Source organism: Rutidosis leptorrhynchoides, chromosome 8 (assembly GCF_046630445.1).
Source record: "Rutidosis leptorrhynchoides isolate AG116_Rl617_1_P2 chromosome 8, CSIRO_AGI_Rlap_v1, whole genome shotgun sequence".
Lineage (NCBI taxonomy): Eukaryota > Viridiplantae > Streptophyta > Magnoliopsida > Asterales > Asteraceae > Rutidosis > Rutidosis leptorrhynchoides.
In genome coordinates this window covers 342,427,752-342,499,840 of record NC_092340.1, presented here as the reverse complement: position 1 = coordinate 342,499,840, position 72,089 = coordinate 342,427,752, and the positions used below count along the sequence as shown (strand labels likewise).

General features: G+C 33.3%; 2 protein-coding genes and 1 long non-coding RNA gene across 4 annotated transcripts; 1 reads left to right on the top strand and 2 right to left on the bottom strand.

Annotated features, from left to right (window-relative positions):
- Nucleotides 1-8,685: 8,685 nt before the first annotated feature.
- LOC139861718 (uncharacterized) lies at nucleotides 8,686-9,690 on the bottom strand. The gene is made up of 3 exons (XR_011763910.1): nucleotides 9,630-9,690; nucleotides 8,919-9,015; nucleotides 8,686-8,825 (listed from the first exon to the last, which is right to left on the bottom strand). It is a non-coding gene; the product is annotated as an uncharacterized lncRNA (long non-coding RNA).
- Nucleotides 9,691-13,844: 4,154 nt separating this feature from the next.
- Nucleotides 13,845-16,922, bottom strand: LOC139862670 (glycosyltransferase BC10-like). 2 transcript variants are annotated; one of them, XM_071851295.1, is made up of 2 exons: nucleotides 15,716-16,922; nucleotides 13,845-14,273 (listed from the first exon to the last, which is right to left on the bottom strand). In XM_071851295.1, the coding sequence occupies exon 1, from the start codon at nucleotides 16,817-16,819 to the stop codon at nucleotides 15,725-15,727; it is 1,095 nt and encodes a 364-aa protein (XP_071707396.1). In that variant the 5' UTR covers nucleotides 16,820-16,922; the 3' UTR covers nucleotides 13,845-14,273; nucleotides 15,716-15,724. The 2 variants fall into 2 exon arrangements, with proteins under 2 accessions (XP_071707396.1, XP_071707395.1); XM_071851294.1 differs by having other exon boundaries at nucleotides 13,845-14,270.
- Nucleotides 16,923-22,529: 5,607 nt separating this feature from the next.
- LOC139864570 (uncharacterized) lies at nucleotides 22,530-23,930 on the top strand. Its single transcript, XM_071853153.1, has one exon. It carries the CDS (start codon nucleotides 22,530-22,532, stop codon nucleotides 23,928-23,930), a length of 1,401 nt encoding a protein of 466 aa, XP_071709254.1.
- The last annotated feature ends 48,159 nt before the right edge of the window (nucleotides 23,931-72,089 follow it).

The following is a 72,089-nucleotide window of genomic DNA, read 5'->3' as shown; positions in this document are numbered from 1 at the left end:
AGCGTAAAGTAAATAACGATAATGAAATTGCGATAAATAAAAGTGCGATAAAATAAAATTGCGATAATTAAAGAGTATGATAATTAAAGGTGCAATTAAATACAATGACAATAAATAAAAGTGTGATAATTAAAAGTGCAATTAAATATAAAATAAAAGAATTATGCTTATTTAAACTTCCATAATCATGATGTTTGACGTGTTGATTTTTAGTTTATTCCCATGGGTTAATTGTCCTTTGTCCTGGATTATTCGATATGTCCATACGGATTTGTCCATAATAGTCCATCAGTCATAAATATAAAGTGCGAAAGTCTTCGTCAAATTATTCTTATTCCCGAAGTCAAATATTCCAACTAATTGGGGATTCGAATTGTAACAAGGTCTTAATACTTTGTTTAATGAATACACCAGGTTAACGACTGCGTGTAAACCAAGGTTTTACTACTTTGTTAACAATTACACCAATTACCCTTGAATGTAATCCACCCCTGTTTCAACAAGTCTATTAACTTTTAATCCAGATCCGTGTCCGGTAAAATGAACAATTATTGGTATTTATAGATATCCGGCCCACCGTACCCAGTCAAGCGTATGTGGTTATATATATATATACGTCAAATTATAAGTCTATATATTAATTTAACGAGGTATCGTTTAGTTAATATAAAACCCATTAATAGCCCATAGTCTAATTTCCACAAGTGTCGTTCTTTTATCCAACCCCCAATTATGGTACAAAGCCCAATTACCCAATCTTAATATTTTTAGCCCAACATCATGATTACTTCGTTTTAAATAAGCATAATAATAACTTAGCTACGAGACATTAATTTAAAAATAACATTAACCATAACTTACAGTGATTAAAAATAGCGTAGCGTTACACGGACATAATTTCGACTTACACCCTTACAACATTTGCTAACATACCCTTATTATTAGAATTTAAAATTAAAATTAAAATATTAATATATATATATATATATATATATATATATATATATATATATATATATATATATATATATATATATATATATATATATATATATATATATATATATATCTTACGTATGAGAGAAAGAAGAAAAAGTTGATGAATTCGATCACCAAACTGCGAAATTTATAGGACCAGAGCTGAAAAAGGGTGCCATGCGATCGCATGGCTTTTGTGCCTCCAGGCCATGCGATCGCATGGGGGTAGGTACCAGCTCACATATTTTTGTTTTCAAGCTTGTCGACGTTTTAATATATAAATAATTATAAGAATTATTTAAATATTATATTATATTTATGTGCATAGTTGACTTGTAATTTTTAGTCCGTTGCGTCGAGCGTTGAGAGTTGACTTTGGTCCCGGTTCCGGTTTTTCGAACATCATTGCGTACAATTTAATATCTTGTACTTTGCGTTTTGCGTCTTGTACTTTTGTAATTTTGAGACGTTTCTCATCAATAATTGGAACCACTTTGATTGTACTTTGTACTTTTGAGCTTTTTGGTCGTTTGCGTCTTCAATTCGTCGAATCTGTCTTTTGTCTTCACCTTTTATTATTTAAACGAATATCACTTGTAAATAGAACAATTGCAACTAAAAGCTTGTCTTCCTTAAAGGATAATGCTATGAAATATATGTTCGTTTTTAGCATTATCAGGCGGCAACTCTGAAAACTGCCAAATTTCCTTATGTCTTGTGCTCTTTAATCGAGTTTTCTGTATAAAATTGATGTTTTTATGCGTGTATCTCCTAGGATACACCATTAAGTCCCCACAGTTTAATGTCTTTATGTTTGTAAAAAATAAAGTCATTAAACTAAAAATAAAAGATGCCTTTTTCCTCGAAGACACAAAACTGCTGTAGCCGTCTGATTTTCTGCTCTGACGTCATTTTATCAATCAAGAATTTGCCCCCAAAATCTTTCTAATTTATTTTCAAAGTTTAAATTGTTTGTGCTATAGATCTGTCCCATACACGTGTCTCAATCTCATCCCTTTATTATTCATTTGCTTGACTATAAATAGTCCGACCTTTTACCTTTTTCGTTTTCCGAAAACTGTTTATTTGCTGTGAAGATATCTTGCAATTTATTCAATTTAGCAATCCGTCAAGTATAAGGTTAGTGATTGTTCATCTTTTCTTCTGTTTGAATTTTCATTTTTCATACTACCATGGCCGAATCCAGCAGTACGTCCTCTCAAAGAGACAATCGTGACGTCAGCACCATCCCTTCTAGTATCACAGAAGCCGATATTGAGCAATTATGTAAGAAACACAGATATCTTGGATTGTTGAATCCTATTGTTCCTTCACCTAACGATAGGGCCAATAAACCGCCAAAAAAGATGATTACCCTCTATAAATTGCAATTAACTGTAGGAAATCTCTGTATTCCTCTCTCGTCCTTTCTTCAACAAATTCTTGCCCACTATGGGATAGGTATTAGTCAAGTTCATCCATTAGGTTTACAGAAAATTATTCTTTTTGAAATGTACTGTAATTCTGTAGGAGAAGCTCCCAATGTGAATATTTTCCATGAATTATTTAGAACTAGATTAGTTAGCAAATGCTGGTATACATTTGATTGTAAGCCGAACAAGGCGTTTACTGGGGTGAAAGAAAGTTCTTTAAAGAACTGGAAAGATCCCTATTTCTTTGTTAATGAAAGGGTTGTTCAAGATGCCTGGGCATGTGTTTGTGGTTGGAGAAAAACTACCATAGGAGTTAGCAAATCCACCACATTATCTGATGATGAAAGGTTTATTCTTAGTACTTTGAAGACATACAAATTTCCACAAAGGTCATATGATGATTACGAAGCCATATTGGTTCTCTGTAAAATGAGTAACAACTGGCGTTCTGGATATACACCGGTGCTGCGCTGGGAAGGCCGTGGTAGGCACCTTTATTGATATATTCTGTTATTTGTTATGATGTTCTGAGTTGTGTATGTTCTTATATATGTTTCTGTTTTTTTTTTTTTGTATATTATCTGATTGCAGAAGAAGTCATGCAGGTTTACAGAACCTTCAAGAAGACCAATCTTGATCCTTTGATTGTGTCTGAACGGCCCAAAACCCCTGCTGAAATTGAGGCAGAGAAAGCCCAAGATGCTGCTTTTGAACAGCAACTGAAAAGCCCAGAGCGATCTGCTGAGGGTGGAAATGGTGGCACTGTTCAACCATCTCCTGATGTTGAAATTGTTGATGTCACCCCTGATCCGTCCAGCGCCAAGAAGGCTGGTAAAAGTTCAAAGCGAGAGGGGAAACGTCCAATAGGTGAAACTGCTGACAAACCAAAGAAGAGAAGTATATATCTTCACTGTGCCTGCATAAGTAGATTAATAATTTGATGTTGAAGTTCTATTGTATGTTCATTTGCTTTTTCATTATATAGGATTGGTTCTTCCAGATGTGTAGTTGATGCTTCTGCTTGGAAGGATCTTGAAAGCAATAAAACTGTTGATGTTGAGGATGACAATGATGATGATAATGAGGAAACTGATGATGTTGATTTGTTTGAAACTCCTCCATTTAGAACTCTACATACATCAAAAGGGACTGATACCACACAATCCTCTGCTTCCACTCAACCACCATCCATTCCATTAAGCGGACTACAAGCCTTTCTTGATGATCCCAATAACAAATCTGATGATTTTGCTGAGTTTTTGAAGGTAACTCTTTTTTATACTTTATGATTTATCAATCATCACTTTATTGTTAATTGAATTCTTATCTTGTCCATTGTATTTAATGTAGGCAAACACTGTTGCTGATTTATCTTCCTCTCTATCCACCATGACCTTTAAACAAAGTTATCAGTCTACTGCTGCGGCATTGGTGCTTCTAAATCAACATATGATTCATGACCTTAAGATGCAGAAAGCTCATGAGACTATCATTGCCAATGCTGTGCACAATGCTACTAGAGTGAATAAGCTTGAGCTTGATTTAAAGGATATCAACATGAAATTGAAAACTTCGATGGAGACTGTAGAGAAAAAGGATAAGCTGTTAGAAGTAGTGGAAACAAAATGTGTTGCAGAGAGGGTAGAAAAAGAAAAATGCATGGAAGAGAAGGATAAGCTGGTGAAGGAAAATGAAGAGTTGAAGAAGTTGCTTGATGAGAAGAATCAATTATTGGAGGAGAAGATTGCTGCTGCTACTGATGTTAAGAAGGACTTTATTGATTTAAAAACTGGTATCCCTGATCTTGTGCATAGGGTGTTGGGTTCTAAACTTGTGGGTGAAACTTTCAACAGGTATTTAGTGGCATCTACAGAATGTGATCTTACAGATGCAATGGAAGAAATTTTGAATGCCCTGCCTGTGAAACCTGACCCTTTACCAGATGCTATTTCAAAACACATGAAACCAGATACTGATGCCAAACTGCAGTTGGCCATTACTGAAGTAACATCCTTGAAAATTGATTCTGTAAGTGAGGTTTGTGCTAGGGAGGAGGTGTCAGTGAAGGATATTTTGGATGTGCCCATTTAAGAACATATTTTCTCTGTAATAACAATGTGTAATAACTTGATACTGATAATTTGTGTATATTGCCATTATGCTTAATGCTAGCATATTTTGCTATTCTTATTATTATGTTGCTGCTATGTGCATTTAAATTCATATAGCGTGTCATATGAAATGATGTTTGCCTTAAACTGATTTTTAATTATGCATTGAACTGCAATCCGTCATCCGCTGTTCGTGATACTCATCACAGCATTCGCCTTTATGAGTCTAAAGTATACTGCTACTTAAATGTTATTGTGTTTTGAGTTTAATATTTGTATATCTGATTTGTTTTGAGCAAAACAAATATAATTCTATAATTTCTGCATAAACAATTTATTCATTCTCCGTTCTGCATTAACTGAATGATGTTATGAAGAAATAACGAGAAGTCTTTTGATAACTTCTGAAATAGGATGTGAATGAATCATAATGATAGTATTTTGTCCATATGTTATAAAAATTGATAAATGTGTTAGAGAAAATTCTGTTTATGGAACTAGCAATGTTCCGTCTAGCGTGTTGCGCTTAGGTTTTGTGCGGCTTTATAAAATACACTTGTATTTAATGTATTCTGTTTACAAGTTATAAATGGATTTATGCCGTTGTGATAAACCATTCTATATGTCATGACATTAGTTCCCTCTAGCGAAGCAAACACTTTACGCTAGCCGATCCCTTGTGTCTATAATGTTGACACAAGAGCTTCTACCATCGGGGGCATAAAAATGTCTTGCCTTATGTGGGTAGGAATGAATGCCATGCTTTACATTCGTAACGCGTAATGCTGTGCGTAAGAAAAATTTAAAATTTTATTGATAATACGGTCACACATACAACATTTTTGTGTAATATCTTCGCATGGGGTGATCAAGTCCCAATTAGAAAATTACAAAAAGTGTATTGTGTTGTTGCATGAACTGATGAAAATTAAAAATGTGATAAAAACTATTCTGCGAGATTCATGATGTTATACTGTTGTCCGTGTATCGTATTGCGTCCTGCTTTCAATGTTACCACATTTTAGGTGGTTTGAAGTACCCGTTCACATCATCTCTACTGAACAACTGCCTTGATGATTCCCCCCTGACAAAATTTCCTGGAGCCTCATGAACCACTGATCTCTCCCTTGGTGGTCCAACATATTCAGAGTGTATCACTGTTACACCGTTTGGTGTTGGGAACCGCAATTCTGCATGCGGTGTAGAAGTAATTGCTTCGAATTTTCGAAGGGTCCGCCTACCGAACAACGCACTGAACAGTGATCTGCCATCAATAACTGTAAAGTCCACAATTTCTGTACAGACCAAAGGGTGTGTTCCCAATGTGACATCCAGTTTTACTTTACCAACTGCTCTTATTGATTCACCCGTAATACCAGCAATCTTTAAGTTCGTATAGCGTAACCGATTCTTCACGCTGAACGGATATTCCTTAAAACAATGCAAATACAAAATATCTGCTTCACTACCTGTGTCAGTATAAATGCGAGAGATGTTTCTGTTTGTTATTATAGCTGAAATGACCACGGGCTCTTCTGACAAGTGCCAATTTGGAATGGTATGACATATGATTGGAGCATACATCCAGCTCTTCGTTCTGCGTTCTCCGTCTGCTTCATTTTCCTGCTCCTCATTCCATATGACCTTGATGTGCATTTCTGGAGTTGGATCTCTTTCATCATTCCATTCTTCCCTTCTGTTCCAGTCACGTCGTCCACCGTGACGTACTTTTCCCTGCCAAGCAAAACGTTTGTTTGGATCATTTCGCCGATATTTTTTCCCTGGCAACAGATGATTCAACTCGCCAGCCTTGATCTTTGCAATGATCTCTCTCATTAATGATTTGCAATTATCTGTTTCATGTCCATATGCCTCATGAAAGTCACACCACTTGTCACTCTGTGGTCCCTGACGCTCTTCCATCGGCGGTGGAGGGTGAAATGATTCCTTAATTGGTTCTGTGAACAAGATTTCTTTTGGAGTTTTTGTTAATGCCATAATAAGTGGATGCCTTTCTAATGGCTTTCGATGGTGATAATTGTCATTTGGATGATTATTTCCTCTCCAACTGCTCTGCTGTTGCTGGTAATTATTGTCATAACCCCGTTGTCTCTGATAATTGTCATTCCTGTTCCGCTCTCCGCCTTGCTGCCTGAAGTTTCTCTGATAATTATCCACTCTTAGATATCCCATTTCACCTGCTCGTAAATGTTTCTAAGCAATACCCAACGCTTGATGTAATGTCTTTGGAATATCATAACGCAAAGCATGAATTAGTCTCCCAAAACGTCGCTGATCGAGACAAAATATAAATCCTGAAACAAGCCGAGACTCTGGTATATCTGGTATTTTATGACATTCAATGGTATAACGCTTCATGAAATCACTCAATGATTCATTCTGACGCATCGTTATCTCATGTGCATCAAGATGTGACAACGTGCAGCTTCTCAAACTCTGATACTGCATCACAAATTTTGCCCTCAAATCAAGGAAACTGGTAATACTCCTTGGTGCAAACTAGCGAACCACTCGCGTGCCATTTTTTGCAGTACCATTGGAAACATATGGCACGCAGTTTCATCTTCCCAATGCTGCAACCTCATGACTCCTTCAAACATAGTCAGAAAATCCTCCGGATCTGTTGTACCATCATAAACACCAATTGATGGAATTCCCAAATTTCTTGGTAATGGATAATCTGCAATTCGAGGAATAAAATACTGTGTTGATTCTGCCATTGCTGGTGGTTTAATAGCTTCATCACCAGTAATCAAAGCAAACAAATTATCCATAGCTGTTGCACGGATGGTTGGTTGTGCTAACTTTTGTTTAAATCGTGATGGCGCTGTTTTAGTTAAAATTCCATCCAGTAACTTGCTTGCCATTTCTTCAGTCATAAAGAACTGTTCACCTTCGTCTTCAAAATTCCAATCATCATCCAAAAAACCTTCATCATTGTGTTGTTTGCCTTCATCATCAACTAAAGCATTCAACTGATTGAATAGCTTGGACAATTGTGATTTAGAAATTGACTTTCCTTTGTTGTTATGCCTAGCGTTCACATCAGAAGTCTTCTTGAAAGAGACATTATGTGTTCCTCGTCTGGCCTTCCATATTCCTGTGCTGGAACCTCCCATCAATGGTTTTCTCAACCGTGGTATGGTTTCATGAACTTGATCATCTGCTGTGTCAGTGTTCAAATGATCTTCTTCAACAGAAGTCTCTTCAAGAGTTAACTGATCAACTGGTATGTTTTTAATGAGATTTTCATCGATTGGTTCAAGTGTTGTTTTTGATGAGGTTGTTTCAGTTGCCTTCGTGCTTTTGGTGGTTTTGGTGGTCTTTGAGACGGGTGGCGCCATCTGTTAGTACGATTTTCCGTATAGCGGCTGTAAGGTACTAGTACAGAAGATTAGCTACTCAGCATGTGGCGTATACTGTTGATTGTTGTTTGCCCTCGAGAAATAATCTCTGCAGACCCGGAACACAGATATAAGATCTGTGGGGTGGCCTCAATCAATCTGTGGATCAGTCTGTAATGATCCGTCTAGCACACTGCTGCTAAGCGGCTAATATTATTTTAGAGTGAGAAAGAACTGTGTGAGAGAGAAAGTGTACTTCTCTCTGACTGAAGTTCAGATCAGAATCATGTCCAATGTGGTGACCCAGGGGGTCTATTTATAGGCGTAGAATGTCCGAATTTCACGGGATACACGTGTCAACCACTGAATGGTTCTGTTACGTGAAGTATCCGGAATGTCGGTGGCGTGTGCTGACGTGGCTGCGTGCCGTTCACGCGCTGAGTTAAAGGGCTTATGCATAGAAGCTGCCTGCAGGGCTTACGCTTGACGATGGGCGGCCTGATAAACACTGGGAGGCAACTCTAAAAACTGCCAAATTTCCTTATGTCTTGTGCTCTTTGATCGAGCTTTCTGTATAAAATTGATGTTTTAATGCGTGTATCTCCTAGGATACACCATTAATATCTATCTTTGTTATTTGATATTTTGGTATTAATGTAATGAAGTAGATATTAACTACTAGCCTTTAAGAGCCCGTGCGTTGCACGGCGACTCTTAATCATAAAAACTTGAAACGTGAAATGTTATATCAATTAACTGTATAATAAATACAGTATCACAAAAATTGTTGTGGATGAAATAAACGTTCATACATCGTAGCTGATGAAAGCTATGCAAATTAAATAATTATAAACGCATCTTTGCAAACACAACCAACACTTAGAAATTGATTTGAAGTTCTTATTTAGCAGAAGCCCAGATGTATGTCAATGATTTACCTAATCCATTGCATCAAGTAACAAATACTATCCGTCATGATGTATTAGAAAGTGATGGATGCCCATAACTAAGTTTCCATAAAAAAATATTACCTGGATGAAGCTCTCGGGCCTGCTTTTTAGGAAACATATAATAGAATTTCACACAACTGAGCATGGACTTGTGTGCAGAAATTTGATTGCCTTCATCCTGCAATAGAATTTCAGTCAATCAGCTTGTATTTGTTTGAACTTCTGCATAATTGGATTGTGTACTATAGCAAATAAATAAAAGCACAATTGATCTAGTAATTATAGAATCACATTATTATATAAGGTTGTCCCATATGTAGATTTAAGGGGTCAAATGAGTTAAAAATGATCTATAATATAAACATTTGTGCATAAAAACTAAAAAACCATATTTTAACAATATGTTTAACTATTAACAATATGGTGAACATTTGATCCATGTTACCCATTAGTTATAACATACACCGAATCAACTATTTTATATATAATATTGGGGAGTAAATTGTGACAATTATCTGAACGGGGCCAATTTTTTAAAAATAGAAACTTGGTTGCAAAGTTTATCCAAATCCGATATGTTTACACCATTACTGATAGACGTTGTTTATAAAAGTAAGTATCAAGATGCTTATTGTACTTGTACCCACTAAAGTTGTACTTTAAAATTATTAAATCATAAAGATAGAAACTCAAACAAAACAACCTATAGGTCAACTCAAACAAAACAGTATGTAGACCAATGTATTCATTTTACCATGAACTATGTTGGGTCGTAAGTACAAAAAATCATACCTGCCATACTTGATAAGCCCTCCAACACACACCCACCTCAAAGTGCTCACCAGTTGTTTTCTGCACTTAAGAGACAAGCATTTTACTATAGCTAGTAGAGTAGTAATTAGTAGAAACAAACTGTATGTTAATAGCGAGGATATGGTGAACCCCAAGAGCAATATCCCATTTCCAGTGACTATTTATGTGCTTTGCAAGACCATAACAACTTGTTGGAGTACAAACATTATGTCATCGATAATATATATGTACAAACATATACAAATAGTGTCATCTCTATACTTTACCACTACAATAACAAATAAGACATATTTGCAGATCAACCTTATAAAAAAGAAACACGGTATGAGTAAGGTTTAATCAGCGAAATTCTGCATAATTGACAAGTATATAATGGAATAGCACAAAATCGTCAAATATATACTGGAATAGTAAACAATCAAACAACACTTGTAGATCAAATATAAAATATTGATACAAATACAAGTATGTTTACTTGTATATTGCTACTTATTATATAAAATTACACATACACTACCATAGGATACACCAATTAGGAGTATACAATTACATATCTCGTACGATTACAAACTTAACATAAATTTCATATTAAAGTACAACTAAATAGCTAAGTAATCTCATGGTGTATATAAATTGACATAAATAGTGTATGACGTTAAAGCAAGTAAGCCATGAAGTTTAACCAATAGTTATTCATTATATCACCACTAAATCATACAAAATTTATGGAAACCAGTCAAATTGAAAAAATATGCCCTCCCCGACATTTATTCAAACACCTAGTATGCATCTAAGACAGGCTCAAAATCACTATTGGTGAATGGAGCAAAATATCAATACCTTTAGATGGTGTTTATCAAGCCAATTCTGGAAACAAATCATATATATTCTTTTATTTAAATTTATCTATTTAATAAAATATAAAATAAACTAAAAAGCTTAAAAACATTATTTTTTAATCAACTTTTATATAAGCTTCTGAACTTTCTGGTATTGTTAACACATAATATGAACCGATTCGATTTAATTAATACCTTACCAGTGTAGTGGTATCAGGCGGCCATGGGCAATTGAACATGATAACCTGTGAGTCTACATACGTATGTAACAGCATAAAATTAAGTGAATACCTGTCAAAACAACACATCGATTATTAGAATTCAACAACATGGTTTACCAGAAAATGACAATGGGTGCTTTATACCGAAACAATCTTCAATAATTAGCATGAATCGTCGACCACCGGAAAGCGATATAATGACCGGAAAAGCTTCAACCAAATTCAATCGTTGTAAAACGCAAACCCAAATGACAGGAAAAACTTCAACTGATTTCAATCGTTGTAAAAAGCAAACCCATTTACAAACCGGAGAAGCTTCCGGCGAATAAAATAAACCGGACATATTATACAAAATTTATATCACTAAATGCGTAAAAATGTAACGAATTAATTAGTTGTTGCGGCATCGTTTATTACGGCCGCCGGAGGCGGCAATCGTCGATTTAAAGGGCATGGTTGATTGTATTTTGAAGAGAGAGGGGTAGAGTGTTTTTAAGATCTGGATCTGTGTTCTGCGGTTTTCAATTGTGGAGAGAGATGGTGTGGTTTGGTTCTGGCACGTGGAAATTAGGTTTATTAAAAAAACTTTTAACTTGGCAAAAAAATCCACGTGGAGTATTTTTCCTGATTGTAGGGTCAGTGTGCCACATCAGATTTAAGTTTCACGCTTTTAAATTGTAGAGAAGATATAAAACTCTCGTCTTTGCAATATTGTGGTTGGGCATTTTCATCGTTGTTTGGGTTTGTAAGTATTTTTTTTTCCCTTTTTTCATCAGTTTTTCTTTTTCCAGTATATGTGATCTATGCTTATGTTCTATAATTATTTGTTTGATGCATTGTGCTTGTTATTTGTTACTGTTGTCGTTGTTTATAGTATTTACTATTCATATTTAAGGCTTTAATTATGAGTTCTGTTTTATTGTTTATTGTCGTTATTAAAATGTGAGCTTGAGTGTTTGACAGTCTTATATTATGTTACGATACCCTCATGGCGAGTGTGAAACGTCCGACAAAGTTAGGTCAACATAAGTCTATCTTTTGTGGGGTTGTTGGCCAATGTAGTAATAGTTGAAATGCCTGATGTTGCTTTGAGGCAAAACTCTGCTAGGAATATGTTACAAAGCCGAAATCGTGCTGAGAGTTTGTTTGTTGTTCCTTCCTCTGCTTATTTTGTTATGCCAACATCTTTTGAGAACTTGGTTTCCGCGGTTCAGTTTACTGATGGTGCTTCGTCTATCGATTCGCTTTTGGCAATCTCACCTGGTAATTTTTCTTTTAGTTTTTGGTAAGGTTTTATACGACCGTTAAGATGATTGTATTATGTGCTTTTAATTGGATTACACTGTTTAATACATTTATTGTTTTGCATATGCTATGTGTGTATTCTTTTTAAGAATACATGGGAGTTTGTATTTATGTTTGTTGTCATTGTGATGAAAACTTTTGGTACGAAGAGCGTTTGAAGGCATTTACTCGGGAAAACGTTTTCGTTATCATGGCTGCTGTGAGCAGGGTCGTGTTTGGTTGACTAGACATCGAGAACCTCCTGATGCAGTTAAGTCTTATATGGAGAATGCTCAATTTATGGAGAATATTAGAGCCTACAACCAAATGTTTAGCATCATACAGAATCAAAAAATTTGTCTGCGTACCAGCAAGAGCACAGCAGCGAACAATCGATCATACAACAACATTAAAATTTGGGAAAACCACCGACTTTGTTGAGATAATTAAAATTGGTTTCCCACTCCCATGGGAGCCATCCACCACGTCGGAAACGTACAACCAGCAGGCAACCCAAACTTGACACAAAAAAAGCCAAAAAAGCGACATCATTAACTTCAGTTAATATGCTCAAAAAGCAAATATTACCTTAACTTTTTATAGAAATATCCTCCAGCATAACAGAAAAACATAAAATCACCTACATTTATGCACAACGACGACATTTTCCAGCTAACCCTATGGAACGAACTTGTAACAAGTTTCGATACTGAGCAGTACGAGCCAACGTCAAAACCAGTGAACATAGATATTGGGTCAAAAATGACGAAGGTAAATAACATCTAAATAAACATTATAAGAACTGCTTTTTGCTTCCGATTACATTCTGGACGTATTTATTAACTTACAATGATAGATTTGGTTACTTATGTTTCCTAGCTTACGTCTTTTCTGTTTGCTTCGTTACAGGAAAACCAAGGCTAATTGGATCTTCAGCGACACACCATTACTTAAATCCAGATTTTGTTGTTAAAAGGGTAATTGTATTACTCTATAATTGATACTATCCTACCTTTTATCAGGTTTTTGTTCTCCAGTTTTGTTGATGCTCCTACTACCAACGTGAATAATTTTGTTGTTGAAAGGGTAGTTGCAGAAACTCGTGATATTTTGTTGTTAAAAGCATGATGTTAAACCATCAAAGAGGTTCGATATTTTGTGAAGGTGTGTTGAGAGTTTTAAATATACTTTATGTTATACTTAATCTTTATCTCTATAAGATAGTTAACATTATGTCTTGATGGAGTGCTCTGTGTTTCCTTTTGTGTCTAAAGCTATTATTGTAAGATTATTATCTTATGAAGGATGGTTCACTTTTGGATGCAAACCTTGTGGGTCGAAGGCTGGTAACAAGGTTATTGGTTCTACTGCTCAAATGATGTGGGGATGTCAACAATGGTTTTCAAGTTTTTAGAAATGTACCCAAAGTAAGTAATGTTTAGGTTTGTATAACCTCATACAATTGCAGACATGAAATATCTCGAGTTGTTTTGACCATGTCTTATGTAATTGTATCGCATGTATGACATCTTAGATTCATTATAATTGTATCGTACACCTAATTGGAACGTTTTCGAATACTATTTTGTAAAGTTAGCGTGCAACGCACGGGCTTTTAAATCTAGTATATAGATATAGATATATAGATGTTACATCATTAACGTACAAAGTCTTGTGATCCCTTGAGCTAGTTTGTAATTTGGAAATTCTAACCTTGTTGGAATATAACCCATCACTTGATACTTTTGTTGTTGTGTCACAGGTGACACCTTAAATAGATTATACACCAAGAAAATATATATTAAAACAAACTATTTGAATATTAGACGCATTAAAAATAGCAAACGTAAGTCATGAGGTATGGTTGAAGTTGTTTGTTAACAAGCTAAATAAAATTATAAATGACACAATGAAATCGGGAACCATTTGTTGCGTATTCAGTGAACAAATAAGTAGCTTTACTTCAAAATAAATAAAAACAAAAAATTCTAAAAAAAAAAAAAAAATGGTACTATAAAACAGTGGTCAGCAGATTCCACCTCATGCACTAAACTGCAAATATTTGGTAGTAGCAGTAGTAGTATACAGTAGTATATCATGCAAATACCTTATGTTACACTCTTCAATATTCACATACATTTTCGGCTCATCATGCAGTTATCGTTCACAATTTCGCATGAGCATTTGTACTGGTTTTCCACTTTAGATCTTTCGGCATGAATCGTTTAACACACCAAATGGGTTCCAGTAGCACTTGGGGCTTCACACACACGTGGCTGCTAATATGAGATAACAGGCTGCTAATATGAGATAACGTAATTAATGTCTTGATTGTAACATACATACCAGATAACTATAACTTAAAACTATTTTTGAGCAAAAACTTGTTGAAAAGAGTGAACTTTTGTATATATGGATTTACATATTTCGGGGGAAATATATTAATCTACAGCCAAACTAGAAATGCAAATCATATAGATTACCCTAATACATAATTCTGTATAGCTTAGGTTGCAATTGTATTTGTGTGATTTGAATGAATAACGTAAGTTGGAGGTTCATATAATTAATTTTTCATGTTCTTATGGTCATAATGAGTTTTACACAAGTCTAAAATCAAACTAAACAAGACTCAAGTATATTGTGTGTTTTGGACTTAATTAGCTCCCTATATGTTTTTATTATTTGGATTAAACAATTCGTCTTCTATAACTAAGTTTGATAATTACATGTAACAAATCTAATGAAAAACTAGAATTGCATATTTATCAAGGTTGTAAAAGTTGTTAGTCGAGACTAATCCGTCGGGACATCGGCCAAGTCGGAGACTAATTGGGGACTAGTCAGACGTTGACCAACATTTAACTGAATAAATCTGACTTAGACATACTAAATTGGACTTACACAACTTTGACCGGATAAATCGGCCAAGTCAAAGACTAGTCAAGATTTTGTTGGACTACTTCAAAATCCTGACTAGTCGGGAAATTTTACAACCGTGACAATTATCCCATCGTAAGCAATTCTTGTAAAGGCCCCTATTTAAACCTAATTTGAAAGAATTCTAGTCTTAACAAATCATTTCTCTTTTCATAATGATTGTTATAAACAATCAAACACAACACCAAACACGCAAACATCTCATACATAATTTCATTATTCCAACTTCAAACAACAAAAGTAATTGTGTTACATATGAATCATGATTACCTAAATTAATTTTTATAGTTGAAAAATGTAATATTATCAATTACAAAAACAACTCACGACATATATATATTATATATACTTAAAAAACTAGTAGCATAAACACTTATCGTGCTATTATTTTTACCAGGTGAAACTATATATGTTCATCCATTTTCTTTTGTAGTAAAAGGTTTTAATATCAACTATAAACAGTTAGCATTTTTGGTTAAAGTATATATACCTTTTGTTATAGACTATACTGAATATTAATGCAGTTTAGTCAATTCCTAACATAAGAACAAGTATTAGTAAACAAAAACAATAAGACAAATGAGTCATACTAAAGAACACACAACAAGCACACATACAAAATATGTCACTTTCTAACACACAACACAACAAATCCAACATGTTTGATTACCAACCTTAGCATAAACTTCACCTTTTTAATCACATCTATTCTATCATATAAACAATTACTGAAATAACTCAACAAAGATAACATAATAAGAATTAAAGTGAGAATAATTACCAAAAGAAATCAGTCGCGAAAAATGACGTCATTGGCCATATTCATCAAAGGCTCCAAACAATCTGGCGAAAACTTCCTAGCAAACATATACGGTTTTGTAAAATTAGACTTCCTAAGCTCGTATATAAGCTCTTTCGACACCTCATTAGGATAATACGTATGAGGATGTCCATCAACACTATCCGTCCAATTCACACGAGTCAATGTATAACTGGTACAACCTTTTAAATCCTTCATTGACAACAATGTTGGAAAATAATGTTCTTCAGGGTAACAAGAATTCGGTCGCAAACAATTCAACCTAAATTTCTTCCATAACCGCCGATCAGCAACTACAACAACCGCGTGCCTACGTGTTAATGTAAAAAACTGCGAGCCCATTCGAAATTTATCAAATGGAACTTCAGGAACCATGACATTTTTTCCTCTAGCATTATATCTATCTAATATAAATTGATCCTTAGATACAATTTCTATAAAACTTTTGTACTTTAAGTGTCTCAATTCAGCTACTTGATGTGAATTAACTTCAAAAAGGGTATCATAAAAGTACTTAAAGGAATGAAGAGGAATACAATGTTGTGAAACGAGCGTAAAGAACGCGTTATTCGGATCGTCGAGAAGCGCAGTGGCAAGAAGTCGGCGAGCTGCGGCGACCAGGGTGGCGGTGCCACGGCGAGTTTGTTTTGCCGGAATAAATCGATCTTCAGTGAAAACCCCACCTGGGATTTTAACTTTAGGGTTTACAGTTGGGTCAGCATGAACATAAACATTAAAAAGATTAGAACTTTTTGATGAATTAGTGTCAAAAAAGATTTCCCATAAAGGGGCAAATTGTAAATCTGAATTAGTAAGGAATAAAAAAGCAATCTTGGGTTTTAAATTTGTGGAACCAAGACGCTTGGGTTTGGATTTTGATGGGTTGATTGAGTCAACGACGGTGGCTCGCCGGAAAAGTGTGAGATCTTCGAGTTCGTCCGGGAAGGTGATGGGTGGTGGCGGTGGTGGTGGGAGGATGTGTGGGGCCAAGTAAAAGAGGGTTGGAATACAAAGTAAAAGAAGAATGATTATTGGGATTAATGGTGATGGTGATGAAGAGATCATTGTTTTGGGAAAAAAGGAATGATTTTTTTGTGGGATTTTGAAGTTTGAAGTAATGTTGTTGTATTTGGGGTTTTGATTTTGGATGAAGATTGTTTTGATGGGTTGAGTCTTGAATTGTGGTGAATGGTTTTGTTGGAGATGATGAGATGGGTCCAAATTGTATATGTGAATGTGATATTGTGATGTAAACTTTATATATTTTTTATTGGAAAAACATATAAAACGAACATATAAGCATCTTGTGAATTTTTTATTGTAATTGTTTAAGAGTATGAGAGTATAGTAATACACTACATGTTTTGGTCTTTGGATTATTTGGTGGTTACTGTATTTTATTCTGTTGACTTTTTTCCTTTTTCTTTTCCTTGGGTGTTCAAAGAGAGTCTTTATCGTTCACATCTTATTTTAACCATACAACTTCGCAGTTACTGGTAATACAAAAGGTTGATTACATAATTGTATAGGTACATCCAAATCAAATCTCAATAACTACTCTTGTATTCTAAATTTGATGATGGTTTAGTGTAACTTTTGTTGGCAATACCCGTTACTTTTGTATGATCAAAGAAGAGTTAGAAACAGTCATTAACTAAGTCTTATAAGTTGCGTACATCAAAATATGAGGTCAGATTATTCGCTCTCCGAATAATTCAAATATTGAAAAAAAAAAATTCCTTGTACCTCGTTATTATCATAACATTACTGTGATGATGACCTTGATCCTTCAAATTAATAATGCCAGTAAGTTTATGATGATTTGGTTATTGATGATGAGCTTGAATTATTAATGTGTTACAACTTAAACATGGAGAGAGAGTGTGTGAGAGAGAAAACGAAGAGAGAGAGTGTGAGAGGCAATTTTCTTCACCGGGCAAACACGGTAAACTCGCGAGAAGGATTCAATGGCAGGCTACAAGATCGATTAATAAGGCTTTTCGGAATGCATTTGACTTCGTTCATGTTTTTCAATTTCCCCGAGAGCTGGAAGATGACGGATCTGTGGAAGGTATTCAAACAACACGGCGACATCAGAGATGTTTACATGGCTGGAAAACGATTAAGGGGTGGCGAAAGATTCGCATTTGCAAGATTTAAGAATGTTGGGGACCCTGATGCAATGTTAAAGTCACTTTCCAAGATCAACTTCGATGGCAATCCTATCAAGATGTTTAAGGCCTATGAGAGGCGAGATAGACAGGAAGGTGGCAGGTTTGATGGTAAGAAATGGGCAGAAGTTAGGAGTCACATGGATAATCCCATTCCAAATAACAACTTTAGGGATCAACGAAGATATAGCACGGTTGTTGAGAATCATAAGAGTGACTTAAGGGATTTTTTGAACGGAAAGGATAAGAGATATGAAGGGGACCTGAGGGATAAACTAAATGGTTTTCATCGCAGCAATCAACATACATCAAAGGTCGATCATGCTAGCAGAAGAAGGATTATTGTAAAAGAAGTTGACAAGGTAAAGATTAGCACTAAGAGGTCAATCCTGGGTGTTCTAAAGGATTGGAAAATAATTACGCAAATCATACATCTCAGTCGGGCAGAGGGTATGCTTAATTGTGATATTAAGTATTTAGGCGGCCTGGAAGTCTTGTGGACCTTCATGTCCACTGTCGAAGCAGTTCAAGTTCTAGATAATAAAGATCATGCCTTGTATAAATGGTGCCACAATGCTCAACTATTAGGGTCAAGTAACCTTTCTTCTAAAAGGTTAGCATGGATTAGAATACGTGGCGTGCCAGCAACATGCTGGAAGGATTCGGTTTTCAGATCTATTGCTATGTCCTGGGGTGATGTACTTGAAACTGAAAACTGCAATTTGGATTACGGGGACCAAAATCTTGTATTTGGTAGAGTGTTAATCCACACCCGCCATCTCAAAAACATCGAAGAATATGTCTGATAATGTTAAAAACGAACATATATTTCATAGCATTATCCCTCAAGAAAGACAAGCTTTTAGTTGCGATTGTTTTATTTACAAGTGATATTCGTTTAAATAATAAAAGGTGAAGACAAAAGACAGATTCGACGAATTGAAGACGCAAACGACCAAAAAGCTCAAAAGTACAAAATACAATCAAAGAGGTTCCAATTATTGATAAGAAACGTCTCAGAATTACAAGAGTACAAGATTCAAAACGCAAAGTACAAGATATTAAATTGTACGCAAGGACGTTTGAAAATTCGGAACCGGGACCAGAGTCAACTCTCAACGCTCGACGCAACGGACTAAAAATTACAAGTCAACTATGCACATGAATATAATATAATATATAATTAATTCTTAAAATTAATATATATATTATATTATATTATAAAACCGTCGGCATAAAAAAACAAAGACTTTTGAGCCTCCCCAGCTGGCCATGCGATCGCATGGCCTTGAAGGGCAAAGCCCATGCGATCGCATGAGCCCTTTTTCCAGGCCTGTCCTATAAAGTTCGCGAGTTTTGGACGCAAAAACACACATCTTTTTCTTCTCCTTATTCAACGTATAATATTTATATTTATATTATAATTTTAATTTTAATTTTAATTTATAATAATAAGGGTGTGTTAGCGAATGTTGTAAGGGTGTAAGTCGAAATTCTGTCCGTGTAACGCTACGCTATTTTTAATCATTGTAAGTTATGTTCAACCTTTTTAATTTAATGTCTCGTAGCTAAGTTATTATTATGCTTATTTAATCCGAAGTAATCATGATGTTGGGCTAAAAATATTAAAATTGGATAATTGGGCTTTGTACCATAATTGGGGTTTGGACAAAAGAACGACACTTGTGGAAATTAGACTATGGGCTATTAATGGGCTTTATATTTGTTTAACTAAATGATAGTTTGTTAATGTTAATATAAAGATTTACAATTGGGCGTCCCTATAAATAACCATTTACACTCGATCGGACACGATGGGCGGGGTATTTATATGTACGAATAATCGTTCATTTAACCGGACACGGGAATGGATTAATAGCTACTAGAATTATTAAAACAGGGGTGAAATTATGTACAAGGACACTTGGCATAATTGATAACAAAGTATTAAAACCTTGGGTTACACTCAGTCGACATCCTGGTGTAATTATTAAACAAAGTATTAAAATCTTGTTACAGTTTAAGTCCCCAATTAGTTGAAATATTTAACTTCGGGTATAAGGATAATTTGACGAGGACACTCACACTTTATATTTATGACTGATGGACTGTTATGGACAAAAACCAGACGGACATATTAAATAATCCAGGACAAAGGACAATTAACCCATGGGCATAAAACTAAAATCAACACGTCAAACATCATGATTACGGAAGTTTAAATAAGCATAATTCTTTTATTTCATATTTAATTTCCTTTATTTTATATTTAATTGCACTTCTAATTATCGCACTTTTATTTTTTGTTATTGTATTTAATTACACTTTTAATTATCGTACTTTTTAATTATCGCAAGTTTATTTTATCGCACTTTTATTTATCGCAATTTCATTATCGTTATTTACTTTACGCTTTAAATTAAGTATTTTATTTATTTAATATTTTACATTTGGTTTTAACTGCGACTAATGTTTTAAAATCGACAAACCGGTCATTAAACGGTAAAAACCCCCTTTAAAATAATAATATTACTTATATATATATTCGTATTTTTATAAATTAAACTAATATATCGTTAAGCTTTGATTAAAAGATTCCCTGTGGAACGAACCGGACTTACTAAAAACTACACTACTGTACGATTAGGTACACTGCCTATAAGTGTTGTAGCAAGGTTTAAGTATATCCATTCAATAAATAAATAAATATCTTGTGTAAAATTGTATCGTATTTAATAGTATTTCCTGCTAAAATTTAATAGTATTTTATACCCCTTAGCTTTAACTATCAAGTATTTTTGGCACCGCTGCCGGGGAACGCCGAAGCAAAACGCCACACATATAATAAAAAAATACGCTTTTGTAAAAATACGTTTTAAATATTCAAAAATATAAAAAGAAAACAAAAATATAAATATTTTTAAGAGTTTGTTAAATATTTAAGTTCTATAAAAGTTTCTTTACCTTTATTTTATAAAAATATAAGTTTTATTTAATTTATATAAATATATTACATAAATATATAAAACAGAAAAAAATAAATATAAAAACACTCGGGCCTGCTACTGTAGCAGCCCGTAACCTGGCCCAAAACCTCAGCTCATGCGATCGCATGAGCCCGAAGGCATAAACTCATGCGATCGCATGAGAGTGTCTGACACGCCAACTGCAACCCTAAAACTGCATTTATTACGGTGTATTATTATTATTATTTAATAAACCCTAATTAGGTTTTAATATTTTATTATTTAGTTTAATTTTAGTTTTTAATTTATTTTATATTTAGTTAAATTAGTTTAATTAAGTTGTAAAATTAATAATTTTATAAAATAAATAATATAAAAATAATATTTTTATAAAAATTGTAATTTTTACAACTTTTAGTATATTTTTATATTTTGTCCCTTTTTAATTGTTTTAACGTAACTTTTGTATTTTTCGCTCGTATTTAGTTTTAAGACATAGTTTTTGCCATAGTTATTTTTATTTCTAGATTTTTAGGCTTTGCCGTAAAATCTCTTAAGTGCTTTTTCTTTAGACTAAGATATAGGTGCTTTAGAATTTTGCGACGCCTTTTTAAGTTTTAGTTCCTTTTTAAGATATTGCCATTTTTATGATGACTGTTCAGATTCCCACGATTCGGACTTTGAAGCAATTCCAGAAACCGGTGATCAAATACTTTCCGGCAACAACTCCGGCAAGGTGGATGCTAATGAAGAAGTTGAAGAGTCTGGTTTTCTTGGAGTAAAGGAACTTTTTGAAGAAAACAAAACCGTTGGTGGTGTCTGCAAAAAGGTGGACAATCATGTTCCCAAATTCCCTACTCATAATTGCCCTTGCACGCCGTCCACTTCTCCAACCAACTTTTCTGTTTCCAATAATAAAGGTGGCTCGTTTAACTCAGATGGGGAAGATAAGGGTTTGAGATCTGGTAAAATCCCAACTACTGGGCCTAGGCTTAATGAACACTTGGACCAGGAGAGCCCAACTTGTACTTTGAAAAATAAAAGTGGCGATGGGCTTGGTGTATTGGGCGATCAGGGCAGTAATGGACCATCATGTAATGACGTTTTATGCTCGAATAACAACAGCCCAAGCAATAAACGTGTGGTGCCCAGTTTTAATCTGAATGATTCTGTTCCTGCCCCCAATATTGTCAATCAATCGGTGGAGGATAATCTTTCTTGTTCCAATCGAAGAAAAAACAAGCCAAAATCACAATCTTCACATCGAAGCAAAAATGGATCCAAGGATACTGAAAGAAGACCGTCCAAACCAACCTCCAAAGGTGATTCAAAAGGGAGAAAAGAAAATTTGGTGGAACAAAAAGGGAAAAGATGCTGCTGGTCGAATATCAGGCGATGGAAATCAACCTCCAAATTAATGAATGTCAAGCGTTCCGCTAGATCAATTAAACCTGAAGACAAACCTCTACGATCTAAATGCTCATCGTGTGCTGCAAATTCAAGTCACTCAAGTACCCATTCTGATTTTAATTCGTATAAACATAACGTTGATAGCACTTGCAATACGGTTAACTCGGCGGCTGTTCGTGAATACGGTAAAAAGATTGGGTTAAAATGGAAGGAGGCGATCCCACATCAATGATTGAATTAGACCTTTGTCGTAATTATATTGTTCTCAAAAAGATTGTCTCTCTTAATATACGGGGTTTTGGTTTAGGGGGAAAAGTTGACAAATTTGGATGGGTTAAAAGGTTAATCGCTAAAGAAAAACCAACTTTTCTTGCAATTCAAGAATCGAGGCTCAAACTAGTGGTGGATAAATGGATATGCTCATTATGGGGTTTTCCTGATTTCGAGTTTATCCAAAGAGAAAAGGTAGGGAAAAGTGGTGGGCAATTGTTAGTTTGGGATAAGAATTGTTTTGAGGCTCTTGATGTGTTTAGAATTGATTGTGTCATTGGTATTCAGGGGGTTTGGAAACCTTCGGGGGATGCTGTCAACATTCTAAATATTTATGGCCCTCATGACGACGCTAAGAAGATTAAACTTTGGGATGAACTGTCGAAATTACTAGCTAATAGTAATGATGCTTGGATCTTGTGTGGGGATTTCAACGAAGTAAGAGAGGAGTCAGATAGGTTTAATTGTGATTTTCTTGAATATAGAGCTCGTAGATTCAATGAATTTATTGCAAATAATAGTTTGATCGAGATCCCATTGGGTGGTAGGAAATTCACGAGAGTTAGTGACGATGGGGTCAAGTTTAGCAAGTTAGATAGGTTCTTTGTTAGCGAAAAATGTCTTGACATTTGGAAGGATCTTGTGGGTAATATTTTGGAAAGGAAACACTCGGACCACTGTCCTATCTTGCTGAAAAATGAGAATTTAAATTTCAGCCCGAAGCCATTCAAAGTGTTTGATACTTGGTTTAACGAAGACGAGGCTGATCAGATTGTCAAGAACGCTTGGGAGAGGACTGTCCCGAAAACCTATCGTAAGGATCGAACCTTTATGAATAAGTTGAAGAATGTGAAATTCGCCTTGAAGGAATGGAGTTCAAAAAAATTTGGAGCTTTAGATGGTGAAATAGAAGCTAGTAGAAGTGTTGCTACTAATCTAGAGCTAAAGGCTGAAACAACAAACTTAAGTGAGGAAGAAAAACGTCAATGGAAAGAATCGAGGAAGATGTGGCTCGAAAAAGAAAAGACTATGACGGAGATGCTTAAACAAAAGGCACGGATTAAATGGTTGATTGAGGGAGATGAGAACACTAAATTTTTCCACGCCATAATCAACCGAAAACATAATAACAATAATCTAAAGGGGCTGTTGATAAACGGAAGCTGGAACAATTGTCCTCAAGATATAAAAGATGAAGTTCACCGACATTTCAGTATCCTCTTCAGCGAATCAAACTATAACAGACCTAGCATCGAAGATCTAGTCTACCCGTCACTTTCTGTTGAGAATGCTACAGCCCTTGAATCACCATTCGATGAAAGAGAAATTCGGGAAGCCGTTTTTGATTGTGGTAGCTAAAAGGCGCCGGGGCCCGACGGTTTTAATATGGCCTTTCTTAAAAAATATTGGGAAACACTAAAAGCGGACCTTATCGAAGCAATAGCATGGTTCTGGGATTCACGCGAGTTCTCTAAAGGTTGCAACTCATCTTTCGTCACTCTTATTCCAAAGAAACTTGAAACACGGGGACTTGGAGATTTCCGACCGATTAGTTTGTGTGACGACCCGGAAATTTCCGACCAAATTAAAACTTAATCTTTATATGTTCCAACACAATAAGCAAAGCCTGTAATGTTGAGTCTCGAAATGTTTGAACTATTTATATAGATTCATTTAACCTGTGACTATTTCCGACGATTCACGAACAATTGTGTGTAAATAAATATGTAAATATATATACATGTATAAATATAAGAGTGCATATTAAGTTGTATTAATAAAATACAAAATAATCATTTGAATTGAAAATGTAAAATAATGTACAAGATAATTAAGATTAAAATTTATTTATGATTTAAACGAATTCTTATTTTTATTTATTATCATTTTTATGATATTATTTAGTTATTTTATTAGAATTATTATTAATATTATTAGGGTATTTACTATTAATATTTATTAAAAATAAAAATAGGGAATCCCATTATGTTAGAAGTAACTATCAATTTTTTTTCTTTTTCTTCACATGAAAATAATTTACGTACTTCATGTCTCCAGTTTGTTACAAGTCTACTTCACAAATCAATTGGAAATCAATTTAACTGTTAAATCATGTACCTAATCACTCTATATAAGTTACAAACTGCAATTTGAGTTGAAAATAAAGAAAACCCAGAAAATAAGCTCGACACCGGTACATTCATCTTTTTCACCATATTTTGATTTAGAACAAATTTTCAAAATGTAATAACGCAGTCATGTTAGGAATCGTCTATCTAAACTATCTGTAAGTTTTCAATCCTCAATTCTTTCTATTAATTTCTAATTTGAGAGTCAAAGTTTTGGTTTTCAAAGTCAACTAAGTGTTCTTGAATCAAATTCGAGTTTGTTTTGATATCTTCAGTTAATTTGATGATCCATAAAGATTATAGGAATGATTTGCAACACAATTCATGTTGTAATCATAACCTATAACACTCTTAATCTAAAAATCAATTTTTGAGTTCTTGAGTTCTTCACAGTGATATGCACTAACGTGAATTCGAAACAAATTTCAAAAACTAAAAATGTAGAGTTGTTAGGAATCATTTACTTAAACTTCCTGCAAAATCTCAAGTTCCAATTCTTGATAACGAATTCGAATTTGCGAGTCAAAGTTAAATTGTCAAAAGTCAACTGTTTTGTTCTTGGAGAAATTAGAGCTTGTTTTGATGTTTTAAGTTCAATTGACGATTTCAATAGTTTTTAGGAATGATTTGAAACATGTTTCATGTTGTAAAGATTGTCCAAAACGAACTCAAAATTGAAAACAAATTTTTTTTTCTTGGCTACCAGCAAGCAGTAGGATTTTTTTGTTTTTTTCTCTCATTTTTTTTATATCATGAACACATTTTTATTTTTTGTTTCATGTTTGTTTAGAAGTCCTAAAACCATTTTGATGATTGACTATTAAGAATGAAGTTGTTTGATTGTTTAGATTTTGGTGAAGAAGATGAAGTGGGTTGAAACATGTAATAGATAAGTATTTGGGTTTGTATTATAAATTAGAAAAACTGAAATGGAGGAATGGTTAAGGGTGTTGATGAGTGAACGAGAGGTCTCGGGTTCGAGCCCGGCTTGGTGCAATTTTTTTAAAACTGACTCCTAAGGTAGTTTTATACTTTTAAAAATTATTATTATTATTAATATTATTATTATTATCCTTAGGTATTTCTACAATTATTAATTTTACAAAACAAAAGATATATATGTAAATATATTATTACATAAAATATACTAATATTACATAAAATTATGTTTCAACTAATATTATTGATATAACATTAATTAAATATCAAATAAGTATCATAATATATTATAAGAATAATTAATACATAACAAATATATAAACTTAATTGATTTATACTATAATGTGTTAATACTTGATATAGGTTCGTGAATCCGAGGCCAACCCTGCATTGTTCAATGTCGTCATATGTATTTTTACTACAAAATACAGTATTGTGAGTTTCATTTACCTTTTTACCCTTTATATTTTTGGGCTGAGAATACATGCGCAACTTTTATAACTGTTTTACGAAATAGACACAAGTAATCGAAATTACGTTCTATGGTTGAATGATCGAAACTGAATATGCCTCTTTTTATTAAGTCTGGTAATCTAAGAATTAGGGAACAGACACCCTAATTGACGCGAACTCTAAAGATAGATCTATCGGGCCCAACAAGCCCCATCCAAAGTACCGGATGCTTTAGTACTTCGAAATTTATATCATGTCCGAAGGAGGATCCCGGAATGATGGGAATATTCTTATATGCATATTGTGAATGTCGGTTACCAGGTGTTCAATCCATATGAATGATATTTTTGTCTCTATGCATGGGACGTATGATTATGAGAAATGAAAGTATGAAATCTTGTGGTCTATTAAAATTATGAAAATTCTTTATGATAAACTAATGAACTCACCAACCTTTTGGTTGACACTTTAAAGCATGTTTATTCTCAGGTACGAAAGAAATCTTCCGCTGTGCATTTGCTCATATTAGAGATATTACTTGGAGTCATTCATGACATATTTCAAAAGATGTTGCATTCCAGTCGTTGAGTTCATCAAGATTATTATTAAGTCAATTATATTTGGATATATTATGAAATGCTTTACATGCCTGTCAACTGTCGATGTAACGAAAGTTTGTCTTTTAAAAACGAATGCAATGTTTGTAAAATTTATCATATAGAGGTCAATTACCTCTCGATGTAATCAACTGTTGTGAATCGTTTGTAATCGATATGGACTTCGTCCGGATGGATTAGGACGGGTCTCTACAGTTGGTATCAGAGCGGTGGTCTTAGCGAACCAGGTCTTGCATTAGCGTGCCTAACTGATAGTCGTTAGGATGCATTAGTGAGTCTGGACTTCGACCGTGTCTGCATGTCAAAAGTTTTGCTTATCATTTTTATCGGAAAACATCTGCTTATCATCCTTAGGAAATTACCTACTCATTATTCTTAGTCTAGACACATTTTACTGCATTGACTGCATGAATAGTGTATAGACAAAATTCATATCTTAGCGTATCTGACAATTCATATCTTAGTGTATCTGTTACTGTAGACCTTGCCTGATATCTCTCGTAAATTTCTCCTTAATTTAAGGGATCCTGGTACTATATATATTTATGCAAATTATGCATTGAGAATACCATCTAACTATCAATTGATGCCACTAAACTCTTCATACCAAAAATCTTTCCTGAGATCGTTTAAGATGGCCTCTACGAATCGACCAAGTTCCTCTGACTCCGAAGACAGCGTGACAGGAGCACACCAACCAATCAACTACCGTGATTACTGGAGAAAATGGGGATGGGTTCGCGAATTACTCACCCTATGGAGAAAGGAAGAAGGTACTCCATATCATGAATCAAATCTACCACCTAACCTTGGAGTACTTGACCCGCTCACCGGCGAACCCGTTCGCAATACCGTTTATACCCTATTTGCAAGAATTTTTCGTCTTGAAACTACCATTAATGGAACTAGAGAAGATATCCGACCTCTACCTCACATTGATAAACAACTCGGGTTAGTAGAAGAAATTAGAGAACTCCGAGCTCGAGTATTAACTTTAGAGAGCACGGTATACAATTTGCAATCATCAACAGTATCACCAACACCAGTAACCTCACCAGCCTTAGCACCAATGGCACCAGTACCACCAACAACCCAAGTTTCAACAATCCATGCCTCAACATCTCATTCTGTACCTCGAGTATAATTATCGTTCCACAAATCATTCTACATCATTTATCTTCGTTCGACATGACGATTATGTAAACTCTAATGTTTTAGAGATTATGTATCATAGTTCTAATCATAAATCTGATGAGTTTAATATCACATTGACTCATTAAATCCATAATTACATCTGAAGAAAATATATATGTAAATATATTTTCATAAAGATTGTGATTAAAAATTCTTTCGTACAAACTGTTAATGGTAAAAATATTTTAACGGGTAGGTAATACCCGAGAAATATTTAAGATTTCACATTAATAAGTTACATTGTACAGTCTTCGAATCTGATTCAATGGTCGATTACCATCCTACCTACATCTATCGATATACGAATCCGTTCACCACAGAATAACCATTTTCATTCAAATTCAATTTCATATTTGGATTTTTACTTACCAGAATCCAACAAGTGGCATAATGAAGAAATAACGGACACAATAAAAATTGATTAGAAACAGACTAATTAACAATGTGGAATTTTGTTAAGAAACCATGCTAACTGTTCCAGCTAACTGTTCCTAGCTAACTGATTACATTCTATTTATCGCATTTTATTTATTGCAATTTAATTATCGCAATTTACATTCCCGCAATTTTATTTATCGTCATCTAATTTCTGTTATTTACTTTACGCACTTTAGTTATCGTTATTTAATTCCTGTTATTTATTTTACGCACTTTAAATATCGGGACACGTATACAAGGTTTTGACATATCATATCGATGCATCTATATATATTATTTGGAATCACCATAGACACTCTATATGCAGTAATGATCGAGTTCTCTATACAGGGTTGAGGTTGATTCTATAATAATATATATACTTTGAGTTGTGATCGAGTCTGAGACATGTACACGGGTCCCGATACGTATTAATTAATTCGGATATTATATATTAAGCTATATATGTATTATCGGACTGTTAATTGTGGACTATCAAATATGGACTGTCGACATTGGATAATTAAAATGAATTAAAATATTGATTATAACATATGAAACTAAACATATCTTCAAGTTTGCCACTTGATCTCATCTTAAACCTCATCTGTATCTTGACGATTACAATCTGCGTTCAAACCTTTCATGATTCTTGAAAACACCTCAATCGATAGGATGAATCAACCGCACTTCATCTACGGAAGGAAGGGTTTATGCATATAGTTATGCACCTGAGAAACCCTCGGCAACTGAGTAAAAGTTTAACACGTAGCCGCATCAGATCCTTTGGCATTTATTAGCAAAAATAACTTTGCGATCCCTTTTCAAAGTAGCCAATTTTGTCACAGCTCCAGCAAGTCAACTTCGACTTTTCATTCGAAGTAGCCTTACTATAATCCTGATATATACAATTACCCTTTTTATAACGGAGAATTCTTTTATATTCCACCATATTACCAGAAGACGTACCAGCAGCCTCGTTGTTTTTTTGGCTTAAATCTCTCTGACAAATCATTATATTTATTCATTGAAACCCTATCATATACTCATTCGCATCTTGTAATGAGAACTGCCCTACCAATTACCGGGAATCAGCAAATTTGTATTTTGAGTCTCGCAACGTTTCCACATCAACAGTTATATGTATCCATATAACATTTATCTCTTAGAACTATGATCTTCCATTCTAAAATTCAGAAAAGCACCCAGTCTGTGAATTAATGCTCTAAATTTTAAAAAGTTGAATGAAGCAACAAAAACTATGGATGATTTTAACAGTCAAAAGTTTGATAAAAAAAAGATACGTTGGAAAAGCTCAAAAGGAAGTTTGGTACTGAAAAACGAATTGAGCAAACCATGAAGGAGACTGAGAGCAAATCATAAGGACTAAACTTGTACATAAAGAACCCTGATGATTCTGTTTCTGATGAAGTCTTTAGTGAATATCTTGCTCCTTATTTATTCTAAATCCTCGCGAAAGGATTTTCTTCATCAACATTCGATCTCAGAAATTCTGAAAATATCATCATAAATATCTTTGATATTTTCGAGAATATTTTCATAACAATTCTTATCTGAAATCATTAATCTCTTCGTGCTATCAGTGTTACATCATATAGAAACTGTTAGTTTCTATATTCTGTAAACTTTCGAGCTTGAAATATGAATGTTATTGAAGTAATGTTGGGAACTGATGCATGAGTTAGTATAATATAATGACACTTGATCAACGTGATTATATTACAGTAAGTCATGCTGAGTTTCTAATGGAACGTGATGATTCACAGATCATAACGTCATCATGTGCCATGTTACACGACTCTTACATTCTACCCAATCTCCAAGTATATCAAGAACATATATTTTTAATAGTTCTATCTTTTCAGATATTCTAGTAATTTGAAAAATCAAGATCGTGCCATTACGATTTCCTTCTAGAACATTAACTATGTTCATTTCAAAATCCATATCTACGAATTCCGGACCATTATTCGCTTGACTTGAAGTCGGGAAGACGAAAGTATGGAACTCTTGAATATAAAGAAAATATAAAGCTCGACAACAACACATAAATTACAAACCGTGCATATCAATACGTATTGCCACGTAAAGGCACGGGAAAATTAAAAACACTATAACCCCAAGATAATAGTAGAAGTAAATATAATCCTCCGGTGGTAGATGAAAGAGAAGAATGACAGATATGAAAGTTAATAGTATATCAAGGATCAGAACTGGATGGAGCATATTAATGAATGCTTTAAAAATATGAATCAGGGGAGAAAGAATGGAAGGTGTGAGCTGTGAAAATATGGAAACGAAGGGAGTGGATTTATAGTAAAATATCCGACAGAGCAATCGAAACAGATTATTGCATTTAATCAAAGAAGATCTGATTTCCTATATCGCCGAAGAACCAAATCTTATTACGAAGATTTTCTTTAAATCCCATGAATTCCGGAAATCAATCATAACTACGTCATCAGTTCCCTCTCTTGCGATAGCTTCGATTATACTCTTCGCGTAATCAATTTTTTTTTACCTATATTACTCACCGATGATAAAACTCTAATTTCTAGCTCGGATACGTCATGAAAACATACTTATTGTCAGCCATGACCATTCCACTCAAATTTCGGAACGAAATTTCTTTAACGGGTAGGTACTGTGACGACCCGGAAATTTCCGACCAAATTAAAACTTAATCTTTATATGTTCCAACACAATAAGCAAAGCCTGTAATGTTGAGTCTCGAAATGTTTGAACTATTTATATAGATTCATTTAACCTGTGACTATTTCCGACGATTCACGAACAATTGTGTGTAAATAAATATGTAAATATATATACATGTATAAATATAAGAGTGCATATTAAGTTGTATTAATAAAATACAAAATAATCATTTGAATTGAAAATGTAAAATAATGTACAAGATAATTAAGATTAAAATTTATTTATGATTTAAACGAATTCTTATTTTTATTTATTATCATTTTTATGATATTATTTAGTTATTTTATTAGAATTATTATTAATATTATTAGGGTATTTACTATTAATATTTATTAAAAATAAAAATAGGGAATCCCATTATGTTAGAAGTAACTATCAATTTTTTTTCTTTTTCTTCACATGAAAATAATTTACGTACTTCATGTCTCCAGTTTGTTACAAGTCTACTTCACAAATCAATTGGAAATCAATTTAACTGTTAAATCATGTACTTAATCACTCTATATAAGTTACAAACTGCAATTTGAGTTGAAAACAAAGAAAACCCAGAAAATAAGCTCGACACCGGTACATTCATCTTTTTCACCATATTTTGATTTAGAACAAATTTTCAAAATGTAATAATGCAGTCATGTTAGGAATCGTCTATCTAAACTATCTGTAAGTTTTCAATCCTCAATTCTTTCTATTAATTTCTAATTTGAGAGTCAAAGTTTTGGTTTTCAAAGTCAACTAAGTGTTCTTGAATCAAATTCGAGTTTGTTTTGATATCTTCAGTTAATTTGATGATCCATAAAGATTATAGGAATGATTTGCAACACAATTCATGTTGTAATCATAACCTATAATACTCTTAATCTAAAAATCAATTTTTGAGTTCTTGAGTTCTTCACAGTGATATGCACTAACGTGAATTCGAAACAAATTTCAAAAACTAAAAATGTAGAGTTGTTAGGAATCATTTACTTAAACTTCCTGCAAAATCTCAAGTTCCAATTCTTGATAATGAATTCGAATTTGCGAGTCAAAGTTAAATTGTCAAAAGTCAACTGTTTTGTTCTTGGAGAAATTAGAGCTTGTTTTGATGTTTTAAGTTCAATTGACGATTTCAATAGTTTTTAGGAATGATTTGAAACATGTTTCATGTTGTAAAGATTGTCCAAAACGAACTCAAAATTGAAAACAAATTTTTTTTTTCTTGGCTACCAGCAAGCAGTAGGATTTTTTTGTTTTTTTCTCTCATTTTTTTTATATCATGAACACATTTTTATTTTTTGTTTCATGTTTGTTTAGAAGTCCTAAAACCATTTTGATGATTGACTATTAAGAATGAAGTTGTTTGATTGTTTAGATTTTGGTGAAGAAGATGAAGTGGGTTGAAACATGTAATAGATAAGTATTTGGGTTTGTATTATAAATCAGAAAAACTGAAATGGAGGAATGGTTAAGGGTGTTGATGAGTGAACGAGAGGTCTCGGGTTCGAGCCCGGCTTGGTGCAATTTTTTTAAAACTGACTCCTAAGGTAGTTTTATACTTTTAAAAATTATTATTATTATTAATATTATTATTATTATCCTTAGGTATTTCTACAATTATTAATTTTACAAAACAAAAGATATATATGTAAATATATTATTACATAAAATATACTAATATTACATAAAATTATGTTTCAACTAATATTATTGATATAACATTAATTAAATATCAAATAAGTATCATAATATATTATAATAATAATTAATACATAACAAATATATAAACTTAATTGATTTATACTATAATGTGTTAATACTTGATATAGGTTCGTGAATCCGAGGCCAACCCTGCATTGTTCAATGTCGTCATATGTATTTTTACTACAAAATACAGTATTGTGAGTTTCATTTACCTTTTTACCCTTTATATTTTTGGGCTGAGAATACATGCGCAACTTTTATAACTGTTTTACGAAATAGACACAAGTAATCGAAATTACGTTCTATGGTTGAATGATCGAAACTGAATATGCCTCTTTTTATTAAGTCTGGTAATCTAAGAATTAGGGAACAGACACCCTAATTGACGCGAACTCTAAAGATAGATCTATCGGGCCCAACAAGCCCCATCCAAAGTACCGGATGCTTTAGTACTTCGAAATTTATATCATGTTCGAAGGAGGATCCCGGAATGATGGGGATATTCTTATATGCATATTGTGAATGTCGGTTACCAGGTGTTCAATCCATATGAATGATATTTTTGTCTCTATGCATGGGACGTATGATTATGAGAAATGGAAGTATGAAATCTTGTGGTCTATTAAAATTATGAAAATTCTTTATGATAAACTAATGAACTCACCAACCTTTTGGTTGACACTTTAAAGCATGTTTATTCTCAGGTACGAAAGAAATCTTCCGCTGTGCATTTGCTCATATTAGAGATATTACTTGGAGTCATTCATGACATATTTCAAAAGATGTTGCATTCGAGTCGTTGAGTTCATCAAGATTATTATTAAGTCAATTATATTTGGATATATTATGAAATGCTTTACATGCCTGTCAACTGTCGATGTAACGAAAGTTTGTCTTTTAAAAACGAATGCAATGTTTGTAAAATTTATCATATAGAGGTCAATTACCTCGCGATGTAATCAACTGTTGTGAATCATTTGTAATCGATATGGACTTCGTCCGGATGGATTAGGACGGGTCTCTACAGTTTGATCGGATGTTACTACAAAATTGTCGCAAAGTTGCTATCAAACAGGCTTAGGAAAGTTATCCCGGGGTTGGTTGGGTCGGAACAAAGCACGTTTATTAAAGGGAGATACATTCTAGACGGTGCTCTAATAGTAAATGAGTGCATTGATTTCATGAAGAAAAATAAACAGAGGGGTATCCTTTTTAAGTTCGATTTCGAAAAAGCGTTCGATTGCGTTAACTGGAACTTCCTTCTAGATGTAATGAAGTGCATGGGATTTGGCGATAAGTGGATTAAATGGATACGCTCATGTTTAACCTCGGCAGCTATTTCTATTCTTGTAAACGGATCACCCACCCGAGAGTTTTCATTAGGGAAAGGCATCCGTCAAGGCGACCCACTATCTCCTTTTCTTTTTATTATGGTTGCGGAAGGGCTAAATATTCTAATTAAAGCGGCTACGGAAAAAGGTTTCTACAAAGGCGTGGAAGTTGGCTCGGATAAAATACTAGTGACACATTTACAATATGCCGATGACACTATCTTTTTGGGTGAATAGGGTAGATCAAATGCATCGAATATCCAAAATCTACTTGCATGCTTTGAGCTTGTGTCGGGATTAAAGGTGAACTTCCATAAGAGCTTTGTCTATGGCATAGGTGTAAGACAAGATGAGATAACCCATATGGCATCCCAGTTAGGGTGTCAAGCGGGTTCCTTTCCTTTTACTTACCTCGGGATGCCCATCGGTGCAAAGATGTCTAAAGTAGATAGTTGGAACCCGGTGATTGACAAAGTAAAAGCAAGACTCTCGAATTGGAAAATGAGGACGTTGTCATTTGGTGGAAGATTAGTGCTTATCAAATCGGTTCTTAATAGTTTGCCATTGTATTATTTCTCGCTCTACCGTGCCCCATCGTGTGTTCTAAAATTGCTTGAGAGTGTGAGAAGAGTGTTCTTTTGGGGCGGGTCGGATTCGGGCTCTAAAATTCCTTGGGTCAAATGGGATAGGGTTGTCTCTTCTTACGACAACGGGGGGTTGAATATTGGACTTTTAAAACATAAAAATCTTGCCTTGCTAGGCAAGTGGTGGTGGAGGTTTAAAACCGAAACCGGGTCGTTGTGGGGCAAAATAATACGTAGCATTTATGGTCCGTGTGGTGCTTTGGGTTTAGACAATGAAACAATTCGTGGTTTAAGCCCGAGTACTTGGCGGAACATTGTTTTGGCAGGTGTCGCGATTGAAGACTTGAACATCGTTTTTAAAACTTCTTTTTGTAAATCTATTGGCGACGGTTCATCAACATCCTTTTGGGATGATGTTTGGATCGGAGGCGATAGATTGTGTCACCTTTTTCCCAGGTTATACAGGTTAGAGACATCAAAGGACGCACTAATTAAAGATCGTGTCGAACTATCTGCTTCTGTTTGTGAAGTCCAAGTTGCTGATGATCATACCGAGGCTGCTCGAGTACAACGGGTCGATATTTCTGCTGCTGCTGTTCGTCTATCTGATTCTGTTGGAGTACAACAGGTCATTTTCTCTCCTGCTGCTGTTCGTCTTTCTGACTCTGCGGATGGAATACATCAGCCACCTGTCTCGGCTTCCCATGTTGCTTCAAATAGTCCTGCTGCTCGTGTTAACCGTCCTAATACTTCTGTTATCTCCAACTTAAAATGGGGGTGGTCTAGATCACCTTTCGGGCGAACTCAAGGTGAATTAGATGCACTCTCAAATTTAATTATGTCATTTGAATTTAATTGCAATGCCAAAGATTGTTGGAAGTGGTCGTTAGCCTCGGATGGATTTCTTACTGTTAAAAGATTGTCTTGGATTATTGAGGATGCTAGTCATTTAGGTACAAACTCTTCTTTTGAAACTATGCGGAATAAATTAGTACCAAAAAAAGTGGAAGTTATGGTTTGGCGTGCTATTCAAAAACGCATCCCCGTCATGCTTGAACTAGATAAAAGGGGGGTAGATTTAAATAGCGTTAGATGCCCGCTTTGTGACGAGGACCTAGAGTCAGTTGATCACTCCCTAATCTTTTGCAAACATGTGTTGGAAATTTGGGATCGTGTGTATACTTGGTGGGGCTTTGGTAATATGAGTAACTTAAGTTTGAACGAGATTGGTAGGGGCAACAACATTTCGACATCAATGACGAGTTCGGGTAGAGCGATTTGACAAGCGGTCGAATGGGTGTGCATCTACTTAATTTGGAAAAATAGGAACAATTGGGTATTTCGTGGTAAAAAATGGAATCCTTCGATGGCCTTAGACGAAATACAAATAAAATCCTATGAATGGATTTCAAGAAGATCTAGAGGTCGAAGACTTGATTGGTTATCTTGGGTCAACGATCCTAGCGTGTACCTGAGTTAAATTTTTGTCGGGGAAGTTGCTCTCTTTGCAACTTAGCTTTGTGTATTCGTATTGTAAACTCTTGTTTGGGTTCCTTTGGTTCCCCTCTTGTAACCGTGTATTTTCTATTAAAGTTGCTTTTCCAAAAAAAAAAAAATTAATGTGTTACAAGAATTTAACTAAATGAAGTAACTTTTTATCGGATTATATGAAATGCTAATAATTTATTTTTTATATATACATGTTATAGCCATTATGAATAGTTTTACTTAAATATATACGGTTTAATTGAATTATTTATAAGTTCACACACAAAAATTGTTTTTACCCACAACGATATAAGATGATTTATCGTCGACAAGTGTTCAGAACATTGTCGTTGGTGAAACCCCGTCGAAGAAAACAATTGTTGAATACCCCTTTTGTGTTTTTAACATGTTGTCACACTTTGACTTCCTCTCTAAGTCAAAGTTATGAACATCTTTTACTAAATGATATGTCGTCAATAAAATATTTTTTAACTAATAAAAAGAAGTTGTTTGATAATCATTTTGAAAATGCACGATATGAATTGGGTAAAATTATCTTATAAACGTGTTACATGAAATGTTTTTTTTTTTCAATATACTTGTTTGTTAAGTGTTCTGCATATGATTTAGGGAGACTATTACATAAAATTTAGGTGTTTAATAGTTATGAGAATGTTTGAACTTCGAATTCTTGAGCATTAAACTCAAAACCATTAAGCACCATGTCATTCAAAGCTCGGAGACATAAACGTTGAATTCAACGTACAACCATTAAGTTAAGAAATAAATAAACAAACCTAACAAATAGGTTCTACCAATCGTTTTGTACTTTCAAGTTGTCTGGTTGAAGAGGGGCTCGCCGGCAGTCGTTCAGAAGCGAATTCACGTGGAAGATCAAAGGTTTTCAGCAACCCAAAGGTTTTGTTGGTTTTGTTCACATTTGGACGAATACATCATTCATCAATTTCACAGTGAGGTACTGACATCTACATGATAAGTTTTGTAAACATTGCATTCTTTTGAAAAGGCACACCATAATTGAATATCAAATTCCAAGGTTTTTGACGTTTGATGATTTCTACATATAGACAATCACCGTAAATAATAGTTTACAATACTACATCCGTTGATAATGCAGTCAAAATAAGATACATGGTGATGATTTTGTGAATGCAACGTTTTCTCGAATAAAGCATGTATGACTCCATGCACATAGCTTGTATCACATATAAGCAAACAACAGAAGACTTCTAGGAACCTGAGAATAAACATGCTTAAAAGTGTCAACACAAAGGTTAGTGAGTTCATAGTTTTAATGTTGCGCATAATCTGTATGTAAAGGTGGATCACAAGATTTCAGTTGTTTCATCCAGAAACGTTTATCAAAATATTCTACAATATTGAGCACCCTGGTAACTAAACTTTAATGTCTATAATAAGTACCCCTATTTTAACATACATGCAACCAACATGTACAATACACGCAATCCAACGTGTACTAACCTCAAATAGCATACGTCTGTTTTATAGTTCATGCTAGGGTTTCTATACCTGGAACAGACGGGGATGTCAAGCCCTATGGATCCATATATAACTACTCGCGCCCACCAGTTCTTATAACCGCCAGTTACTAGTTACCAAATCTAAGGGATTTTCGGTTCAAACTCGGTGTAGAATTTAGTATGTACTTGTATCCATTGCGTTTAAAATAAAGTGCATGTATTCTCAGCCCAAAAATATAGATTGCAAAAGCAATTAAAAAGGGAGCAAATGAAACTCATCTTAGCAACACATAAGGTCATTCACCGAAATGTGACCAAAACTCGGAATGCAAAATAATAGTAGATCTCAACCTAGAGAACATATGTTGGTCAATACATGTCTAACAAGCTAGGTCAGGTCATAGTGTATCACAATCCTAATGCTCGAGACCGACATGCAAAAGTTAACAAAAGTCATCTCAAAAAGTCAACTTTGACAATTGTTTAACAATCGAGACGTGTCTTATATAAGAATTCATTTACTCGACTAGTAGTATTCAAAAATCTAATTTATTAATATTTTTAACAAGTTGTTTAAATATTAATTGTAGATTCAAAAGCAATTTCAATTAACGTCAATCATAATTCAGTTGATCATAGCTTTTAATCCGTTCATCGAAATCACGCGATTTCTAAATGAAAAGTTATTAATTTTTCGATAGCTTTCCAACGACATGCATATCATATACTATATATCAGTAGCATATGTATTAAATTCATGATTCATCATAACCTATTTAACGACGAAATTAAGCATACAAGCATGCATAATCATATATACTCGAGCACTAGACATTGATACCCTATTAATATGTAAAAGATAAGATATGAATGCTCACGTATCAATATTGTGATTCAATATTGCAGGAAAGTACGTAGAGGCAACGGAGATGACAAATGAAAGGTTAGCCTTTGATTCACCCATGGTACCCACGAACATTACCCATAACCTCCATAGCTATAACCCATAATTTTTCTAGCTTCATCCCGCTCAAAAACTTATTTTGAAATAACTCGCTCATGACCTTGTCGTAGTATTTTATGTATAATAATGCTAACAATAATACTCCTAACTATAAGATTAATAATAATAATAATATTAATCTTAATACTACTACTACTACTACTACTACTACTACTAATAATAATAATAATAATAATAATAATAATAATAATAATAATAATAATAATAATAATAATAATAATAATAATAATAATAATAATAATAATAATAATAATAATAATAATATATATATATATATATATATATATATATATATATATATATATAGAGCAGATAGATGTGTAGCTCGTCGAACAAACTGGCCTTTTTATAGTGCATTTTTGATTTTGACTGCTCCGCAATAGTGGAGCTTTTGTGCCTTACAGCTCCGCGATCGCGGAGCTCCTTGAACCAGCTCACACCTGATTTGTTTTCTTGTTTGTCGACATATTATTTTATATTTAATATATATAATTTATATTAATTAATTATATATTATATTATATTCTCGTGCATGGTTGACTTGAAACTTTAGCTCCATTGTCTTTTACGTTGACGCTCTACTTATGTCCCGGTTCCGGTTTCTCGAACGTCCTTTCGTACGCTTAGAAAACGCGTACTTTACGTTTTGCGACGTGTACATTTATCAATAATTAGACTTAATCAATGATAAACTATATTACCCGAAGTATAACTTAATCATTTGAGTGTTTTGGTCATTTACTTCTATAAATCATCTTTTCGTTACCTATTAAAATATATTTAATAATATCGAAATGTTTTATATCAAAATTACGTTCTTTTAACAAAACATTTTAATAATAAAAATTCTATTATATTGAAAACGTTTTCTTACATTAAATATTATGATAGTTAAATAATTAACTTATCAAGAATCACGAGGAAAAATATTGTAAAGCATGCATTGAAAATTAAGCAGGAAGTTCTACTACTTTTGTCTAATTCATGTTATTTGACACTTTGTTCTCACTTGTAGATTACACTACCATTTATTTCGAATATCGTTAAAAAGAAAATTTTTCTTAAATCACAGTGGACCTCACAACAGAGACCCGTAATAATAACACAATCTATAAGAGATTTGATAAATATCTTTTAATTCCGTAGATGAATATATTAAGCATATATTGAGACAAATACGTTTAATGTAAAGTATTATACATTTAATACTTTGTTAATGTTTTCAAGTTTAATATATATATATATATATATATATATATATATATATATATATATATATATATATATATATATATATATATATACCTATTCATATCCATTTATATAATCGTTCGTGAATCGTCGAAATTTGGTCGAGGTTAAATAAATACATGAACATAGTTCAAAATTTTAAGATTCAACTTAACAGACTTTGCTTATCGTGTCGGAATCATATAAGATTAAGTTTAAATTTGGTCAGAAATTTTCAGGTCGTCACAGTACCTACCCGTTAAAGAAATTTCGTCCCGAAATTTGAGTTAGGTCGTCATGGCTAACCATAAAAATGTTTTTATGACGAATATGAGTCGATATGTGAGGTTTTATCATGATTGAGAAGTATGAATAAAATAATTCGATTACTCAAAGTGTATGAGTGAAGCTTATCGTAAAAGAGTGAAATGAGAAAATAGCGATTCGTCTTATCTTTTGACGTAGTCATGGTTGATTTTCGGATTTCAAGGGATTTAGAGGAAATCTTCGTGATTTGATTCTTCGGTAATCAAGGAAATTAGGATCCTCTTTGATTTAATACGGTAATCTGTCTTGATTGCTATGTCTGATATTTCGCTATAAATTGACCTCTTTCGTTCCATTATTTTCATCACTCCTACATCTTCTTCCTCATTTCATACTTCCCAATAGGTTGCGAAAATGTTAAATCCAGTCCTGATTCTTGATATTTTCCTGGCTATCGTATCCTTCATTCTTCTTTTTCATTTACCACCCGAGGAAGTTATTTTCTTCTACTATTACCTTGGGGTTATAATGTTTTTAATTCTCCCGTGTCTTTATGTTGCAATATGTATTGATATACACGGTTTGTAATTTAGGTGTTGTTGTCGAGTTTTATATTTTCCTTTATATTTCGGAGTTCCATGCTTTTGTTTCTTCTTCCCGACTTCAAGTCAAGCGAATAATGGTCCAGAATTCGTAGGTATGGAGTTTCGAATGATCATAATATACAAAGCAGAAAGGAAAGGTAATAGCTCGATTTGATTTGTCAAATTACCAGAATATCCGAAAAAGACTGAATCATCAAGAAAATATTTTCTTGATAGTTTAGAGGTTAAATAGAATGAAAGAGTTATGTAACATGGTTCATGATGAGGGTATGATCTGTGAACCTTTATCACGTTCCATTAAAAACTTAGCATGACTTACTGTAATATAATCGCGTTGATCAAGTGTCATTATATTATACTAATTCATGCTTCCGTTCCCAACACTACTTCAAAAATATTCATATTTTAAATTTGAATTTTTCAGAATTTAGAAATTAAAGCAGTTTCCTTTCTGATGTAATACTGATATCGCGAAGAGATAAATGATTTCAGATAAGAATAGTTACGAAAATATCTTCAGAAATATCGAGGATATTTATAATAAAAGATACGATGATATCTTAGAATTTCTAAGATCGAAAGGTGATGAAGAATATTTGTCCTCAAAGGTTTAGAGTCAGGAGCAAGTTATTCGCTAATGACTTCAGCAGACACTGAATCATTTGGATTCTTTGAAGGCAGGTTTAGTCTTTGTGATTTGTCCACAGCCTCCTTCATGGTTTGCTCATTTCGTTTTCCCGTTCCAAACCTTCTCTTTTTCTGAGCTTTGCCAACACACTATTCTTTATCATCAAACTTTTGACTGTTAAGGTCGTTTACAGTTTTTGCTGCTTCATCAGTACTTTTCAAAAATTCGAAGAACTAATTCATAGTTTAGGTGCTTTTCAAAAGTTCACAACTGAAGTACGTAAGTCTATGAGATAGATGTTATATGTACACATATAACTGTTGGCGTAGAATTGCTGCGACATTCGAGAATAATGATTGAAGATTTTTGGTATGACAATTACCATTACAAGATGCAGATGAGTACATGATAGGGTTTCAATGAATATAATGATTTTTCGGACAATCAAAGATCAATGAAGTTGTTGATAGTTTTACTGCTAATGTGGTGGGATATAAACGGTTCCCCGGTAACGATGACGAAGGGCAAACTTATATATCAAAGTTATAATAAGGCTTATTCGAATGGAAGGTCGATGTTGATTTGCTGGAGATGTGATAAAACTGGCTAATTTTGAAAAGGGATTGCAAGGTTATTTTCGGTAATAACAACGCCAATGGATCACAGATTCGTATTAAACTTCTACTTAGGTTCCTGGAGTTTTCCAGGTGCATGACTATATGTATAAGTCTTTCCTTTCGTAGGTAACGTGTGGTTGGATTATCCTCTAGGTTGTTTCTTAATTGAGATGTTTTCAAGAATTATGCAGGGTTTGAACGCAGATTGTAATCGTCATATGATGTTCATAATTATTTTTTTCTGGGTTTTATGAATAGGAGTGATGTTCTAGTACAGTTTTGAAATCAAAGTACAGCTTTGAAAGATGTAGGGATTTAAGAGTGATGATATCGGTTATATCTCGACTTGGATTCTGATATGTTAAAATCAGAATATGTAATTGAATTTGAATGAGTATGGTTGTTTTGATTTCTATGAAAGAATATATCTCGTTATGAAAGTAGTGAGTATAGTTGATGATTTGTTGAATCAGAATCGAAGAATGTAACATATTAATTGTGAATTTATATATCTCTTGGGTATTACCTACCCATTAAAATATTCTCACCATTAACAGTTTGTACAAAAGAATTTTCTTAATTACAATCTTTATGAAAATATACCTACATATATATTTTCTTTAGATGTTATCATGGATTTAATGAGTTAACATAATATTAATCTCATCTGGTTTTCGACTAGGACTAGAATATATAATCTCTAAAACTTTAGATATTACTTAATCGCCGTAGAATATTTCTTCAATGAAGTTATGAATTAATACTTCATCGTTTGTTATTGTTGGTATTCCTTGGTACCTACAGTGCGTATGATGTTGATGCTCAAGGTAAAAATTGTGATGTTGAGGTGTGGGATGCGGAGGTTGTAGTTGTTGGTGGTAATGGTACTATTGGTGTTGATGATGGTGGTACTGCTGATGCCGGTTGTAGTGACCCGAACTTTTCCATGTTTATATATATTAATTGAGATTGGTGTTTACATGATTAAATGTTTCCAACATGTTAAGCAATCAAACTTTTTAAGACTTGATTAATTGAAATAGGTTTCATATAGACAATTGACCACCCAAGTTGACCGGTGATTCACGAACGTTAAAACTTGTAAAAAACTATATGATGACATATATATGGTTATATATATAGTTAACATGATATTATGATAAGTAAACATATCATTAATTATATTAACAATGAACTACATATGTAAAAACAAGACTACTAACTTAATGATTTTGAAACGAGACATATATGTAACGTTTATCGTTGTAATGACATTTAATGTATATATATCATATTAAGAGATATTCGTACATCATAATATCATGATAATATAATAATTTAAAATCTCTTTTGTTATTATAAACATTGGGTTAACAACGTTTAACAAGATCGTTAACCTAAAGGTTTCAAAACAACACTTACATGTAACGACTAACGATGACTTAACGACTCAGTTAAAATGTATATACATGTAGTGTTTTAATATGTATTTATACACTTTTGAAAGACTTCAATACACTTATCAAAATACTTCTACTTAACAAAAATGCTTACAATTACATTCTCGTTCAGTTTCATCAACAATTCTACTCGTATGCACCCGTATTCGTACTCGTACAATACACAGCTTTTAGATGTATGTACTATTGGTATATACACTCCAATGATCAGCTCTTAGCAGCCCATGTGAGTCACCTAACACATGTGGGAACCATCATTTGGCAACTAGCATGAAATATCTCATAAGATTACAAAAATATGAGTAATCATTCATGACTTATTTACATGAAAACAAAATTACATATCCTTTATATCTAATCCATACACCAACGACCAAAAACACCTACAAACACTTTCATTCTTCAATTTTCTTCATCTAATTGAACTCTCTCAAGTTCTATCTTCAAGTTCTAAGTGTTCTTCATAAATTCCAAAAGTTCTAGTTTCATAAAATCAAGAATACTTTCAAGTTTGCTAGCTCACTTCCAATCTTGTAAGGTGATCATCCAACCTCAAGAAATCTTTGTTTCTTACAGTAGGTTATCATTCTAATACAAGGTAATAATCATATTCAAACTTTGGTTCAATTTCTATAACTATAACAATCTTATTTCAAGTGATGATCTTACTTGAACTTGTTTTCGTGTCATGATTTTTGCTTCAAGAACTTTGAGCCATCCAAGGATCCATTGAAGCTAGATCCATTTTTCTCTTTTCCAGTAGGTTCATCCAAGGAACTTAAGGTAGTAATGATGTTCATAACATCATTCGATTCATACATATAAAGCTATCTTATTCGAAGGTTTAAACTTGTAATCACTAGAACATAGTTTAGTTAATTCTAAACTTGTTCGCAAACAAAAGTTAATCCTTCTAACTTGACTTTTAAAATCAACTAAACACATGTTCTATATCTATATGATATGCTAACTTAATGATTTAAAACCTGGAAACACGAAAAACACCGTAAAACCGGATTTACGCCGTCGTAGTAACACCGCGGGCTGTTTTGGGTTAGTTAATTAAAAACTATGATAAACTTTGATTTAAAAGTTGTTATTCTGAGAAAATGATTTTTATTATGAACATGAAACTATATCCAAAAATTATGGTTAAACTCAAAGTGGAAGTATGTTTTCTAAAATGGTCATCTAGACGTCGTTCTTTCGACTGAAATGACTACCTTTACAAAAACGACTTGTAACTTATTTTTCCGACTAGAAACCTATACTTTTTTTGTTTAGATTCATAAAATAGAGTTCAATATGAAACCATAGCAATTTTATTCACTCAAAACGGATTTAAAATGAAGAAGTTATGGGTAAAACAAGATTGGATAATTTTTCTCATTTTAGCTACGTGAAAATTGGTAACAAATCTATTCCAACCATAACTTAATCAACTTGTATTATATATTATGTAATCTTGAGATACCATAGACACGTATACAATGTTTCGACCTATCATGTCGACACATCTATATATATTTCGGAACAACCATAGACACTCTATATGTGAATGTTGGAGTTAGCTATACAGGGTTGAGGTTGATTCCAAAATATATATAGTTTGAGTTGTGATCAATACTGAGATACGTATACACTGGGTCGTGGATTGATTCAAGATAATATTTATCGATTTATTTCTGTACATCTAACTGTGGACAACTAGTTGTAGGTTACTAACGAGGACAGCTGACTTAATAAACTTAAAACATCAAAATATATTAAAAGTGTTGTAAATATATTTTGAACATACTTTGATATATATGTATATATTGTTATAGGTTCGTGAATCAACCAGTGGCCAAGTCTTACTTCCCGACGAAGTAAAAATCTGTGAAAGTGAGTTATAGTCCCACTTTTAAAATCTAATATTTTTGGGATGAGAATACATGCAGGTTTTATAAATGATTTACAAAATAGACACAAGTACGTGAAACTACATTCTATGGTTGAATTATCGAAATCGAATATGCCCCTTTTTATTAAGTCTGGTAATCTAAGAATTAGGGAACAGAAACCCTAATTGACGCGAATCCTAAAGATAGATCTATTGGGCCTAACAAACCCCATCCAAAGTACCGGATGCTTTAGTACTTCGAAATTTATATCATATCCGAAGGGTGTCCCGGAATGATGGGGATATTCTTATATATGCATCTTGTTATTGTCGGTTACCAGGTGTTCACCATATGAATGATTTTTATCTCTATGTATGGGATGTGTATTGAAATATGAAATCTTGTGGTCTATTGTTACGATTTGATATATATAGGTTAAACCTATAACTCACCAACATTTTTGTTGACGTTTTAAGCATGTTTATTCTCAGGTGATTATTAAGAGCTTCCGCTGTCGCATACTTAAATAAGGACAAGATTTGGAGTCCATGCTTGTATGATATTGTGTAAAAACTGCATTCAAGAAACTTATTTTGTTGTAACATATTTGTATTGTAAACCATTATGTAATGGTCGTGTGTAAACAGGATATTTTAGATTATCATTATTTGATAATCTACGTAAAGCTTTTTAAACCTTTATTGATGAAATAAAGGTTATGGTTTGTTTAAAAATGAATGCAGTCTTTGAAAAACGTCTCATATAGAGGTCAAAACCTCGCAACGAAATCAATTAATATGGAACGTTTTTAATCAATAAGAACGGGACATTTCAGTTGGTATCCGAGCGTTGGTCTTAGAGAACCAGAAAATTTGCATTAGTGTGTCTTATCGAGTTTGTTAGGATGCATTAGTGAGTCTGGACTTCGACCGTGTTTTCTTTAAAAATGATTGCTTAACATTTTTGTTGGAAACTATATATTTTTAACATATGAATATTATGTGATATATTAATCTCTTAACGTGTTTGATATTATGTGATAGATGTCTACCTCTAGAACAAGTCCCATTGACTCACCTAATAATAATGAAGAGTCAAATGTAAATTGGAATGATTTGTGGACTGATTCACAAGTTCCCGAAGAGGAACCGGAAGAAGAGTCGGAACCCGAAGAAGAATCGGAACCGGAAGAAGAATCGGAACCGGATGAAGAAATAGAACCGGTGGGGGAAATAATAAAACGGTTAAGTAAAAGAAAATCCTCAACCAACCGACCAAAGTTAATTATGGTCAATGGTGTTTCCGCCAAGGAAGCAAAATATTGGGAGGATTACCAATTCTCCGATGAATCGGATTCCGACGAGAATTCCGATGATGTTATAGAAATTACCCCAACTGAATTTAAAAAGGCAAAAGAAAATAATAAGGGAAAGGGCATAAAAATAGAGAAATCTAATTCCAACCCCGATGAACTTTATATGTATCGTCAACCCCCGAAGTCCTTAAGTTGTAACAATGACCCGGGAACCTCTAAACCACCAGGTTTTTCTAAACCAATGTGGACAACGACGGCTCGTATTAGGGGAACATCATATATCCCTAGAAACTTGGCAAAACGAACCAAAACCGAAGAAGAAGAAACGAGCGAGTCGGAATAAGATAGTTGTATTCGTGTGGTGTAATATATGGAATATAGTGTTCTTATGCTTTATGATATATGTAAAAATTGCTTGTATTAATAAGTATTTTTTTATGAATCTAACTCTTGTCTATTTTACAGTTTAAAAACACAAAATGGATAGACAACCCAATATTTTAAGAGACCTACCCGGAGACATGATTGATGAAATCTTGTCTAGAGTCGGCCAGAATTCTTCGGCACAACTATTTAAGGCGAGATCAGTTTGTAAGACATTCGAAGAACGTTCCAAGAATGTCTTGGTTTATAAGAGACTTTCGTTTGAAAGATGGGGGATATCACATTGGGAAACCCATAAGTTACGATGTGTTTACTTTGACGCATATATTGCGGGGAACCCAAATGCTATTTTACGCAACGGGTTAAGAAATTATTTTGACTCAATATATCCGAATATTGGACTTCGTGATTTAGAAAAAGCGGCTAACATGCAACATAAAGAAGCATGTTATGCTTACGGATTAGTAATGTTCGCTTCTCACCAAAGTGAGAACAAGAACATCGGGCTACAACTATTAAACAAAACGTTTCCACAAGTGACGGAGTCGGTAATTGGGGTAAGAAATGAGGTTTTTAGATTATTACAGGACTGTTGGACATTACGTAACCCTCGTCCCTTTGATGACGTTACAACACGCTGTCTTATCAACGGCCATAACGGTTATGTTGCACAAGACCAAGGATGGGAAGTAGTCCTAGTAAAACCAGAATGCATGACTTGTTTCTGGACGTATGAATTACGTGTCTTTATTGCCTTTGCTGAACGACTTGTGTACTAGCTAGAATTGTCTTCACAACTATCTTGTATCAAAGTTATTGTGTGCTATATTTCATGCTTTATGTAAAATAAGCGGTATTGTAAGTTTGTAAAATATTGTATAAAAGTTTGAACGCGAAATATTATTATAATCAGTTTTTCATATAGAATTGTAGTAGTTGAATTGTATATTAGCTACTAAGTATGAACTTAACGGGTAGGTACTACCCGAATTTAAACTTATAAAACGCTAATATGAAGAAAAAGCTTTTATAAATGAGTTCATATTATGCTACGAAATACTATTAACTACTCTTAATATTCTGTATGATTAACTTGTTCCATTTAACTATTTTGAAGGAAATGGCACCGACTACTCGACACACCGTGAATATGAATGAAGAGGAATTCCGTACTTTTCTAGCTTCAAACATAGCCGCAGTACAGGCTGCGCTACATACCAACAATAACCTTGGATCTAGCAGTACAGGAAATCGTGTAGGATGCACCTACAAAGAATTCACTGCCTGCAAACCTTTGGAATTTGATGGAACCGAAGGACCGATCGGATTGAAACGGTGGACCGAGAAGGTTGAATCGGTGTTTGCCATAAGTAAGTGTACTGAAGAGGACAAAGTGAAGTACGCTACGCATACCTTCACAGGTTCTGCGTTAACATGGTGGAATACCTATCTAGAGCAAGTGGGACAAGATGATGCGTACGCACTACCGTGGTCAGCATTCAAGCACTTGATGAACGAGAAGTACCGTCCCAGAACCGAGGTCAATAAGCTCAAGACAGAACTTAGAGGGTTACGAACCCAAGGATTTGATATTACCACATACGAAAGACGATTCACAGAATTGTGCCTATTGTGTCCGGGAGCATTCGAAGATGAGGAAGAGAAGATCGACGCGTTTGTGAAAGGATTACCGGAAAGAATCCAAGAAGATATAAGTTCACACGAGCCCGCCTCCATACAACAGGCATGTAGAATGGCTCACAAACTAGTGAACCAGATTGAAGAAAGAATTAAAGAACAGACTGCTGAAGAGGCCAATGTGAAGCAAGTCAAAAGAAAGTGGGAGGAAAACGGTGATAAGAATCACCAATACAACAACAACAGCAATTACAACAATAATCGCAACAATTATCCCAACAATCGCAACATCAATCGCAACTACAACAAACGGCCCAACAACAACAACAACAACAACAACAACAACAACAGCAACTACAACAATCATCCCAACAACAATAATAACCGCAACAACAACAACAATCAGAAGCAACTATGCCAAAGGTGTGAAAAGAATCACTCGGGGTTCTGCACCAAATTTTGCAACAAGTGTAAAAGAAATGGTCATAGCGCGGCGAAGTGTGAGATCTACGGACCAGGGGTTAATAGAACGAAAGGAACAAATGGTGTCGGAACGAGTAATGGCGGAGCAAGTAGTGTCGGAGCAAGTTATGCCAATGTAGTTTGTTATAAATGTGGAAAACCAGGCCACATTATTAGAAATTGCCCGAACCAGGAGAACACGAATGGACAAGGCCGTGGAAGAGTTTTCAATATTAATGCGGTAGAGGCACAGGAAGACCCGGAGCTTGTTACGGGTACGTTTCTTATTGACAATAAATCTGCTTACGTTTTATTTGATTCGGGTGCGGATAGAAGCTATATGAGTAGAGATTTTTGTGCTAAATTAAGTTGTCCATTGACGCCTTTGGATAGTAAATTTTTACTCGAATTAGCAAATGGTAAATTAATTTCAGCAGATAATATATGTCGGAATCGAGAAATTAAACTGGTTAGCGAAACATTTAAGATTGATTTGATACCAGTAGAGTTAGGGAGTTTTGATGTGATAATCGGTATGGACTGGTTGAAAGAAGTGAAAGCGGAGATCGTTTGTTACAAAAATGCAATTCGCATTATACGAGAAAAAGGAAAACCCTTAATGGTGTACGGCGAAAAGGGCAACACGAAGCTACATCTTATTAGTAATTTGAAGGCACAAAAACTAATAAGAAAAGGTTGCTATGCTGTTCTAGCACACGTCGAGAAAGTACAAACTGAAGAAAAGAGCATCAATGATGTTCCCATTGCAAAAGAATTTCCCGATGTATTTCCGAAAGAATTACCGGGATTACCCCCACATCGATCCGTTGAATTTCAAATAGATCTTGTACCAGGAGCTGCACCAATAGCTCGTGCTCCTTACAGACTCGCACCCAGCGAGATGAAAGAACTGCAAAGCCAATTACAAGAACTTTTAGAGCGTGGTTTCATTCGACCAAGCACATCACCGTGGGGAGCTCCTGTTTTGTTTGTCAAGAAGAAAGATGGTACATTCAGGTTGTGTATCGACTACCGAGAGTTGAACAAACTTACCATCAAGAACCGCTACCCACTACCGAGAATCGACGACTTATTTGATCAACTACAAGGCTCGTCTGTTTATTCAAAGATTGACTTACGTTCCGGGTATCATCAAATGCGGGTGAAAGAAGATGATATTCCAAAGACTGCTTTCAGAACACGTTACGGTCATTACGAGTTTATGGTCATGCCGTTTGGTTTAACTAATGCACCAGCTGTGTTCATGGACCTTATGAACCGAGTGTGTGGACCATACCTTGACAAGTTTGTCATTGTTTTCATTGATGACATACTTATTTACTCAAAGAATGACCAAGAACACGGTGAACATTTGAGAAAGGTGTTAGAAGTATTGAGGAAGGAAGAATTGTACGCTAAGTTTTCAAAGTGTGCATTTTGGTTGGAAGAAGTTCAATTCCTCGGTCACATAGTGAACAAAGAAGGTATTAAGGTGGATCCGGCAAAGATAGAAACTGTTGAAAAGTGGGAAACCCCGAAAACTCCGAAACACATACGCCAGTTTTTAGGACTAGCTGGTTACTACAGAAGGTTCATCCAAGACTTTTCCAGAATAGCAAAACCCTTGACTGCATTAACGCATAAAGGGAAGAAATTTGAATGGAATGATGAACAAGAGAAAGCGTTTCAGTTATTGAAGAAAAAGCTAACTACGGCACCTATATTGTCATTGCCTGAAGGGAATGATGATTTTGTGATTTATTGTGACGCATCAAAGCAAGGTCTCGGTTATGTATTAATGCAACGAACGAAGGTGATTGCTTATGCGTCTAGACAATTGAAGATTCACGAACAAAATTATACGACGCATGATTTGGAATTAGGCGCGGTTGTTTTTGCATTAAAGACTTGGAGGCACTACTTATATGGGGTCAAAAGTATTATATATACCGACCACAAAAGTCTTCAACACATATTTAATCAGAAACAACTGAATATGAGGCAGCGTAGGTGGATTGAATTATTGAATGATTACGATTTTGAGATTCGTTACCACCCGGGGAAGGCAAATGTGGTAGCCGATGCCTTGAGCAGGAAGGATAGAGAACCCATTCGAGTAAAATCTATGAATATAATGATTCATAATAACATTACTACTCAAATAAAGGAGGCGCAACAAGGAGTTTTAAAAGAGGGAAATTTAAAGGATGAAATACCCAAAGGATCGGAGAAGCATCTTAATATTCGGGAAGACGGAACCCGGTATAGGGCTGAAAGGATTTGGGTACCAAAATTTGGAGATATGAGAGAAATGGTACTTAGAGAAGCTCATAAAACCAGATACTCAATACATCCTGGAACGGGGAAGATGTACAAGGATCTCAAGAAACATTTTTGGTGGCCGGGTATGAAAGCCGATGTTGCTAAATACGTAGGAGAATGTTTGACGTGTTCTAAGGTCAAAACTGAGCATCAGAAACCATCAGGTCTACTTCAACAACCCGAAATCCCGGAATGGAAATGGGAAAACATTACCATGGATTTCATCACTAAATTGCCAAGGACTGCAAGTGGTTTTGATACTATTTGGGTAATAGTTGATCGTCTCACCAAATCAGCACACTTCCTACCAATAAGAGAAGATGACAAGATGGAGAAGTTAGCACGACTATATTTGAAGGAAGTCGTCTCCAGACATGGAATACCAATCTCTATTATCTCTGATAGGGATGGCAGATTTATTTCAAGATTCTGGCAGACATTACAGCAAGCATTAGGAACTCGTCTAGACATGAGTACTGCCTATCATCCACAAACTGATGGGCAGAGCGAAAGGACGATACAAACGCTTGAAGACATGCTACGAGCATGTGTTATTGATTTCGGAAACAGTTGGGATCGACATCTACCGTTAGCAGAATTTTCCTACAACAACAGCTACCATTCAAGCATTGAGATGGCGCCGTTTGAAGCACTTTATGGTAGAAAGTGCAGGTCTCCGATTTGTTGGAGTGAGGTGGGGGATAGACAGATTACGGGTCCGGAGATTATACAAGAAACTACCGAGAAGATCATCCAAATTCAACAACGGTTGAAAACCGCCCGAAGTCGACAAAAGAGCTACGCTGACATTAAAAGAAAAGATATAGAATTTGAAATTGGAGAGATGGTCATGCTTAAAGTTTCACCTTGGAAAGGCGTTGTTCGATTTGGTAAACGAGGGAAATTAAATCCAAGGTATATTGGACCATTCAAGATTATTGATCGTGTCGGACCAGTAGCTTACCGACTTGAGTTACCTCAACAACTCGCGGCTGTACATAACACTTTCCACGTCTCGAATTTGAAGAAATGTTTTGCTAAAGAAGATCTCACTATTCCGTTAGATGAAATCCAAATCAACGAAAAACTACAATTCATCGAAGAACCCGTCGAAATAATGGATCGTGAGGTTAAAAGACTTAAGCAAAACAAGATACCAATTGTTAAGGTTCGATGGAATGCTCGTAGAGGACCCGAGTTCACCTGGGAGCGTGAAGATCAGATGAAGAAGAAATACCCGCATCTATTTCCAGAAGATTCGTCAACACCTTCAACAGCTTAAAATTTCGGGACGAAATTTATTTAACGGGTAGGTACTGTAGTGACCCGAACTTTTCCATGTTTATATATATTAATTGAGATTGGTGTTTACATGATTAAATGTTTCCAACATGTTAAGCAATCAAACTTTTTAAGACTTGATTAATTGAAATAGGTTTCATATAGACAATTGACCACCCAAGTTGACCGGTGATTCACGAACGTTAAAACTTGTAAAAAACTATATGATGACATATATATGGTTATATATATAGTTAACATGATATTATGATAAGTAAACATATCATTAATTATATTAACAATGAACTACATATGTAAAAACAAGACTACTAACTTAATGATTTTGAAACGAGACATATATGTAACGTTTATCGTTGTAACGACATTTAATGTATATATATCATATTAAGAGATATTCGTACATCATAATATCATGATAATATAATAATTTAAAATCTCTTTTGTTATTATAAACATTGGGTTAACAACATTTAACAAGATCGTTAACCTAAAGGTTTCAAAACAACACTTACATGTAACGACTAACGATGACTTAACGACTCAGTTAAAATGTATATACATGTAGTGTTTTAATATGTATTTATACACTTTTGAAAGACTTCAATACACTTATCAAAATACTTCTACTTAACAAAAATGCTTACAATTACATTCTCGTTCAGTTTCATCAACAATTCTACTCGTATGCACCCGTATTCGTACTCGTACAATACACAGCTTTTAGATGTATGTACTATTGGTATATACACTCCAATGATCAGCTCTTAGCAGCCCATGTGAGTCACCTAACACATGTGGGAACCATCATTTGGCAACTAGCATGAAATATCTCATAAGATTACAAAAATATGAGTAATCATTCATGACTTATTTACATGAAAACAAAATTACATATCCTTTATATCTAATCCATACACCAACGACCAAAAACACCTACAAACACTTTCATTCTTCAATTTTCTTCATCTAATTGAACTCTCTCAAGTTCTATCTTCAAGTTCTAAGTGTTCTTCATAAATTCCAAAAGTTCTAGTTTCATAAAATCAAGAATACTTTCAAGTTTGCTAGCTCACTTCCAATCTTGTAAGGTGATCATCCAACCTCAAGAAATCTTTGTTTCTTACAGTAGGTTATCATTCTAATACAAGGTAATAATCATATTCAAACTTTGGTTCAATTTCTATAACTATAACAATCTTATTTCAAGTGATGATCTTACTTGAACTTGTTTTCGTGTCATGATTTTTGCTTCAAGAACTTTGAGCCATCCAAGGATCCATTGAAGCTAGATCCATTTTTCTCTTTTCCAGTAGGTTCATCCAAGGAACTTAAGGTAGTAATGATGTTCATAACATCATTCGATTCATACATATAAAGCTATCTTATTCGAAGGTTTAAACTTGTAATCACTAGAACATAGTTTAGTTAATTCTAAACTTGTTCGCAAACAAAAGTTAATCCTTCTAACTTGACTTTTAAAATCAACTAAACACATGTTCTATATCTATATGATATGCTAACTTAATGATTTAAAACCTGGAAACACGAAAAACACCGTAAAACCGGATTTACGCCGTCGTAGTAACACCGCGGGCTGTTTTGGGTTAGTTAATTAAAAACTATGATAAACTTTGATTTAAAAGTTGTTATTCTGAGAAAATGATTTTTATTATGAACATGAAACTATATCCAAAAATTATGGTTAAACTCAAAGTGGAAGTATGTTTTCTAAAATGGTCATCTAGACGTCGTTCTTTCGACTGAAATGACTACCTTTACAAAAACGACTTGTAACTTATTTTTCCGACTAGAAACCTATACTTTTTTTGTTTAGATTCATAAAATAGAGTTCAATATGAAACCATAGCAATTTGATTCACTCAAAACGGATTTAAAATGAAGAAGTTATGGGTAAAACAAGATTGGATAATTTTTCTCATTTTAGCTACGTGAAAATTGGTAACAAATCTATTCCAACCATAACTTAATCAACTTGTATTATATATTATGTAATCTTGAGATACCATAGACACGTATACAATGTTTCGACCTATCATGTCGACACATCTATATATATTTCGGAACAACCATAGACACTCTATATGTGAATGTTGGAGTTAGCTATACAGGGTTGAGGTTGATTCCAAAATATATATAGTTTGAGTTGTGATCAATACTGAGATACGTATACACTGGGTCGTAGATTGATTCAAGATAATATTTATCGATTTATTTCTGTACATCTAACTGTGGACAACTAGTTGTAGGTTACTAACGAGGACAGCTGACTTAATAAACTTAAAACATCAAAATATATTAAAAGTGTTGTAAATATATTTTGAACATACTTTGATATATATGTATATATTGTTATAGGTTCGTGAATCAACCAGTGGCCAAGTCTTACTTCCCGACGAAGTAAAAATCTGTGAAAGTGAGTTATAGTCCCACTTTTAAAATCTAATATTTTTGGGATGAGAATACATGCAGGTTTTATAAATGATTTACAAAATAGACACAAGTACGTGAAACTACATTCTATGGTTGAATTATCGAAATCGAATATGCCCCTTTTTATTAAGTCTGGTAATCTAAGAATTAGGGAACAGAAACCCTAATTGACGCGAATCCTAAAGATAGATCTATTGGGCCTAACAAACCCCATCCAAAGTACCGGATGCTTTAGTACTTCGAAATTTATATCATATCCGAAGGGTGTCCCGGAATGATGGGGATATTCTTATATATGCATCTTGTTATTGTCGGTTACCAGGTGTTCACCATATGAATGATTTTTATCTCTATGTATGGGATGTGTATTGAAATATGAAATCTTGTGGTCTATTGTTACGATTTGATATATATAGGTTAAACCTATAACTCACCAACATTTTTGTTGACGTTTTAAGCATGTTTATTCTCAGGTGATTATTAAGAGCTTCCGCTGTCGCATACTTAAATAAGGACAAGATTTGGAGTCCATGCTTGTATGATATTGTGTAAAAACTGCATTCAAGAAACTTATTTTGTTGTAACATATTTGTATTGTAAACCATTATGTAATGGTCGTGTGTAAACAGGATATTTTAGATTATCATTATTTGATAATCTACGTAAAGCTTTTTAAACCTTTATTGATGAAATAAAGGTTATGGTTTGTTTAAAAATGAATGCAGTCTTTGAAAAACGTCTCATATAGAGGTCAAAACCTCGCAACGAAATCAATTAATATGGAACGTTTTTAATCAATAAGAACGGGACATTTCACCGGTGATGCTGCTGGTGCTTGTAACCTTTGCACCATATTTTCCAAAGCCACTACCCGAGCGCGAAGCTGAAATGTCCCGTTCATATCGATTTATAAACGTTCCATATTAATTGATTTCGTTGCGAGGTTTTGACCTCTATATGAGACTTTTTTTTAAAGACTGCATTCAATTTTAAAACAAACCATAACCTTTATTTTATCGATAAAGGTTTAAAAATATTACGAAGATTATCAAATAATGATAATCTAAAATATAGCGTTTCACACGATTATTACATAATGGTTTACAATAATATTACACATCAATTTAAGTCTTCGAATGCAGTTTTTAAACAATATTATACAAGCATGCTGACTCCAACTCTTGTCCATAAATTAGCATGCAACAGCGGAAGCTCTTAATAATCACCTGAGAATAAACATGTTTTAAACATCAACAAAAATTTTGGTGAGTTATAGGTTTAACCTATATATTTATCAAATCGTAATAATAGACCACAAGATTTCATATTTCCATTTCTCATAAACAACATGCAATCTGCATAAAAATCATTCATATGATGAACACCTGGTAACCGACCTTAACAGGATGCATATAGAATATTCCCATCATTCCGGGACTCTCATCGGACATGATAAATCGAAGTACTAAAGCATCCGTAACTCGGATGAGGCTTGTTGGGCCAAATAGATCTATTTTTAGGATTCGCGTCAATTGGTGACAATTATAATAAACACCAATTTTTAGGATACCAAGCTAAAAAGGGGCATATTCGGTTCGATAATTCAACATAGAATGTAATTTTGATCACTTGTGTCTATTTTGTAAAACATTTATAAAACTGCATGTATTCTCATCCCAAAAATAATAGATTTTAAAAGTGGGACTATAACTCACTTTCACAGATTTTTCCTTCGTTGGAAATAAGACTTGGCCACTGGTCGATTCACGAACCTACAACAAATATGTACATATATATCAAAGTATGATTTAAATATATTCACAACATTTTTTAATACGTTTTTATGATTTAAGTTTGTTAAGTTAGCAGTCCTCGTTAGTAACCTACAACTAGTTGTCCACAGTTATATGTGCTGAAATAAATCAATATATATTATCTCGAATCAATCCACGACCCAGTGTATACAAGGCTCAGGCTATATCACAACTCAAAGTATATATATTATTTTAGAATCAACCTCAACCCTGTATAGCTAACTCAAACATTACTGCATATAGAGTGTCTATGGTTGTTCCGAAATATATATATATATAGATGGGTCGATATGATATGTCAAAACATTGCATACGTGTCTATGGTATCCCAAGATTACATAATATGTATAATACAATATAAATTAGTTAGGACATGTTTAGTCTAGATTTGTTACAAAATTTTCGTAGCTAAAACTAGCAAATTTATCCAATTTTGTTTTACCCGTCATTTCTTCGTTTCAAATCCGTTTTGAGTGATTCAAGTTGCTATGGTTTCATAATGAACTGAAATTTATGAAACTAAACATAAAAAGTATAAGTTTATAGTCGGAAATACAGGTTACAAGTCGTTTTTTAAAGAGGTAGTCATTTCCGTCGAAAGAACGACATCTTGATGACCATTTTGAAAAACATACTTCCACTTTGTGTTTAACCATGATTTTTGGATATAGTATCATGTTCATATGTAATATCATTTTTCCAGAATACAAACTTCCAATTCAAAGATTAATATAGTTTTTATTTTTCTAACCCAAAACAGCCCCCGGTTTCACTACGACGGCGTATGTCCGGTTTTACGGTGTTCTTCGTGTTTTCAGGTTTTAAATCATTAAGTTAGCATATCATATAGATATAGAATATGTATTTAGTTGATTTTAAAATTCAAGTTAGAAGGATTAACTTTGTTTGCGAACAAGTTTAGAATTAACTAAACTATGTTCTAGTGATTACAAGTTTAAATCTTCGAATAAGATAGCTTTATATGTATGAATCGAATGATGTTATGAACATCATTACTACCTCAAGTTTTGTGGATGAACCTACTGGAAAAGAGAAAAATAGATCTAGCTTCAAATAATCCTTGGATGGCTTGAAAGTTCTTGAAGTAGAATCATGACACGAAAACAAGTTCAAGTAAGATTTCCACTCGAAATAAGATTGTTATAGTTATAGAAATTGAATCAAAGTTTCAGTATGAGTATTACCTTGAATTAGAAAGATATCTTACTGTAAATAAGAAAGATTTCTTGAGATTGGATGATCACTTGAAATGGATTTGCAAGATTGGAAGTAAGCTAGCAAGTTTGAAAGATTTCTTGAAGTGTTCTTGAATGGTTCTTTTTATGATGATTAAAGCTTGTAATTGAAGCTAAAAGATGGTGAAAATGCTTGAAGATGATCAAGTATGATGTTAGGAGTATTTTGAGAGAGAATTTGGAGTGTAAGTATGAGAAAATGGAATGGAAAAATGGGGTGAAATCATAAAAACGGGATTACTTGTTATAAAGAAAAAAAAAAGATCCTTAAGTTTGTTTTTAGCTCATTAGTCATACAAGTTGTTAAATAATGGTTCTACATATTTTTGACTCTAAGATGGCTGCTAAGAATGAATGATTAAAGGTGTATATACCAATAGTAAATACATCTAGAAGCTGTGTATTGTATGAGTACGAATACGGGTACATACGAGTAGAATTGTTGATGAAAATGAATGAGAATGTAATTGTGAGCATTTTTACTAAGTAGAAGTACTTTGATATGTGTCTTGAAGTCTTTCAAAAGTGTACTAATATGTGACGACCCAGGAATTTTTGACCAAATTTAAACTTAATCTTTATATAGTTTCGACACGATAAGCAAAGTCTATTAAATCGAGTCTCAAAATTTTTGAACTGTTTCATGAAATCATTTGACCTTCGACCAGTTCTCGACGATCCACGAACAACTAAATGTAAATAGATATATGCGTGTGTGTGTGTGTGTGTGTATATATATATATATATATATATATATATTTATATATATATATATATATATATATATATATATATATATATATATATATATATATATATATTTAAATATATATAATAATTTGAAATATTAATTGAAATAATATATGAGTTAATTGTTGGAATTAAATATGTAAAATAATATGCGATATAATGAAAACTATTATTACAAATGTATATTGATAAGACTAAAAAGGAACATATATTTCATAGCAATATCCCTCCTAAATAATAGGTTTTCATATGTAATTATATTATATTTTCATTGTAATTGTTTAAATAAATAAGTGCGAAGATAAAAGGCGAAAACGAAGATTTGAAGACACAAACGTCCAAAAAGCTCAAATGTACAAGATACAATTCAAAAGGTTCAATTTATTGATGAAAAACATCTAAAAATGACAAGAGTACAAGTTACAAAACGTAAAGTACAAGATATTAAATTGTACGCAAGGACGTTCGAAAATCCGGAACCGGTACCCGAGCCAACTATCAACACCCGACGCAATGGACCAAAAATTACAAGTCTACTATGCACAAGAATATAATATAATATATTAATTATTTATATTTTATATTTATTTATAAAATATGTCGACAAGCAAGGTTCCAAAATTATGTGAGCTGGATTTTCAAACTCTACGACTCGCGGAGTTTGCAGGCTTAAAACTCCACGACTCGCGGAGCTGCAAAAATCAGAAATGCCTATAAAAGGCCATGCATTCTGCCGAGTTTAAAAATAAAAAAAAATAATAATAATACTCTGTAATAAATAAATAAATAAATATATATATAATATATATAGTATAGGGTAGTTTTATATTAGATTAGTTCGGGTTATGTAAAGGTTATTTTACGGGTTTTAAAGTCGGAGCTCTGTCCGTGTAACACTACGCGATAAATAATCAATGTAAGCTATGTTCTCCTTTTTAAATTAATGTCTCGTACTTAAGTTATTATTATGCTTATTTGAGCCAAAGTAATCATGATGTTGGACTAAATATTAAAGACGGGGTAATTGGGCTTTGTACCATAATTGGGGTTTGGACAAAAGAACGACACATGTGGAAATTAGACTATGGGCTATTAATGGGCTTTATATTAGTTTAACTAAATGATAGTTTGTTAATTTTAATATAAAGATTTACAATTGGACGTCCCTATAAATAACCATATACACTCGATCAGACACGATGGGCGGGATATTTATATGTACGAATAATCGTTCATTTAACCGGATACGGGAATGGATTAATAGTCTATGGAATTATTAAAACAGGGGTGAAATTATATACAAGGACACTTGGCATAATTGATAACAAAGTATTAAAACCTTGGGTTACACGCAGTCGATATCATGGTGTAATTATTAAACAAAGTATTAAAACCTTGTTACAGTTTAAGTCCCCAATTAGTTGGAATATTGGACTTCGGGTATAAGGATAATTTGACGAGGACACTCGCACTTTAAATTTATGACCGATGGACTGTTATGGACAAAAACTAGACGGACATATTAAATAATCCAGGACAAAGGACAATTAACCCATGGGCATAAAATTAAAATCAACACGTCAACCATCATGGTTACGGAAGTTTAAATAAGCATAATATATTTTATTTCATATTTCATCGTACTTTTATTTACTCGCTATTTTATTTAACGTCATTTATTTATTGTCATTTATTTTTCGCTACTTTAATTATCGTCATTTATATTTTGCATTAGGTTTTAATTGTAACTTAAAATATAAAATCGACAAACCAGTCATTAAACGGTAAACCCCCTTTTATATATTATCAATATAATATATTTTGTACAAATATAATTGTTTAAAATATAGTGTGCAATAAGCCCGCTCCCTGTGGAACGAACCAGACTTACTAAAAACTATACTACTCTACGATTAGGTACACTGCCTATAGTGTTGTAGCAAGGTTTAGGTATATCTCATTTGTAAATAAATAATTAAAACTTGTGTAATATTTCGTCGTATTTCGTATTTAAATTAATACTATTTCGTACACCCCGCTGCACACATCATATATATATATATATATATATATATATATATATATATATATATATACTACTTGTAAATATATAAAATAATATTAAATCTATTTGTTTAAAAATATATAATATATATTTATGTGATAAAACTTGTTATTTAAAACTGATTATATATAGAGAGAGAGTAAATGGAAAATGAATGATTTCGAGTCTAATTAGTAAACGTCAGTGACACTCGGTTGACGTTTTGTTAGTTTTAATATAGATATAAAACGAGTTCATGAAGATTTAAAATAAAAGTTGGACTGTAAATCGATTACGAAGATTTTAGATTTGATAAAAATATTTTTTACCTTTTTAGTTTAAATATTAGTACTCCGTACATATTAAATAAAATAGAAAATAAATAATTATCGAATCCTTTTGATCAGGTTTCAAAAAGTTAATGAGTGAAATAATTAATTATATTTAATCTAAAAGTTTGGGATTTTTAGGAACACTTTTATACGACAACTCTTTAGCAATGGACAAGATACAGCCATCCGGGATAAACCGTCGGTAGAATAGACAAACTAAGTGGCCGCTAAAATTATTTGTGTACACTGTTTTCTTTCCAATTCACCATGTGTTATTAATTTATATATTAATTATTATTATATTATTTTATTATCACTCACTGCATTACATGCATATATATGATATGCATTCCTATATGTATATGTATCATGCACCAACGAGATGATATTCTAAACCACACCTCTGGCTTAACCATCGGACCACAAAACACCTTCAACTCGAACAACCATTGCCAAACATTAGAATCACACATCACCGGACCATCTTCTTCGCCTAATCACCACCACGATCAATACCCAAACCATGCTCACCAAAACCCAATCGAGTTCTCTGCTTCCTTTCCTCATCGTGTTTCACCTAAACCAATCACTCATATCACACACACCCGAAACCCTCCATGTTTTTTTTCTGCTCACCACCTCTATCATCGAAACCCACTGCTACAGTAAACCTGTAATTTGATTTCTTTGATTTTCGTTCGATACAGTTACCACTACAGCAAATGTGTCAGTTTCTTTCCAGTCAAGCTCAAATGCAAACCAAACACCATATTGTGCTACTAACCTGTTGCTACTTCTATTCTCGCTGTTTCAATTAAATCCAAACTAAAAACCATCGAAACCATTTAAAACCCACTATTCCATGAACCACCACAACCATTGAGGCTACATGCTACTATTCGTTTCTGTTTTCTTTTCCTGTATGAAACTATATAATCACCATATCAACATAAACCCACCAACCTTTTGTCTATAGCTGCATTTTATTCTTCTTTCTTTTTTGTTTCAAACGAGCCAAACAATATCATGAAACCTATATTAATTGCTACTATTCGTTCTCTAGTTTCTGTTGTAAGAACGATGAAGAGATATGGTGATTATGAAGAAGACAATGAATAGTATTAATGGTGTTAATGATGATGAAAGTACAAGAGGAAGAAGGATGATGATCTTGTTAGGAAGACGATGGTGATGTAATACTGTTCGAATGCTTGAAAACACGAAACCCATTTGTAAGGTTACTATACCTGATCGTGATCTACTATTCTGATGTTTGAACCAAACCAAGGCCTAACAACCCCTTGATCATTAACCTGCAAAACCAACAAAAAAAAATCTCTCATCTGCTACTGTTACGGCTGCGTGCTTTTTCTGTTTTTCTGATCTTATTAAATCTCAAACAAACACCTTCGTATACCGTAACCCTTCATGATATTATTGGGCTGCTGCGTTAATAATTGGGTTTGATTAAGTTAATTGGGCTTGATTAAGTTAATTGGGCTTGTTAAATGGTTATTTGTTGTTGAGTCGTGTTTCCTGTTCGTGTCATTGGGCCGAAATCAAGTATCCATTTTCGGTTGGGCTGAAAATAATGATGATGCTACGTTGATAATAGAAGAAGATGAAAACACAATATACGGGTTAAAATTAAATAGAGTAGTATTTAAAACAGAAATGCACAAGTAGAGGGATGGATTGGACTTATGGTTGGGGAATGAGAGGTCGCGAGTTCGAGACCGGGCATGGGCGTTTATTTTTTTTTAAGACTTGTTAAATTAAGGTAGTTTTTCTAACCTTATTATTATTATTATTATTATTATTATTATTATTATTATTATTATTATTATTATTATTATTATTATTATTATTATTATTATTATTATTATTATTATTATTATTATTATTATTATTAGTTATTGTTATTAGAAATAGTATTGTAGTTATTATTATTATTATTACTAATAAAAGTTACCATTTGTTATTATTAACCTAATTAAAATTACAATTAAAATTACTATTATTATTGTTATTACTAATATTATTATTATTATTATTAGTATTATTAGAAAGTAACATTATTAATATTATCATTAGTATTATGTTATAAATATTAATAGTATTAGGATTGACATGAGTATTATTATTAATAATATCATTATCATTAATATAATTATCATAACCGGTATTGTATTATTAAAGATTAACATAATTATTATTAAAAATATCATTACTTTTAATCTATCATTTTGTTAAAACTACTATTAATATTATCATTATTATTATTACTAGTACTATTAAAAATTATTTTTATTATCATTATATTTATTTTAGTACTATTATAACTGGTATTTTGTAAATAAAAGATTATTTATATAAAACTATATTTAATACCCATGTTTTAAATATATAAATCTCTCTATATATTAAAGTAAACACACAATTGAGTGACAAATCCTCTTAAAAATAAATCCTAGCCATCCAATCTTTTAACCATCTCTAATCCTAGCCATCCATTTCTAATTCCTCTCTTAATCACGTGACAATCCTTATTTTAGGAACTAAACAGACAAAATTAACCCTCACTACTAATAAACACACGGTTAGTAAAGGGGTTTTTTCCGACCAATCATTTGCAGTCGGGCACAATTCTTCATCCTCCCATACATTTACGGCCACTGTTACACATCTTCACCATCTCAATCAAACCCTCTCATTCTCAATCGACCCTCTCCATAATCACTATCGAATCGTCTATTAAGTCGAGTGACTCTTATGTCTTTTGTGAATGTTATCATGGAAATCGAAGATCGCTCAACGGATTAAGAAGCAGATCATCATCTAACTTTTGTCTGCAAAACTCCATGGATGGCGACAGCAAAAACAGAAGCAATTGAAAATTCAAAAGGTAAACTAATGAAAGTAAACAGGATCAGATGCAATCACGATTACGTTCTAGGGTTCTACAATCACGATGCAATTTAAGTGGTTTTGATTCAAGGATTCTACAATCAACCGACGAAAGCAATTCGTTGGTGTGTGTTTATGTTGAATTACTACAAACTGTAAGTGTATATTGCGTGAATTTAATTTATTAATTCGATAGAGATTAATACATTTAAGAATTTTAGTGTTTCTATTGACCTGTATAGAAACCCTAATTGCACTGACCTTATTTTAGGGATAGCGATCAAAGGGTGTTTTTTTCATTCGACTTCCTTTAGTAGTGATTGTTGTTCAACTTGGAGATCGGAATATGTCAGACCAACATTGGCTCAATCCAATCCTCAAAGAAAGGTATCCTTCTTTGCATAACTAATATAAACTGTATATTCTATTATTTTTTACAAAATGATATCGGGTATTTATGTATGGTTAATAATAACAACATACAAAGGTTAGTTAATGGGGTGTTTAGATGTGCTTTTATACAAAGATTGGTTCTGGTATTCATTTGTTCTTTTACACCTGATTACAGGAAGAGCTCAAGTTCGGAAGTTAATACCAGACCTAACAAAATAGGTAGATCAGTTTAACAGGTTGAAACAAGTTAAGGTTAGTTCAAGTTAGTATTTAGTACGGTTAAGTTGCCCCAACACTTTATTATCCATTTCTTTTGTATTTTAATATTAGCATAATATAAAACTCCATTTTTAAATTTAGAATTATAGTTACCTATCAACTAAAAGAAGTTTTGTGAAGATAACATATTGATTGAGCAACTAACCCGTAATTGCATTTTGATGTTTTAGGTTGTTAGATGAGTCATTACAGAGTGAATCAACTCCCATTTCAAAATTGTGAAGTGATGAGAGAACACAATAAGATCATATTACAACATGTGATCATGATGGGGGTGATTCCCATCGTTTGCTTCAGTTTTTTAGTACAAAGTTTTCAGTTGGTAAGTGTTTGATTTGATTCTCTTTAAAATTTTTGCGGTTTTTCCTTTTCATGATGTTAGACGTAACTCTTTCACTGCTGCAATGTGCTACTGCTTTGATTTCAGTTTTGTTTATCATAAATATCGGACTTTTTGTAATGTTTGGGCTATGACAACCCATACCAGCTACCACCAGATTCCAGTTCTATTGGTGATCCCTTTTCTTATTCACGGTTGTTTGTAGGTCCTTCAATGTCTACAACTTATGATTTCAATATTATGCGTCTGTTTAGTAATTTGTGTTGATAAAATTTTTATTAATATATTTATTTAAGTTGCTCTGACCTAACAGTCACCAGCTGAATATGCAATATGTTTTTTGTTTTATTTTATGCTAATTCTGCAAGTCTAATACAACATACTCGACAGCCATCTGCAGAAAATCGTATATCCTTACCACATTCCGTCATGTATTATTTGCGTTATATGTTTTGATAATAATTTTGTTTTGTATTCCTTTTTCAAGTTTCTTATGCTAATTCTGGAAGTCTAACTGTATTTATTCATGTATTATTTGCTTTATTTGCAAAAAATCTTATATCCTTACTACATTCTATCATGTATTATTTGCAAAAAACATGTAAACAGAGTAACATGCTATATATGTAGATGTTAACTACTTATGCAAATATTAGCCTTATCCATGTATTATACAAACTATGTGAGTAGGTGTTAACTACATATGCAAATATTAGCTCCCTTTGAGCTATCTTCCATTGCAGTTAAGAAAATGAAAAAAAAGATCTGTACATGGGTTTACGTATTCACTAACTTGCAATTTTTGTTAAGTAGTAGAAATAGAAGCTGCTACGTTTGCATATATTTAATTGTAGGAAGCTGATATGCTGAATCTTTCATTTCCTTGTGAGTTGTTTGATGCTATCAAGAAAGGGAAGGTAAATTAATTAATTTTACAAATTACTTATAACATATATAATGATAATGATATTATATTGAGTTATGATATAATATGATGTACAGTCGTTGTTCCTATTAATCTTGATAAGTCAAGTTTATACCTTGCGTTATACTTGAAGGATGTTTGTTCGTGGAAGTGGCGATTCATCAAGCCCCTGACCTGAGGTTGTGAGAACGGAAATGTAAATGCTTCGAGGTGTTCGTAGGGTTTTGAAACCTCATAAGATCTTTATTTCACTGTTCTTTTTATCAGGTAAGTAGATGGAAAAACTCTTTAAACATTTGTAATTTGCATTGCAATGATCTAATGAGTCTCATGTCCTTCTATAACCACTTTTCAGGCTTCCTCTGTATAATGCTCCTAAATCTACTTGGTCAATCGAGTATACTACATTTGGCGATGGATTCACTATTTCTTCTATATCTTGAGGAAGGTTATCTCACTGAACCTGTTGTAAATCTTTATATATGTTACCGGTGGCAAAATGGATAAGTTGGACGGGTTATCTTAATGATTGTATATCCTTACTTTTATGTTTGGTGTTAAAATTAAGGGATTTGATTTAGTAGTTCGACATGGTCTAATCAACTTTAAATAATTGTATTATCTGAACCCGATGTGTTTGTTGCTGTAGGGCTTGCCTTTATTTGCTAATCTTATTAATTTATCCTGTGTGTATGTCTATATAGTTTTCTTCACTTTGTGATTCACTGTTATTAGCGTACTACCATATTCAACATTCGTTTGATGAGGAAGCCTAATTTACTGCAGTTCCAATTGTCTACTTTGGATTAGCACATGCAAATATTTTCTATATGGGTGTTTGGAGTGATATTTAGTAAGTGCAGTCTTTTTCATAATTATACATGTAATTCATGTAATGTATGTTAATGGGTGTCTTTGCTGAGGTGGTCATTTCTTTCATTTTGCTTCTTGCGAATTGAGGTTATGCCTTTGACATTTGGTGATTATATACATATATTTCAGCTTAAAAAAAAATTGAAAATAGGTGCCCTTTAAAAATAGGTGTCATTTGTTGTTCAAATTTTCATTTACTGGTAGTGGGTTGTTATAGATATTAGTTGTTTATATCAATTTATACATCCTTTTACGATGTTAGTAGTTGTATACAAATTTATTATTATCTTTCATTTGATCCGATTACATATATATTCATGCTACATTTACATAGGTACGAGATTGAATGGCTGCAATGTATTCGGACATTACTCCGCCTTCGTTCATCCATGTAATTGACAATAAAGATCATCAAGCAAGAATTTGGGACCGTTTATATGGTAGTACCACAATATCTATCTCTTTCTCTTTATACTATTAAAAGGAATACAGCCAAATCTATCTTTTTATTTTCTGAAGGAGATTTTAGGTTTGTGGTCACATGATTTTAGTTTACTTTCGTGGTATTATTGTATGCGTTTGTCTAATTACCTTCCTTTTCATGACTTACGTATATTACAACATATTGCTTTTTTTAGTTCCGATAATTGATTTAGAGAAAACATCGGTTACAACAGATTACGTGTTAACCTCCGAAGGTAAGTTTAACTTTGTAATCAAATTCTACTTAATGTGCTTTATGTGTTTATATGTTGTTTTCAACTGTTTTGGGCTCAATAATTTAGTTGTTCATATCTCATTTATATATTAATGATTCGCAGACTGCTCCTAATGTGCCCACTAACGATAGTATAGAGTGTAACACCATCTGTTGATGAAGAGTCATAATTCTGACTCTTCGAACACTTGACCCGTTTGGGTCAAATGGGGTCTATTTGGTTAATTGTCAGTGTATACAAGACCATATGTCGAGTCAAGCGAGTTTGGAATTTTTGATGTCTTGAAAATGATTTTTGGGCATATTTTGGTTGATATGGGAGTTTATAAGTTATAACCCAATTGGGTCATATGCGCCTATATTGACCCATATGCCTAATTTTGAGAAACGGAAGCCACTAGCACGTCTAAAATGTCATTATGGACTTATGGTATCAATTGGGTCAACCCGGGTTGGTTAGTTTATAATATTGGTAAAAGTAACATAAACGACTCTCGGGACTGTTAGTTTGGGTTCGTTTCAAGTTTTTTTTGTTGTTGTTTAACATATTGGCTGACTGAATTATTTATATGTTATATGAATGTTCTTCTCAAAATACTATGTGCAATTGCCCATGTCAACAACATAGTTTGGTTATAACCACTAATATAGTTAGCCTGGGGTGGTTAGATTTCTTGCAGATCGTATTCGTATGCTCAAGTTTTTTGTGATTGTTGGGATATTTTGAAGGAATAAAGGATTTCTTATATTAATTGTCAAACAATGACCAAAACCTGTCAGAAACATTTGTTGTATAGCCATTATTGTTGTTTGATGTGGATAATTTGTTAGTGGTTATATACTTTTATTTGTTAGTTAATTAACTAAGAGTGTTATGGTGATAGGTTGACATGCCGGAGTGTTCTAATCGGATTTGCTCCATCCATGAATATTCACTTTAAATTTGTAGCTGCAATGACATTTCGCATATAGCGGTGTAGCTGAAGCTGCAATAAATTTATGCTACCAAGTTCTATCTCTAATCTTTGTTATGAAATCATTGTCAACTGCTTCTGTTGTCTTTATCAGATCAATGTTAACACTCTTAGTTCTTGAAAATAGGTTGTATGTTAATGTAAATGCAATGGTTTCAAGCTATACAAAATATTGTTGGTTACTACTTTAATACTCATCTTCAGTTGTCTTTTTCGAGGTGCTTAGATGCACTAACTATATAATTTAAATTGTTACAATGTCTATTAGGCTTACTTTAGTATTTTACTCTGATAATTATATGATAACATTTGATTTGTATATGCTACCTTCAGTTGATTTATAGCATGTAAGCGTGCAAGATACAAGTTCTGTCACTTTTGAAACTTCACAGCCTGATTTTTATTGTTGTTTTTGCAGGTACTTATTTGGAGGAAGGATAATAGGAAGCTCAAACAGAAGTAGCGTAAGCATATGCATACATATATGTATAAGATGGAACTGTTTTGTCAGGTCCAATCGGTTAGCTCTTCTAAAAAAATATGGGATCACAGAATATCATTTAATTTCTTTAGGTTGGGTAACATTTAAATATAGATGTGACAATATCAACCCATAAGAATAGGTCAAGTTGGGTTGTGCTATAATATCAACTGCTACTGTTCATGGAATCATGGCCATGTACGATCTATATTAATAATATTGTAATCTTAGCAGCTAGCACGTGCTGGGCAAAAAATATGAAGGTAAACAAATGAAATTATTAAACTTTACATGTATTTTGCTATATATTCTTTCCACTTTACAGTAATTATTGTTGCTCATTTTTTATTTGTTTATGTTTTCTGATATCACGAGTCATTTGACAATATGAGTTTCAGTTGCGTATGTATGTATGTATGGAAAACACATATGCCAGAATTAATGGGTTAGTATAATGGGTAAAGTTGTTATAATATTTTTTTTATTATTTTATAAAAGGCATTGGAAAAGTTGTTATATAGTAGTGAGGATATATATCAATGGGTCAGTGTAATGTGTAATGGGTGTAATGGGTCAGAATTAATGGGTCAGTGTAATGGGTAAAGTTGTTATAAAGTTTTTTTTTTATTACTTTTAAAAGGCATTGGTAATGGGTCGGAATTAATGGGTCAGTGTAATGGATCATTTACTTCATAGTTCATATTAATGTTCATACATACCGGCCATCATTAAGTCAAAATTGTAAGTTAATCTGTGTAGGAAATTTTTTCGGATGTGCCAATTGCAAACAGAGAAATTGTGTACAATATGTCTACTCAACGCAAGTTGAAAAACGTCCAAGTCATCCACAAGGTACAATCTTTGATAGATCTTTCTTTGCATTTTAGATGTGACGAAATGGGTCGGTTTTCCCCCGGGTCAATATGGGTAAAGTTGTTATATAGTAGTGAGGATATATATTAATGGATTAGTGTAATGGGTCAGAATTAATGGTTCAGTGTAATGGGTAAAGTTGTTATAAAGTTTTTTCTTTTTAATTTTTAAAAGGCATTGGTAATGATAATGAGTTAGAATTAGTGGGTCAGTGTAATGGGAAAAGTTGTTTTAAAGTTTTTTATTATTTATTTTTTTATTTTTAAAAATCATTGGTAATGGGTCAGAATTAATACGTCAGTGTAATGGGTAAAGTTGTTATAATTTTTTTTTTAATTCTTAAAAGGCATTGGTAATGGGTCAGAATTAATGGGTCAGTGTAATGGGCCGTGTACTACATAGTTCATATTAATGTTCATACATACTGGCCCTCATTTAGTCAAAATTTTAAGTTAATCAATGTAGGAAATTTTTTTCGGATGTGCCAATTGCGGACAGAGAAATTGTGTACAAAATGTTTACTCAACGTAAGTTGAAAAACGTCCAAGTCATCCACAAGGTACAATCTTTGACTAAATCTCTTTTTTAATTTTAAATGTGATGAAATGGGTGGATTTTCCCACGGGTCAATATGGGTGAATCTGTAGAAGGCATTAGGTTGACCTGAAACAGTTTCTAACATTTTTTTTTAAAAAAAATTCATACAGAATTAGTGTGTCAAATAATGTAAGGAAATATGTAATATTTCAATGATTACCTACCTACCTACCTTCCTTCCTTCCTTCCTTCCTTTATTAATGATTTTAGGAGGTTTTATGCATTAAAAATACACATTCGACTATTTGTCTTTTTTTCTTTTTACTTTACGCACTCATTAAATTTTGCCGAGACAACAAAGAGGGCATCTTAGTTGTGATATTGGTGATTTTTCATTCGGGAAATATGACCGCCTCTAAGTATGCGTATGTTTCTTTTTATTAAATTAATTTGATTTATACATCAAAATTATATTTCAGGCCATGAACCTATATTAGACATGTTATATGCCCTTAAACAACTTATTCTCTGATCAAAACTAAAATTATAAAAATGGGTATTTGTAATTTATAAAATCTCAAATATCATATTATTTAAAAAGGTAGGTTACATATATGCAGATGTAGTGTTTGTAATCGGTTATGCGTCTGACTATGTATGATTTTGGGACAGAATTAAAGTGGGCTATACATAACATAAACATTGCCCAAAACATTTTGAACATGTTGGGGCTTGAATAATTAAGCAGAGATCCAACTGTGACTTTGGTAGAAACCTAATGTAGTTTAAGGGCCAAATAAAGGTACGTGACTTTGGTAAAAAAAAAAAAAAAACTAATATCTATCTGTTAGTTTTTAAAATGAAATGTTCAATTTTAGAGATTGCACAAATGGTGTTTTTTTATGTTTATATTGTCTGTTATATATGTAGCGCTTAATACGTATTTGGTTATTACATATAAATATAAACTTATAATCAGACCTAAGTCGTGTTTGTGTAGTATACAAGTCACATTAGATTGGGAATTATACCGGTGAATACGAGTGCCAAATGATGGGTAAAACGTATTGAACTCTATCCACTCACTTCCTGGCCATGTATGTATACCGATTATGTGCTCTGTATTGTTATGGATAATCTTTTGTTTGGAAGTAATATGGCACGACTATGTGATTTTAAATATGGGTCGAGGGATACGATTTGAAATGATCGGTGACGAGTGTAAAGATGGCAAAATGGGCGGGTTGGGTAACAACTGAAAATATGTCAGGCTGGAAAAACATTACCCAAATAGATCTGTTCACAAATATGTCACAATTGTATGTCGATTTTTTTCATATTCCCGTGAAATTTATTAAGTAGTG

What these genes read in the sequence shown, in the direction of transcription:
- LOC139864570 (XM_071853153.1), top strand. Translation starts at nt 22,530, where the DNA reads ATGATTGAATTAGACCTTTGTCGTAATTATATTGTTCTCAAAAAGATT.
- LOC139862670 (XM_071851295.1), bottom strand. Translation starts at nt 16,819, where the DNA reads ATGATCTCTTCATCACCATCACCATTAATCCCAATAATCATTCTTCTT.